Here is a 72,089-nt window from a genome sequence, read left to right on the forward strand (position 1 = left end):
GGAAGTATGCGGATGTGCATAGACTATCGAGAGCTGAACAAAGTAACGATTAAGAACAAGTACCCACTACCTCGGATCGATGATTTGTTTGATCAACTCCGAGGCGCGACTGTATTTTCAAAGATCGATCTACGGTCCGGGTATCATCAGCTCAAGGTAAAGGCAGGAGATATTCCTAAGACAGCCTTTAGGACTCGTTATGGACATTACGAGTTCTTGGTTATGTCTTTTGGTCTTACTAACGCACCAGCCGCGTTTATGGACTTAATGAATAGGGTCTTCAAAGACTACTTGGATAAATTCATCGTTGTATCTATCGACGACATTTTAATATACTCCAAGGATGAAGTAGAGCATGAGGAACATTTGAGGTTGATTTTGACGCGATTGAAGGAGCATCAACTCTACGCAAAGTTCAAGAAATGCGAGTTTTGGCTTTCGCAAGTGGCATTCCTCGGGCACATTATATCGAAAGATGGAGTTGCAGTAGACCCATCAAAGGTAGAAGCCATGAAGGATTGGCCCAGACCAAAGAACGCATCTGAAGTAAGAAGCTTTCTAGGGTTAGCAAGTTATTATAGGAAGTTTGTAGAGGGCTTTTCTAAGAAAGCCACTCCGCTTACCAACCTGACCCGGAAACAACAAAAGTTTAACTGGAATGATAAGTGTGAAGAAAGCTTCCAGTTGCTTAAGGATAAGCTTTGCTCAGCACCAGTACTCAGTGTACCGACACCCAACGATAAGTTCGTAGGCCAATCTCTCATTGCTTTTGTCTTGCTTGGATCGACCAGTATTCCATCCTTACTGATAATATGGCCTAGAAATGAAACTTGCGATAACCAGAACTCGCATTTGCTAAACTTAGCATATAGCTTATGCTCTCTTAACCGCTGCAACACCAGGCGCAGATGATGCTCATGCTCTGCCTCTAACTGGGAGTACACTAAGATATCATCAATAAATACAATCACAAACTTATCCAGATAATCTTTGAAAATTTTGTTCATCAAATCCATAAAAGTTGCTGGGGCATTGGTTAATCCAAAGGACATAACCAGAAATTCATAATGCCCATACCGTGTCTGAAATGCAGTCTTTGGTATGTCCTCTTCTTTGATCCTCAACTGATAGTAGCCTGATCGGAGATCAATCTTCGAAAACACTGTACTCCCTTGAAGCTGATCAAATAAATCGTCGATCCTAGGCAATGGATACTTGTTCTTGATGGTCAGCTTCTTCAACTCTCTGTAGTCAATGCACATCCGGAGCGATCCATCCTTTTTCTTAACAAATAACACTGGAGCACCCCACAGCGAGAAACTCGGTCTGACAAACCCCAAATCAAGTAGTTCCTGCAGCTGAATCTTCAATTCCTTTAATTCAGCTGGAGCCATTCTGTAAGGTGCCTTGGATACTGGCTCTGCTCCCAGAGCCAACTCTATGATGAACTCAATCTCCTGCTGTGGCGGCAACCCCGGTAGATCTGCTGGAAACAAGTCTGGAAACTCACAGACCACTCTGGTTTCATTCGGTCCCACTGCCGCCACCTTGGAGGAATCTACTATACTCGCTAGGAATCCTATGCAACCCTCCTGCATCAGGTCTCTAGCCTTTAGTGCTGAGATCAGAGGCACCCGCGGTCCATTCACTGTTCCCACGAACACAAAGGGTGCCTCACCTTCCGGTTCAAAGGTCACCATTCGTCGCCTACAATCAATTGTTGCTCCATACCGCGTCAACCAATCCATTCCTAGTATTATATCAAAATCGTCCATATCTAGTTCAATCAGGTCAACAAACAATTCTCTACCGTCTACTACTACTGGTAATGCTGTAACCCACCTCCTAGAGACTACCAGTTCTCCTGTAGGCAATATAGTCTGAAAACCCCTAGCATACAAAATACTAGGTCTACAAAGCTGATCAATCACCCTAGCAGAAACAAATGAGTGCGTAGCACCAGAATCAATCAATGCAGTGAACAAGGATCCAGCGCTAAAAATCTGACCTGTGACCACTGAGGGACTGGCCTCTGCCTCAATCAGAGTCAAGGTGAAAACCCTAGCAGGAGCGAGGCTATCTCCCTGCCTTGGCTCCTCCTTCTTAGCCTGCGGGCAATCTTTCTTCAAGTGACTGGTGCTCCCACAAACAAAGCATGCCCTGGTCCGCCACTCGCCCTGATGCCGTCGCCTGCATCGAGGACACATCGGAAAGCTCCTCCAGCTGTCATTTCCGCCCTGGCGGCCACCCATCGAACCGCGAACCCTTCTATCAGAACCATAAGGAGCGAATGAATCTGGTGCTCTCCTCTTCTGCTCACTGGGGCCGCTGCCCCGACTAGGCCCAGAAGAATAAGGCACCACCCTACTGGTATCGCACCTAGCAGCGCTATCTTTCCAGATCTGATCCTCAGCCCTCTCAGCAGTGAGGGCCTTGTCTACCACTTGCGCATATGTAGTCTCTGGAGCCAGTGTAATACTCACATCGTGGGCAATCATTACGTTCAATCCCCGCATAAACCTGTCCCTTCTGGCCACATCAGTCGGCACTAGCTCTGGCGCAAACTTCGCCAATCTGTCAAATACCAGGGTGTACTCGGTGACAGATAACCTGTTCTGTGTCAGGTTGACAAACTCATCAGCTTTCGCGGCCCGAACTGCCACGCTGTAGTACTTCTCGTTAAAAATTCTCTTGAACTCTTCCCAAGTCATAACTGCAGTATCCCTTCGCTGCTTTACCACATCCCACCATATTCTTGCATCATTTTTAAGCATAAAACTGGCACAATCAACCCTATCCTTTCCTTCAACTCTCATGAAGTCCAAGATTACAGAAATCATACTCATCCACTGCTCAGCCTACAGTGGGTCTGCTCCGCCCTCAAAGGTAGGAGGTTGCTGTTTTCTGAATCTTTCATACAGAGGTTCAAACCTGTTCTCAGTCACAGGTTGAACCGAAGCTGGTGCTACACTCGGCTGTAGTGGTATCCCAGTGGCTGGTGGAGGAGCTGGTTGCCTCAACTGACTAAGCTCTTCCTCTGTTTTCTTCAACCTAGCCTCCATCTCGGCTAAAATCTGCTGCCAGTTCTGAGGAGCAGGTGGAGGGTCCTGCCCCTGGTTGTCATCCTCGGCCTGAATGCCGTGGAGTCTCGATGATTGGCGAGGCATTACAACTAAATGCCTGCAATCAGTGACACCGCTCATCAGGCATGATAACAAGGTCCAATTTCCACCTCTCAATCTCAACAACAACCATGATCAATCGACCAAAATGACATACAAATATCATGCAGCATACAACGGGCCTTGCCTTGGCATCATGCATATGTTATTTCAATCATCATGCTCATAACAATCTAGGCAGGCACACAAAGCATTAAACACATATTCATGAATATATCAATCGACCATACCAATCAACCCTGAGTCGAGCTTTTCAATGGCAGCGTGCGTACATGTTCGGTCAATCTCCAGAACCAATAAACCTTGGCTCGCTCTGATACCAAGTTGTAACGCCCTACTACCTTAGAGCCGCTACTTAGTGAGTTTAAGACAGAAATCGTGCTGTTGACTGAGTCTAAGTGGTTTCTAAAACCAAAAGTGTGAATAAATCACAGTTTAAGGCTGTACTCATTTAAAATGTTTAGCTTCATTGAAAACGTTAAGTATAAAACATTTGGGATCCCAAAATAAGGTTTACAAAATATTTACAACTCAAAAATAGATCTACACTTGATCAACTATCAAAAGAATGGTAAATACAGCCATATACAAAAATGCCCCCAACCAAAGCAGTCAGGCAGGCCGAACATGTACGCGCCGCCCCCACGCTCTCCATACTCATGGCCGGTTGACAGACTCTTTGCTTTTACCTGCAACACGGAGCACCCGTGAGCCGAAGCCCATTAAGAAAACCCAAATAGTACATAGCATATGCAAATAATATAGCTGGCATGATCCTCTGACAAATAGGAAAACCATCAGACTAAACAAGCACGGCCATGCCGCCCCAGAGGCCTTACGGAAGCCTGGGGTCTCGGTCCTCACCGTAAGGATAACTCATGTATCCCTTGGGTCCCACCCTGGCTATAAGCATCCCATGTGCTGAGTGTTACTTCCGGCCCCAAGGCCGTACCCGGCCTTCGCCGCTCTCGGCCTTAGCCGTTCATTTCATTATAATAGCACGTATAATACATTTTGAAATAAACATTCAAACATATAATAGTTCATCTAAGACTACACATTTGCACATAATACAATCTAGGGCCATGCCCTGCAATCACACTGTGGGCCCATGCCCTATTCTCGGGTGTTACAGTTTTCTTACCTGTATCCTGAGCTTTCCGATGCACCAAGGTCACAAGCACGGTCCTTTAGTATGAGCCTCCCCGAAATCCTAGTCACAACACACATAAAACACTTTTAATACTAACCAAGCCCAAGACCACTTCCCGGGACCAATCCCGCACTCCCGGGACCTCTAAATCCATAAAACAAAACATCGGAACCATCCCCCGTGTCCCCGGGCAAAAGCCCTAAAAAAACTCAACTTTTTGGCTGCCAAAATGGCCTAGGGCCGCGGCACTCTCTTCAAGGGCCGCGGCGCCCAGCGGCTTGGCCCCCATCCTGAAGCATCCTCGCGCCGCGGCGCTCCTTCGCGAACCCAGATTTTCTGGGTTTTCCCATGCGTTTTTCCCGAGCTTCAACCTCTCCAAATCACCCCAAACAAATACCTAAGCCCCAAAATCAAATCAAAACCTCATATGAACCATCTAACAACCTATAGATACTAGAATCAAGAGCAAAACACCATCACACCCAAAAATCCACCCCTTGATTTCTAATTTCAGCAACTCAAACCAAAACTCAAAGAAACTAACTCAAGCTTTAGATTCACAAGTCAAAACAGAAATCAAACTTAAATATGCATAAGATCCTTACCTCAAGTGGAGAATCCACCCTAAAAGCTTCCTTGATCTCCTCCTAAGCTCCCACTTCAGCCCCCTTCTACACCTCTTCTCCTTTCTTCTTCTTTCCCTAGCCTTTCTTTCTTCTTCTTTTTCTTCTCTTCCAATTTTATCAAAACACCAAATGACCCAATGCCCAAACCATGTACCCCATAAACCCAGCTGAAAATTGTCTAATTGCCTTGCCAAATGACCAATTTATCCCTTCCTAATAACCCTTCCTAACTAAACCTTCAAGGGCACTTAAGCCATTTCACTTCTATTTCATTTCTACCATTTTCTATCTAAAACTTGTTACTCACAGCAGTTACAAATGGTTACCCAGGTTACTCAATCGCCAAAACTATAACCATTAGTTCTCACTTCAACTTACGAAATTCCTAAAGTACCCCTAGGCTCCTCCCGAGCCAGGTATAAAATCCCGTTGTGACTTTTATACTAATTGGCTCACTAGGACCGTCTCGATGTGTGCATCCTGATAAAAACACCACACTCACATGGCAAAAATCACATAATACAATTATCACAGTTATGCCCTAAAATGGCCAGATTACAATTATGCTCTTTTTAAGACAATCAGGTCTACATGCATACTAATTCACATAGTCATGCATCTCAAATAATCAAATAGTCATATAACGTGCATTAAATCATAATCATGCATAAAACTCATTAAAGACACACACCAAATCCCATTATGCCCTCTAGGCACGCTACTCCAGGCCCTTAAGCTTAATAGTGAATTTGGGGTCATTACACCGCCAGCACTAGCCGATAGTCACAACGGCTTCCACATTTCGATGCTACGCAAATATGTGTCAGACCCATCTCACGTCCTCAAGTACGATACAATAGCACTCCAGAAAGACTTAAGTTACGAGGAACGACCGGTTAGCATCCTAGCTAGGGGGATGAAGCAGTTATGGTCCAAGAGCTTTCCTATAGTTAAAGTCCTATGGAGTAATAGTTCTGAACGAGAGGCAACGTGGGAGTTGGAGGAGGACATGCAAAGTCGGTATCCGGAGTTATTTGATAAGTAAATTTCGAGGACGAAATTCTTTTTAGTAGGGGAGAATTGTAGAGTCCAAGAACTTTACTTAGCTAGTTAGATAGTAGTATTATAGTATTTATAGTATTATATTTACGACTGTGGATTTTTGGTTCAGACCGGGAATTATTTGGACACTCATAGTAGTACTTGTAGATTTTCTAAGTTTAACCTATAGTTTAAGAATATTAAGTTTAACCTAAGGTTTGATTATATGACTGATATTAAGAATAATATTTATTATACTATAAGGTTTAGATAAGGACCAATAGGATTTTAAGTACATGTTATGAATGGATGATTAAGAATTAAGTATTTTGAGGATTAAATTTAATCAGGAGTAAAGTTTGAATGCTATAAGGTCAGCCAGCAGCTTTGAATACGTTAAGGGCTTAGTCAAGGCTGTTTAATCCATTCAAACTTAGCTAAAAATGTGTAATTTCATGTTTAATTAATCAGCGTGTGCCGATATATCGCAGCACGTAGATACAAAAAACACGAGACGATGCACGACAGCCTCGGGCATACTGGCCCAGGCGATATATCGCCTACAGGGGGCGATATATCGCCTCCATCAGTGTATTTTGAAATGTTTTGAAATCATTTCCCATTCAGCCATTCAACCTCTTGATAAGTCCAGCATCTTTTTGAACGAGTCTTCAGCCTCTGCTGAACGATTATTCAAATTATTTTCACCTAAAAAGCTATTATTTTTATTCAAGTAAAATCAAGATCCTTTCATTCCTAAACTCTATAAATAGGACCTAGTACCCAGCCATTATTCATCTTTTGCTCTAAGTTCAGAGGCTGCAAGTGCTAAGTGAGTGTGAGAGTATAAACACCTGGGTTTGGGAATCATAAGCTTATCAAACACTTTGGGAAGTAAGGTTTTAGAGTATTTCGGTTTGAGGTGTAGATTGGTCTTACAAGTCTTCAAGGTAACCCAAAACTCTAGTTCAATTATGTACTTGTTCTTTTAAGTTCTCATAATCTTCCACTCAGTCCTCTAACCTTAATCTTTATTTTGGTTAGGAAATCTAAGTTCTTGAGCACATAAGTTTTGGTGAGTATGTTTTTCAATGGTTTAGTCTTCCCATTCCTTTTCATCTCTTTTTCTTCATTAGACTCACTCTTTTTCATAATGATTATTAGGAGTGTTCCAAAGTCCCAACACTATCCACATATCCCAGTAACTTTGGTAAGGAAAATAGGATAGAATCAATATGTTATATGCTTATGTTATCTTATGTTTTATGTTATGAATATGTATGTTTGTAGGCTTGGGCATATGACCCATAAGACTAACAAGACCCCATATAGATTATGGGCATATGATCTACTTAGCTAGTAGGACCCCACTAATCTCATGGGCATATGACTTGTTTAGTCTATGGGACCCCAAGTAATAATGGCCATTATAATAAGTGTATGTAATAAGTGTTATGATATGTCTTTATGTTTATGATTATGTGTTAGATTTTCCTTGCTGGGCATTAGGCTCATTCCTTTTTGTTTTATGTGCAGAAAAATAGCTTTAGAGGCGGTAAGATTTGTGGACGCTTAGAGAATGTGTATCGATGGTGAATGGAGTCAAGGAGTCGAGAGTTCGATTTCTCGAGGATGTAGTCTTGTTTTACTTTTTATGTTTTTACATGTATTTTCCGCACTTCTTATGTAATTCCTTTCATTTTAAATCATGTTTTGTTTTTAAAGACAATGGGATCCCATATCCTTCTTGATATTTTGTAAGTTACTCTTATTTTTACAAGTTACTTAATAAAATTATGATATTTTCGCAAATGTAAATTCTATTAAGGTTTTGTATGTATAGTTTCGTTAATGATCCAAGAGTCTAGAGTAGTGGGTCATTACAAAATAACACTATATCGCACTTCCCAAGTGTTTAGAAAAGCTTAGATTGGAAAAGCTTTTGTCCCAAAACCCAAGTGTTTCTCTCTATAGTAATCTTGGCAGCTTGGAGGCTCTAAAGAATGCTTAAAGAATGAAAGAAATGGCTGAGTACTAGATCTTATTTATAGAGTTCAAGGAGTGAAACTAACCCCTTTTAGAATGAACAAATAAATGAATATAAAATGAAAAATATTGAATTTTCGTCAATAGACGCCCAGAACTCGGTCAAAATCGTTCAAAGGCAGGTCCAAGTGGTTAAGGCTGTTTTTAAATTAAAATCCTCCAGCTTCCAAAAATATATGCCAGGAATGATATATCGCCTACCCTGGGCAATATATCGCCTAGACCTATATCCCGAGAACCGTTCGTTCGTTCGTGGGAAGACGACGTGTTTTCCGTATCTCTCGTAGGCGATATATCGGCCCCTATAGCTGCGATATATCGGCATACGTTGATATATCAAACACATACTTGCACTTTTTCAGCATATTTTGAATTGATTAAACAGCTTTGACTGAGTCAAAACGTGATCCTATCAGCATACAAGCTCTCTAAGTTCGAGAATTGAAGAAATTGAAGCTAGGTCACGGCCCATAAAACTCATGTCGAGGGACTTTAATTGGAATATACGTTACAGATTGCATGTTCTAGTCAGGCCGCTGCCCAGAAAAAGTAGGTCGTTGCCTGCTGTGTAGAAAAGTGAAGTTGGGTCGCTGCCCAGATTTTTCAGGTCGCGGCTTGCGTGACCAGTTTTGCCTATATTCTGTTTTAGGTCTCGGCCTGCGACGCTATTTTTAGATTTTTAATTACATTTTAAATATAATTTACTGGGGACTATAAAAGACTATTAGGGTTAGTTGGAGATTAAGTTTTATTACGGTTTTTTTAGAGAAAAAGACTCAGAAAGGGCTAGAGAGAAGACTACAGCACTATTGTTCATCAATCTAGTTTCTTATCTTCCCTTAATCTCTTTAATTTTAATTATAATTATGATTGCTATTATGGAGTAGGTTTTTTTTAGGTTAAGGGTTAATTCAAAAACCCAAGACATGAATTCTTAATTGTTGATAATGAGTATTATTCTTTAAATTCTCTCAATATTAAATTGTTTCTTATTTTCCAATTGAATGTTATGAATTTTGTGATTTCTTGTTAGGTGGCCAACTAATTATGGTTTTACATTGTTCAATTGTCATCTTAGAATTACAACTCACCTAATAGTTTAGGATTCTAAGTGTATGTGATCAATTGCAATTGATAGTAATGTCAAAAGAATTGTTGATTGTGATGAAAATAGAACCTAGGTTAAATGAATTATATGCTTCATTAATTTATTGCCTAGATTAACTTGTCTCCATAGGATTTAATGCTTTACCTAAGTTAAATAGATTGTATGCTTCATAGATTTATTGCTTGGCTAAAAGAGTTAATTATTGAGCGCTTCGTCTTGATTACTTGTAATAGGGAGATTGGGATAATTGGTTGCTTCAGCGTTATCTGTGGGATTAATAGTTTAATTGAGAAATTGGAATAATATTTATTATTAGTGATTGGAAATGAGTGTTGAGGGTGGAGATTAACCTTTAACTATTTCTTAATATCAATCTTTATTTGCTTTCAAGTTTATGTTATTTAATTTTGAGTTCGAAATCTAAATCTCCCTTTTAAGTCTTAGTGATAATTATTGAATAATAAAGTGAATGATAGTCCTCATGGGTTCGACCTGTGCTTGCTATTATACTAAAATAATTGTTAAATTTGTTGTTGTATACGATACGCATCAAATTTTTGGTGACGTTGCCAGGGACTATTGTAAGTTTTTTTTCATTATTCAATTTAATTAACTACATACTCACTAGTTTAAATTTTTTAATTGAAGGTGTATACATGTAGAGTCCAAGAACTTTACTTAGCTGGTTAGATAGTAGTAGTAATAGTAATAGCTAGTAGTAGTTATAGTATGTTTATTACTGTGGATTTTGGTTCAAGCCGGGACTTAGTTGGAAACTCCTAGCAATAGTTATGGATTTTATAAGTTTAACCTATATTTTAAGAATATTAATTATAACATAAGGTTTGATTGATATTGCTGGTTATTAATATGATAATTATTATAACCTAAGGTTTAGATAGAGTCAATAAGAATATGACACTTGTCATGAGCATGGTTATTCCTAAGGTTTAGATAGAGCCAATAGGATTATGACACTTGTCATATGCATGATTATTAAGGAATTATTATTTTAATGATAAAATAAGGGAAATATAAGACTTAGTCTTCACCAATATCTGTTAGGAGCATGACATTTGTCACAATTTTATTTATTTGTGGATTAGGTTGTTATTTAGATAATTAAATAGATTTTTCGTAACTTTAGGGTATTGTAACTTCCGACCTATTTTTGACCCAGTTATGTTATGAATTTCGAAATATAGTATTTCTATAAAATTGTAGATAATTAAATTAGCTTTCTAACGATATAAAGATGGTCTAAATCGAAGTCATACAACTTCAGTTATGTTGATTTTACTACAGGTGAGTTTAGAGTTACGAGATTTAGGGAGTTAGAAGTTAGGATTCTATTTGTTTTTATTATTTTTGTTTTTAAAAATCAAGCTTTGACTCCTTAAACCTCTTTCTGAAAAATTTAACCAAGTCCTAAGCCTTTGGCTAAAGAATATTCAAATATTTTCAATTAAATTCATTATTTTTATTCAAAGCCAAAAAGAAGATTTTTATTCCTATAACTCTATAAATAGGACCTAGTACCCAGCCATTTTTTCATTCATCAAGCTGAGTTCATAGTCTACAAGATGCTATGTTATTTTAGAGTGTTAAACACTTGGGTTGGGGTTATAAGTTTAATCAGTATAAGCTTAATAAACACTTGGGAAGTAAGGTTTATAGTATATTTCGGTTCGAGGTGTAGTTCGGTCATAGAAGCCTTCAAGGTATTCCTAATTCTAGTTCCTTTCTGTATTGATTCTTATAATTTTTCTACTCAAATCCTAACTCGTATTCTTTATTCTTGGTTATGCATCTAAGATCTTGAATGTAAGATTTTTGTTGGTAAGTATCTTTTCGATGGTGTAGTTAGTTCTTTTCATCTCTTTTCCTTAGTATACTCACCTCTCTATTATGGTTTTTAGGAGTGTTCCAAAGTCCCGATCTTGTTCTCATATCCCGGTATTTTGGTAAGGAAAATAGGGTAGATTTGTATACTTTTATGTTATTGATATATGTTTATGTTATAAGTATGATATGTTTCTAGTATATGAATTGTTTAGATAACAATCACATAATTTATTTAGATAACAAATATATAACTTGTTTAGATAACAAGTCCCAATAGTAGATTCCTTGGGCATATGATTGTTTAGATAACTAGCCCCGTAAATTTATGGGCATATGATTGCTTAGCTAGCAAGTCCCAAGAAGTATGATGGCCATTATAATAGATATTGTATTTATATAGTCATATGTTTATAGTTTACAGTTTATAGTTTATAATTTATAGTTTATGTGTATGTATATGTTTCATGCTTGTAGTAGATTTTCCTTACTGGGCATTAGGCTCATTCCTTTATGTTTTATATGTGTAGGAAAATAGTTATGGCAGCTAGAAGGTTCTTGGTAGCTTGGGGATGTGTATTGAGGCAAGATGGAATCGGTGGATTGCGTGTACGATTCGAGGATGAAGTTTTTAAGTCTTTTAGTTATGATTTCTATGTATTATTTTTCCACACTTAATGTTGTAACCAATTTATTTAAGTTATGTTTTGTTTTATTTTTGAAACAATGGGATCTCATATCCTAAGTAAGATTTTTATGTATTTAAACCTTTACTTTACAGTTTTAAATAAAGTTATGGTGTTTTCATATGTACGTTTTTCTTAAGATTAGTATAGTAGTTATTAATGGTCCAAGGTCTAGAATAGTTAGGTCGTTACAATACGTCTGGCGACGTTACTCAAGAAATACTACAAGCCATAAAGCAATATCTTGAGACATCGTCGTCTCGCTCTTCAAGGACTATCACTGACAATCCACACTTTCAACCTTCAAAGAAAGTCAATCTAGTACAAATACCATTACCATCAGACGACGATTCTAACTCTGAAACATCAGTTAAGTCTCAGATGGCTCAAGAAAGGACATTGAAAGAGTTGACGGCACCGGATCTAGACCATCAACCTCTATGTATTCAATATCTAGGGTTGGATGTTAACTTTGAACTCAAGTTGGGCCTCATATATTTATTACCATCTTTCCATGGGCTACCAAGAGAGGACCCAAATAAGTATCTAACAGAGTTTCACATAGTCTGCTCTAGTATGAAACCAGCGTTGGTAACTGAAGCGTTGATTAAATTAAGAGTGTTTCCATTTTCTTTGAAGGATGGTGCAAAAGAATGGCTATATTACCTTCCTCTTGGAACTGTTAATATCTATAATGAAATGAAGACAATGTTATTGGAGTGTTACTTCCCAGCATCTAAGGTTGATAGTATAAGGTAGGAAATTTGTGGCATTCGCCAACATACTGGGGAGACATTATATGAGTATTGGGAGAGATTCAAGTGGTTGTGTGCCAGTTGCCCTGATCATCAGATAAGTGAACAACTCCTAATCTAGTACTTTTATGAAGGATTACAGCCATTGGATAGGAGTATGATAGATGCAGCCAGTGGGGGGCACTAGTTGATAAGACTCGTGCTGCAGCCAGGAGCTTGATTTCTAATATGATTGTCAACTCACAACAGTTTGGCATTCGCCAAGATCCTAATCCACCACCCAAATCAGTTAATGAAGTGAGCACTTCTAATGCTAATTAGCTTGGTCAACAATTAACTCAATTAGTTGCAGTGGTACAACAACTTGCTTTAGGCCAACAGGTGCGGTCATGTGGAATCTGTCAGGTTGTGGGGCATGCTACTGATACTTTTCCTACACTATTTGAGGGAGAGACTGAGGATGTTAATCTTGTAGGTAATTTCCCTAGTCAATTACGTTAGATGTACTACAAACCCTTTTCACAAACTTATAATCTTGGTTGTCGTGATCATCAAAATCTTCGTTATGGGAATCAACAACAAGTTGCTCCACACTCTCCACCTGCGAGACCACCTAGTTTCACTTTTCAACAGCAGTCTCAACAGAATTTTATACCTAGAACTATGCAAGCACCACAAGCTACTCAACCACTGAGTACAAAACCCTCTACTAAAGATTTAATAAATGCAATTGCTACAAATATTCTTCAGTTTCAGCAAACTACCCAAGCATCCATCAAAAGTTTGGAGAATCAGGTGGGACAATTAGCGGCATCATATAACAGGTTGGAAGCTCATATTTCTAATAAATTGCCTTCACAACTTGAGAAGAATCCCAAGGAGAATGTAAGTGTGATAACAGTGCAAAGTGGTATACAATATGAGCCACCCACACAACCTTCATCGCCAGCTCCAGTGCAAAAGAAAGTAGTAGACGACTCCATCCATGAGGAACCATCAATGCAGAAAAAGTCACATAAATCAACTATGCCAACCTATGTCCCTCGTTTTCCTTTTCCAAGAAGATTGAAAAAGTTTAAGAAAGATGAAGCTGACAAGGAAATTCTTGAGACTTTTCTCAAAGTTGAGGTAAACATTCCATTACTTGATGCTATTAAACAAGTGCCTTGAAGGAGTTGTGCACAAATAAGTATAAATTGAAGGGTGATGAAAAGATAAGTGTGGGGGAGAATGTCTCTGTTGTTCTCCAAAAGAAGCTGCCACCAAAATGCAAGGATCCTGGAACCTTTACAATTCCTTATATGATTGAGAATAAAAGGATTAAGCAGCGTATGATAGATTTGGGAGCATCAATTAATGTCATGTCATATTCATCATATGCTTCTCTAAATCTTGGGCCACTAAAGGAGACAGGAGTTATTGTTCAACTGGTCGATCGCACTAATGCTTATCCTTTAGGGGTAGTTGAAGATGTGCTGGTAAAGGTTGATGGACTTGTCTTTCCAGCAGATTTCTATATACTTGAAATGGGGGATGCATCAATACCCAATCCAACACCGTTTTATTTGGGAGGCCATTCTTAATGACAACAAATACAAAGCTGGATGTTAGAGCATGAACGCTTACAATGGAATTTGATGGTGAAGTTACCAAATTCTATGTGTTTAATTCTCCTGGTAAGATCAAATGGAATGAGACTTCATTGAAATACCCAACATAAAGATCTTGAGAGCAGCATTCAATCGAGCTAACGACGTTAAACAAAGCATACTTGAGGGAGTTTTCTTTTCCATATCTTTTGTTTTATTTTCATTAAGGACAATGTACTGTTTTTCTTTTTTGGGTTTATTTTTTCTGTTTTTCTTTTTTTTTTTTTTTTGTCTATTTTTTTATTTGTTTGTGTGTTTTCTTGTGTTGGTCTTATTGAATGTAGTGGTCGATGATGAGAACTATGGATTGTATTGAATGTGATGCTAGATAATGATGAATTCTGAATGATTTGTGTGCTTAACCCATGTGTAATTGCTACTTAAGCTTGAGCTTGTATTTTGGAATTTATGTACACAATTGATTTTACTTCTTATTTGTATTGGAAACAATTTTTGCATGTTGGAAATTTAAAGTCCCTATCACTCTAGAAAGCATTGATTAATTATTTGAGGCAAAATTATGAGTACACATAGTTAGGGAGATGATTAAGGCAAGTTCTTTGGATCGTTTGAGCCTTTCTAGCCTACCCTTTATTTGTTATTCCATAGTTTTCCATTTTTTGAGCCATAATGACAATTCTTTTCTTCTATGAACCTTCAATCTAGACCTTTGCAGCTTTGAAAATTTTAATCCTTTCTTGTAACCCATTGCACCATAGTCATAAGTAAATGTTATTTTGTGGGATGGATATTATAAAGAAGGGAGGAAAAGTATGTAATGGTTATTTTGTTTGAGTTGTGCGCTGAATGTAAAGGATCTCCTATTTCCCTATGAAATGTGAATTGAAAAAAAAAAGAGTTTGCAATGAAAATTTTCAAAAATATATATATATTGCAAAAGAATAAGTGTGGGGGAAATAGTGAGATCAATGTAAAAAGAAGAAGATAAAATATCGTTTATTCTATATTTGTATGGGAAGTTTGTGGGAAGATCTAAAGATTAGAAGAAAAAAAATGTATGCTATGGTGTGAATTGAGCCTAAATGTAACTTTTTCATCTACCTCTAACCTTAGTCTTACATTACAAGCTTATAATGACCTTTTGATTCTTGGTTATGTGTATTTATATTAGTGGAGAATAATTGGTTAATGTCTATGGAGTGAATGTTCTTTAATGAGAAGTATTTTCTATACAAGGGACACATATATATATATAATTGACATGTAGGGATTGATTTTGATACATCTAACTGGGTAAGATTGATTGTGAATGATGCTATGAAGATTGAATTTAAGTAGTGATTCACTCTGGGGTTGAAATTCAATGAATATGGAATTTGAATTTATTCTAGCATTATATATTTGTATGATTCTCAGAGCCATTCAAGCTTTTGACAAGATCTTTGTCTAGTGAGTCTAGATTAGTTTGCATTATTTTATTTATTTTTTTGTTATTTTGGTGTTTTGCTAAGGGCTAGCAAAATTCAAGCGTGGGGGAATTTGATAAGGTCATTTTTGTATTAATATTTGATAAGTTTTTTCATGCTTGGATGGTGTTATGATAGCATTTTTTTAGTAGTTTTAACTTAGTTTTGTGCGTCTACAACATATTTTCTACATTGCATTTTATGATGATAAATCTGACATTTTGATGGAAATTGTAGTTTATGAATCATAGATCGAAAAAGACTCGCTGAGATGAGGTTAAAATGAAGTTTTAGGAGCATTCCAGGCTTTTGGGATTAAAGTGTTGAAGTGGCAGCAGCGTACAAGCTCTCAAAGTTCGAGAATTGAAGAAATTGAAGCTAAGCAGCGGCACTTTAATTGGAATTGACGTTACAGATTGCATGTTCCAGTCAGGCCGCTGCACAGAAAAAGTAGGTCGTTGCCTGCTGTGTAGAAAAGTGAAGTTGGGCCGCTGCCCATATTTTTCAGGTCGCGGCCTGCGTGACCAGTTTTGCCTATATTCTGTTTTAGGTCGCGGCACGCAAAAATTCAGGTCATGGCCTGCGACGCTGTTTTCATATTTTTAATTACATTTTAAATACAACTTAAAGGGAACTATAAAAGATTATTAGGGTTAATTTGAGATTAAGTTTTATTACGGTTTTTTGAGAGAAAAAGACTCAGAAAGGGCTGGGAGAAGACTACAACACTATTGTTCATCAATCTAGTTTATTTTCTTCCATTAATCTCATTAATTTTAATTATAATTATGATTTCTATTATGGAGTAGGATTTCTTAGGTTAAGGGTTAATTCAAAAAACCCAAGACATGAATTCTTAATTGTTGATAATGAGTATTATTCTTTAATTTCTTTCAATATTAAATTGTTTCTATTTTTCCAATTGAATGTTATGAATTTTGTGATTTCTTTTTAGGTAACCAACTAATTAAGGTTTTACATTGTTCAATTGTCATCTTAGAATTACTACCCACCTAATATTTTAGGATTTTAAGTGTATGTGATAAATTGCAATTGATAGTAATGTCAAAAGAATTATTGATTGTGATGAAAAATAGAACCTAGGTTAAATGAATTATATGCTTCATTAATTTATTGCCTAGATTAACTTGTTTCCATAAGATTTAATGCTTTACCTAAGTTAAATAGATTGTATGCTTCATAGATTTATTGCTTGACTAAAAGAGTTAATTATTGAGCGCTTCGTCTTGATTACTTGTAATAGGGAGATTGGGATAATTGTCTGCTTCAGCGTTATCTGCAGGGTTAATAGTTTAATTGAGAAATTGGAATAATATTTATTATTAGTGATTGGGAATGATTGTTGAGGGTGGAGATTAATCTTTAACTGTTTCTTAATATCTTAATATCAATCTTTATTTTCTTTCTAGTTTATGTTATTTAATTTTGAGTTCGAGATCTAAATCCCCCTTTTAAGTCTTAGTGCTAATTATTGAATAATAAAGTGAACGATAGTCCTCGTAGGTTCAACCTGTGCTTGCTATTATACTCAAATAATTGGAAGTATTGAAAGAAAAATAATTGTTAAATTTGTTGTAGTATACGACACGCATCATGTGCTTGGCCCATGCACATGCGGGGTATGTATGTTGGGCATGTGTAATCTTACATGATTTTAAGACGAAAGTTTAATCGTGATTTTAGGCTCGTTGTGAAGTACCTCGCACTTTATTTTGCTTGGACTTGAGGTAAGGAAGTTAGATAGAATTTTTCTATGTTTTATGCTAAGAAAGGTATGATTTGTTATGTTGCAAGAAATAGAGTGTTATGGAAATGGAAGTTCAATGCTTTACTATGTCATGATTAGCCAAGTGTTATGAAAAGTGAAATTCTATGTTGATATGTTATGCTAAGACAAGTGCTATGAAGCATGTAATTTCTATGTTTTAATGTGTACTATGTTACATGTGCTTGTATGATGAATGAAAAGAAAAGGTTGTTAGTGCGCTGAACGCGACGCAACAAAGGAGTTACTAAGGATATGACGTAACTTAAAGGGCGGACTTGTCGAGGTTATTCAAGGACCTGAGATCATGTTTACCTCATAGAGGATGTCTTACCAACCTATGATTTACTAGTTACCTCAAGATGTGACATGGATAATAGAGGTGTCATGATCACAAAGAGTATGTTTATGATGAGTGATTGTGATGTATGACTATGATTTTATTTATGATTATAAACTATGATTATGAAGATGTTATGTTTTTCTCTGAATTACGATACATGTTCTTCTTGTGTATTCTTTGATATTGTTCTACTTCCTTACTAGGCTTTTAGCTCACCCCCCCCCCCCCCTTTACTTTCCCCTTTCAGGTAAACAATAGGGTTTCTCTTTGGCACGCGCTATGATGTGGGGAGTTTCTACGTATGAGTATGTATGGTGTGGGGTGTCCTATGAACGTACAACGATCAATATGAGTGCCAAGAATAAAAATAACTTATGCCATGATATTTATTTCAATTTCATCAGTGGGACTTACAACTTTATTTTATTTATGAATATTGCATAAAGACACATTATTTTTATTTTTAAACTATTGGGGCCAAATTGCATGTCTTATCAAGGCCCCACTGAGTTTTTATCATAAATGGTATTTTTCTAATAAATATGAGTTGAGAGGCGTTTATATAAAGTAGTAAATTAGGGTGCTTTACAAACTAGTTTTAACTGAGTCTAATTTTGTTAGATTATTTTAGGTTTATAAAAGTAGTTTAAATAATGTATCGTAAAAAAAAGCGATTGATTTTCATATTTGAGAAAACTTGAAAAACTACGATAGTCTCTCAGAGCTTTTGTCTTCTCAAGACCTCTCTTGATCTCGTGTGTTGAGTACATCAAGAGAGCCTAAATTTTGTCCATAATATCCTACGTGCCTACACATGTCCTTGTGTGTTCAGGATTGGCTTGGAAGATTTTTGTGTGAATCTCAAAGTTGTCTTAATTGATTGGATGATCGTTATTGTTTTACAAATAGATAGCGATCTTGATAAGATACGAGAGGTATGATTCTATATTTTGTGAATCTTGATATAATGTATGGGTATGTAATGTGAACTTGGATCTGGTATTGGTTAAATTTTCATTATCACCATTTTTCTGCACACTTTTTTATTTACACAATCAATACCAACAGTTGCTTGCTAGGTGGCAACATGTCGCGCCTGACACTGAGAAATTAATGTGGGTTTTGGCTCCAAAAATGTGGTTTATAAGGTGATATCGTATTAGTTAGTCCTAATGGCAGTGCCTGTTATATTACTTTTTAATATATGTTTTAGATTAAATATATGTGACAAAGAGTGTCACATGTTGTAACATAAAAAATAAAAATAAAAAGAGTTACAACATTTTGTATAGTGTGTAATACAAATGTGTAACATATTTGAGAGTTACAATTTCAGTAACAAAATTGTATCTCCCAAATATTGCCCATTATTGTGTAGAATTGTTGTTACACAATTTTGATTTGAATTTCTCAAAGCCATAAGAGATATGACTGTTAGAGATGTGATTTTAACTCACATAATGTGTATGAAAGTTACAAAATCAAGTGGGGATAAATTTGGAACGTTTTGGAAAATTTAGAAAATTGGTAGCTGAAAAACGTCTTGGGTCGCGACCAATGTTTTTCAGGCCGCGGCCCAAGAGACAGAAAAACGTTATGGGCTGCGAGCAGTGTTTTTCAGGCCGCGGCCAGAGAGGCAGACACCTTTTCCAAACTTTAGTTTTATCCAATTTTGAACGTTTCCAACAACCAAGTAACTCCCAAATCTCTATTTTAATTCCATAAAACATTCAATTAAACATTGGTACAACCATGGGGGTTGGTGGAATTTGAAATTCAAAGGGTGTCTCTAAACTCTATAAATAGGAGCCTAATGCTCACTTGCAAGACACAATTTTTTCTATCATAGGGGGAAATAAGCTTTTGGACAAAGGTTTCAAACCTTGTTCAAGTTGGTGATCCCCAACACTCTTCACTTTGGTTGCGTGAGTGAGAGTTCTTTGTTTACTGCTATTGTTCTTTCCTTATTCTATTAATTTTCATCTTCTTATTCTTCTTATATATTTACTTGTATTTCTTGTTTAGAGTTGTAATCCTTTCATTTCTTTTGTTACAAACAATATTTCTTTATTTGTATCTTTTGTTTAGAGTTGTAATTTTCTATTCTCTTATTCTACTTCTTCTTATTCTATTTGTATTTTTCAGTCATAGAGTTGTAACGTTATTTAATCAATCTTGTTCATTTGTATATTTTGCTAAGAGTTGTAAAGGTCTTTTTACCATTTCCATTTAGGCAACTTATATTTTCCTAACAATGCCTACAATATAAAAAGGATCATTTAGAGTTGTAAAAGTCTTGATCACACTTTTCAACTCTCTCACACCTATCTCTCAAGCTTTGTAAGAACACTTATTTTCTCCAAGAAATTCATCAAGAATTTCTTGACTTGTGTGAGTTTCAAAGGCTTGTTAAATCTCACTTTTCATTTCATCTTGGTGAAGCTTCAAGCAACTTTGAGAAGGTTTAGAATAGAGATTTTGGACAGCGATACTCCTTGTGTTTAAGCCTTTTGATGTTCCCCCAGTTTGAAGACTCAATTGTTCAATTCAAAGTTTGTATCTCTCTAAAACCCTAACTCTATGAGAAAGACTATTTTGATTTCGTCTTTGAGTTTCCCATTATATTTTGTGATTTTATATTTTATGTGAGGATTCCATTTATCTATGTGGTGTAATTTCACTCTCAATTTTGTGTCATTTTCAAGATTGTAATTTAATCTATAAATTTTCAAGATTTGCCTTCATACTATGCATATAGTTCTTGATTAGTCTCAAGTGTTTGTATCATTGAATTAATTTTATTTAATCATTGTTGATCTAAAGTTTGTAAGCTATAAATTCCCAACAAAAGGAACTTCAGAAAATTACTTCTCTGAGCAAAAGTGTATAAAATGAAAGTTTATATGGTAAGAAAGAATCAGATCCACATAGTTGGCCTTTTGACATAAGCTTGCAAGAAGTTGTGGTCCTACCAAGAATTCAGGAAAAAAAATCTTCCAATAAAGTTGCTATGGAAAAGAAGTTGGCTCAAGTAACTTTACAAAAGGAAAATATTGAACAAATGGTAGACTTAGGGTCATTTTTGTACCGTTGGGATGTAGGAAATAGCTGTTATAGTTGTGTTGTGGGGAAAAGTTGTTGAGTATTTGGTAAATTGTAGATTTAGAGGTGATATGAGTCGTAAAAGTTGTATATGAGTGTTTGGTAAATTATATAGCTTATTTTCTAATAAATATAAAATGACTAAAATAGACACCCTTATAATAAAATAAGACAAACCGTAGTTAGTTGTATCTTTTGATAATAACAAAATGAAAAGAACAAAAATCTTAATCCAATGAAATGATTACCAATTTAATTATATATATTATAATATTTATATATGAAAATAAATAGTAATGTTCTAAATAGTGTTAACCTCAAAATCTAACAACACCACAAATATTAAACATTAAAAATTTACTTAAATAACATTTAAACATTAAAATAGAAAAAGATTTGTTGTGCGTGTTTTCACCAACTGACACATGGCAATCATTAGAAAGTAATTAAGCTCCACGGAAGCTAAGGAATCCCTAGTGAGCTCGCCCAGAGCTCCTCGGAAGGTAAGTCATTCCCCATCTTCATGCACTGCCCCCGGAGAAGGTTTTCCTCAAGCGAGCTACGCCTCGAGGACCATAGTTATATATCCTATATCTTCTCCATCCAAGTCCTCCAGGTTTGTGAGAAGCATTCTCCGGACTTGAAGCATAGTGTCAGGTGTCAAGCACAGGGACCCTTGACCACAAGCAGCCGTCTAACATGTTACTGTTACCAAATTCATGGTGTTGAGTCTGTACATGCGACAAGCGGCATGTCCCACAACATCGTCTAACATTGGAAAATGTGATCCTATCCCCTAACATTATCAGGGACGTGTTACCCCAGAAGTTGGTGGGTTGTAACCTCGTAAATGGGCCCCATGTGACGTCTAGGCCTACCATCTCCTTAATCATGGGAGTTTGTATTTAACAGCATTTATACCCCAATAAATGGGAATATTTAATAATAAATCCCCATTAAGGGAGTTAAGTATCTCAGCCTCTATAAATAAGGCTAGGACACACATTGTAAAAAATCTCCAATTTTTGTATTCAGAGCATTGTTAAAAGCTGCCTGAACTCCATTGAAGCTTGAAACCCACAAGCTTTCTCAAATCCTTATACAATTGAATCGTGGACTATGGTTAATTAATAACTTGAACCACATAAAATCTATGTTCTTCTTACACTTTCTTTAAGCTTATTTTAGTTAGTTGATAGCCAAAAAGACAACCGACATTTTCCATTAATATTTTTAACAATATATTAATATTTAATAATATATAAGTTAATAAAATTACATATAATATACAATAATTAAACAAAAAAAGTAACTAATACATATATTTGGGCAGATTATGTTAAGTACTGTACCCACTCCATACTCGCTTATATACAAGGCAGTTATTCTTCATCGTGCCATTTTTCCCATTTGAACAATTTTTCTCTGCCCCACATATCGAATAAACATAGTTACTGTAACCAATTATATTGTCAACAAGTTTATTAGTTTAAATTTATCTTTTTTTTTTTAAAAAATGTTTAATATAATGGAAGGTATGATGCAATCCATTTTTTCCTATTAGAACTAGGTGTTTTGTTTATTATCACTTGAAGGTCGAAAAAAAAATCTATTTTCTATATGGCAGGAAAGGAAGCTCTAATCAAAGCAATATTCCAAGCTATTTTGGGGATTATTGGAGTATGTTGTCTCACATGAAATAAGTGTAAAAATATTGAGCTATTAATAAGAACATAAGTAACTCCACTAATAACTAATTGATTTTTAGATGAAACTTCATCATTCTTGTCATGATATCATAAGTCAATTCCTATAAGGCATTCAATCCAAAAAGTGAGTCAGCTTAAAAAAAATGCTGGAGATCTGCATAGTGCAATAAAACATTTAAGATCCAAATTGTGAGTTAAGCCGCACAAGATCCGCATAATGCAAAAAGACATTTGAGATCAAAAAAATAAGCGAGCTGAAAAATGGTCATTTGTGATCAGGTGATTCAAAATTTGTGAGTGAAAAATCTCTACTATCTTAAGAGGGATATTGGAGTATGTTGTCACACATGAAATAAGTAAAAATATTTAGCGGTTAATAAAAATATGGGTAACTCCATTGATAACTAATTGGTTTTTAGATGTAATCTAATTATTCTTGTCTTGAAGGTTCCACACAACTCCAGAAAGTTGGACAAATGGGTGTGAGGATCTTCAGAGGGCAACTCATTGAATTGCACAGAGGACTGCACCATTTGTAAAATAGCAGGCTTGATTTCGAAGTTGTTGGCCTCTACAGCTGGTGGGCGTCTACTATTTTGTACTCCCGTCAGAGTGGGTAGCACATAATCTCTCAGGCTCCTCTCAGCGTTGGTCTGAGCCTGAACCCCTTGTACAACTCCTGGATTTAGACCATTCCTGCCATCCCCATCATTTTGTGCCATCTTCACAGAATTCTGGGCCTCTCTCTTATTCTTTCTGATTTGATTGCAGGACTTTTCAATCTCGGGATTCAAAGGAACAAGTGTGGCTTTTCCTTTTCTGCCACGCACATACCAAAATTCACCTGAGATAGAAAAATTTAGCAACTAAACAGATTCGAAGCAAATAAATTAAAATCAAATTAGAATAAAAATTAATTAGACTGATATTGATAATTATTTTCAGTCCCCGGCAACGGCGCCAAAAACTTATTGCGATAATTTTGCTATGCAAGTGCACACAGTCGCAAACTCGTAATAAAATGGTAAAACCAAGTATCATCCTCAAGGACTGAGTTATCAATTACCAGTCAATTAATTTCTTGTTCTATTTGATGAATTGAAATTCTTGATTTTTGTAAAATACAGCAAAGAACCAATAAAGTGCAGAAATAATAATCGACAATTAAATAGAATAATAACTAATAGTAAAACTTTTAATTTGATCACTAAGAAACAATTAGGATATTCAATCTCATCAACTATCCTCCCTATTATTCCCTAATGCAAAGTGTGAATTCTTCTTATTTTTACCTAATTCAATTAACAAGTTGATACAGCAGCCTATAATCATACTATGAATTATAAACTCAACCTAGGTGACAATTTCCTATATTTCTATGGTAAATTGAACCACAAAGGTAGCATTAATCTCAATCAACTTAATAACAGTTACACAATTAATTCAGATACTTACGTTCTAAATTAAAATTATGTCCAATATAACCACAGCAGAATTAAATCTCACTTCTCAGATTTTGACTTAAAAACATATATATATGACTAAAGATGGCCAATCAATAATCAATCTATAAGAACAGGTTATAAGGAATTGAAGAAGATTGAAGAAGAAAGAAATTAAAATTGCATTAGGTCATAACAGAGATTCAAGTGATTCAATTGAACATCCTAAACAGAAAATTAGTTCATAGTCATAGAACTAATCACAACAAAAACTAAAGATAACATCAGGAAGAAAAACATGTAAAAATACTCTAAGCTTGAGCCTTCAAAACCAGAACTCCTCCCTTCGTCCGTACCTCCTTTTCTTCTCCTTTTCGTCATTTAAAACCTAGGATCTTCAAATTTTAAAGAGGCGGGCCGCGACTCTACATACACTATGCCGCGGCCCATATCACAATTTCTGGGCAGAAGATCCTCTCAATGTCGCGGCCCTCTGAAGCCATGCCGCGGCCCGCATTGTCGTTTCCTGGGCAGAGTGCCCATCCATGCCGCGACTCTATCTAGCCATGCCGCGGCCCGAAGACTTCCTGAAAAACAATGCTTCTGTTTCCCACCTAGCCGCGGCTCCCCTTTGCTCATGCCGTGGCTCTTAAGGGAATTCCCAATTCTTCAAGTTTTCATCCCAAATTTTCACCAACACTTCCAAATTGTGTTAAAAACCATTCTTGATCGAAATATGATGGAAAACTTGGTTATATCTTCCCTTTCTTTGGCATTTTCTTCCACATGCTCAATTCTTCCTGACATTCACAAAAACAACCAAACAAAGCATAAACCCGCGCTAAATGAAGGAAAAACAAAATAAAAGACTACTAAAAACATCACCAAAACATAATAAAAACTAGACTCAACAACCTTCAACTTCAAGAACCAAACAGGGGTCCCATCACAACATTCCAACTTCCTCGGTCTGCTGTTGTCAATCTCACCGAGTACCCTTCGGTTAAAAGTTGTCAACATATCTTGACCCAACACCTTTAAAGGAAGGATCGTAACTGGGTCCTTGAACTTTGGTTTCTTGGCTGCTGGAGTATAGTCCTCGTACCTTACTGGTCTCTGTCTAGTGCGCTTACCTGTAAAGGAGCAATTAGTATCTAATCTCTTTAAAACAAAAAACAAAAAAAACTCATGGATTAGTTGTACCTAAGACCGTCTACACTGGCTGAGAAGGTGTGGCTTCTCTAATAGAAGGCTCGTAACATGAGGGGAGAATGTCGTACTCTACATCATCTGTTGGAGTGGGTGCATGAGTATGTGCAGGAGTAAGTGCAGGAGTAGGTATACCACCTAGTGTTGCCAGCTTCTCTAATATGACTTCTTGATTTTTAAGGACGATACCTAGAGTGGCCTTAACATCGTCCACTGCACCTGATAGTCTGGCTATCTCACCCAACACCTCCTCATAAGCCCCAGGAGCAGGAGCAGAAGTAGGTTCTGTACTAGTATCTAGAGCAGACTCTGTCGGGGCATCCTCCACAAATATGCCAGCCTCAACGGCTATCTCAGCCACCGCAGCAGCCTCTGCCTCAGGATCGTAAGGTCTTCCATCCTCTGGTGCAGGCTGGATCATATTCTGCAGCATCGCATACCTAGGAGCATCCCCCTCTGTCCTGTGATATATGGCATCAAAGAAGTCTCGCTCATTTGGTCGAGGCCTTAGGATAGAAATGCATGACAACTGTAATGGAAACAAAACAATCAAATTAGAAACGACATAAGTTGATTAGTATAATTCAAAAGTTCTTGAATTATTTAAATGTAATATAACTTACATGTCTCCTTGCAAGTACATCCTTCAAATGCAAATGCTTCGGCTGGCCTATGCTCTCCCACTGTAGCATCCTAGGGAACTTGAATCCACAGGGCTTGGCGTGTTCCTTCTGTAAATCAAGAATCGTCTCGTATGCCCAATATTGCAAGGCTGGTGGATACCCCTTGCAAGTGTACCTTGCCTCCACTTTAACACCCTTAGAAGACTCCACCTCAGTGATCTTCTTCGCCTTCTTACCTGGTATTGTAGCACCAATCGCTTTCATATCTCTATTGAATTGTTTCACAGTTGTATCGAATGAAAGGGATCCCCATGGATACTTCTCAAAATAATCTAAATCCTCGACCATCGACAATGAATCTCGTCAAATAGCATTGTCGTTCTCAACGCCCAATAGTATCCCCTCCACAAAGTAAACCAAACCGAGCTTGTACAAATCATCAGGTACATCGCACATACTAAAAGCTCGTTCCAACATACTGAACCGAATGTCTTTCTTGGGTTCCACACTGAAATATGTATCAACTAGGCAGGAGGAAGTAATGTGAAGTTCAATGTCAACGGCAAGTGGTGGACAGGAGCAGATCAGGCCGGTGATAATGGCAAACTCGTGCACCCCAAACTTACATAAGTTTGGGCCCATCAAGAAGTGCACCTCATCGCCACGCGGAGACTTGACCTTCCGCAAAAGCAGTGTGTGCACCAATGCCCTAGAGAACGAAAAGGGAGGGGCTGTGAAGAATGGTCCAAAAACAGACTCATTCACCCTCCCCAACAATCCATGCTCCTCAAATCTTTTCTTCAATTTTGTTAACCTCCCGGAACCGCTATAGGTCATACGACCGACATAATGATCCTCCATAGGGATCTCAAGCGGTGGGATACGTTTGGGTGGCATCTGCAAAATATCCAAAAAAAAAAAAGAATTAGTTGAATTTATAAAAAATACTCAATCTGTTGTTGTCATCAAAATGGAATCGATGTACCATCGAAATAACATCAATGGAGCATGGAATCGATGCCATATATGTTCAACATCGATATGGCATCGATGTGGCATCGATATACCATCGATTGCGCATCAATTATGCATCGATGTGGCATCGATATACCATCGATGGCATTTCGATGGTACATCGATGGAATTTCGATGGTACATCAATGGAATTTCGATGGTACATCGATGCAGCATGTCGATGATACATCGATGTCATTTCGATGGTACATCGATGCCATGTCGATGCTGAGGCGAACACTTAATTTAGATGTTATTTTTTATGTGATATCGATAGTGTATCGATGTAAGATCTATGCCATATATGTTCAGCATCGATATGGCATCAATGTGGCATCGATATACCATCGATTGCACGTCGATTATACTTCAGCATCGATGTGGTATCGATAAACCATCGATTATGAAAGAATCGACATGACATCGATATACCATCGATGGAGAATCGATGGAGCATCGATTGCGCACTGTACGTCATCGAATTACCATCAATGGAGCATCGATGTGGAATCGAAAGAACATCGATCCACAAAAATTTTGCAGAATTTAAACATAATCTTCCAAAATGATGCACATAGAATCAAACCCATTTTAAGCTATATTTTTTGCAAAATAAAGATTAACAATCAAACCCATTTCATCGATTTATACATTACGATTCAAATTTTTTTTAAAAAAAACCACATGACAACCGAATGTCTTACCTTGCGATGAAGAAGACAGTGGCGACAGCGGCTGTGAGAAGAGAGAGAGCTTCGCCTGAGAGAGATGGTGAGAATGTGAACGGAGAGAAAATAATGAGAAAGAAATGAGAGAGTTTGGCTGGGAAGAGAGAAGGTGAGGGGTCTCGGTTAGTAGTAGGGGTGTTTTTGTCCAAAAATTTTAAATGGCATATATTTGGGAGAGTATGTTATGTTGGCATTTTAAAAAAATTAAGTATGTTATTCAACGTAGTGTCGAAAATTTCCCATATAAAAACACTTCATTTTTTTTTAGTATAAAACTAACTTTAAGGTCTATGCGGGGCTGAGTATATTCTCTTCGTGATCCAATCAGCTAAGGAAAATTTTGAAAACCGGAAATACCGAAACTACTTTTTATAAATATTTTTGTATCTATAAGATTTAAAATATACAAATTCATTTAGAACGTTTACTCATCTCCTTTCATGTCCACCTACCTTTTTCAAATGGTGAGTTACATCTCCCTTATCTAAATTTGATTCATACGGATTAATATTTCTTTTCTATGGATTGTTACTTTTTATTATCATTGTTTCCTTAAAATCATAAAGAAAATTCAAAGAATCTATATATGTTTCCTGGGACTAATTCTGTGAGAGGAGAACCGAATTAAAAAGATGGAAACAAAGAAAAATAACTTTCAAGTGATAAGATATTGCTTCTAGAAAATTAGTAATGATTGTTACCATATTACAAATTTTTAAATTGCTCTTTTAAGTAAACGTCTGAGATTGGGAGTTATTCTTAAACCAAAATTGAAATTGGGGTTCAATGTTTGTACTTGGTACTACTTTATTATATTCCATTATTTCATAATATATATAATATTGTTAACTAATAGTGTGAAAGCAAAACAAAAAGTTAAAAACCTTTATCCTAATTTTAAATTATACTGACCCAACAAAACAACTCACGGTGAACGATTTCCATATGGGTATAATTAATAGCTCACATTCACACGATATTAATTGGTATATTTATTCTAATATTTTGTGTTGTCTTTTAAGTTGTAAAGAACTGGGGTTGAAGGAAGCATTCATGGCCAACCTTGATGATAATGGACCTCCGGCGAGGCTTGAGGTTTGTGATTCATCATTTTTTTTAATTATAATGAAGCAAAGGCTATATTTGTTATGGAAATTTCAGAATTCTGATACATGAATTTTTTTTATTAAATTGAAGGGAAAGTATGCTGCAATGGTAGTATGCTGGCTTCTGGGAAATGGATGCCTCTTTTCATGGAACAGTATGCTAACTATTGGAGATTATTATGGTTATTTGTTTCCGGTAAAGTAAAATTCGTTCTCCTATTTTCAAATTCTCACTTTTTATGGTTATCACTTATCAGCAAGTTGAAAAGTTCACATGATTTTAGATGTTTAATGTCTTTGAACACACTCTTAGATTGGAACTCTGATCATACAATTACTTCTTTGTATAAAAATAATCTTACACATTCATGTTTTTGGATTTAGTTCTCTATAGTATATATCTATTTAGTTGGCATAGATAGGAACCGATACTAAATTTTCACTACTAAGAATTCTCTCATGTGATGTCTAGAACTTCTGGAATTATAAAATGGGGGGTATAGAGTAGATTATTTCATTGAAATTATGGTCATTGAAACTATGATGAATTAGAATTAGAATCACATTCTGTGATACACACTCTGTTCATTGAAACTATGGTCTCATGTATGTATAAATCACGCTCATCTGATTGTTCGAGTGATTAAATTTAACTCTAGTGACATTCAAATCAACTCATTGCTACCTTTCTTCTGATGTATATATTCCACTGAGTTTTAAAAATCTAGTTTACTTTTTAATGCAGCGATACCACTCCTCAAGGGTACTTACTTTGGTATATCAGCCATTTGCGCTTGGAACACTCGCAGTACTTGCCTATAATGAGGCAAAGATTAATACTAGGAGGCGGAACCTGTTGGGATACATACTCTTTTTCATAGCTTCTGTTATGGTTTTAGTCGTAAGTGTGTTTTTATTACTATATCTAATGCAATCCAATGAATTAACAACACATTTCGATCAAATATTACTATTCTGATCTCTTATAAATTGAATGTTCTGCCAAGTAGTTGGATTTGGCAACATCTGGGAAAGGAGGACTAGGGACTTTTATCGGGATTTGTGCTGTTAGTGGGGCTTTTGGAGTTGCAGATGCTCATGTTCAGGGTGGAATGGTTGGAGACCTTTCCTTCATGCGACCTGAGTTTATTCAAGTTAGTTTCTGTTCTTCTTAGCATCTTTTAGACTCTAGTGTCTTGTGTAGTTTTAGTTTCTTTCTAAACTTTTTTAAACGCTTCTCCAATTTTAAAATTTGTTCAGTCTTTCCTTGCTGGGTTGGCTGCATCAGGGGCTCTAACCTCTGCCTTGAGGTTAATTACAAAGGCTGCATTTGAGAATTCAAAGAATGGTTTTCGCAAGGGAGCAAGTAGGTTTAGCTCTCCTGATTGTTGTTTTGAACTCTAACTGCTTTCATTTGAGGTCTTAACACAATTATGCCACTCATTGGTATTTATGATAGAGACAGCTTAGAGATAAAAGTTCTGTTAATTAAACTGAATGTCATGATTTCTCATACTTTCCCTACCCAGCCCCAATGGAAAGCTACCAAAAACTGAAATATGCCATTGTAATCGTTGTTTGTTTCCCTGCCTATTAGCAAATTTGTTGTATTTGACAGGAAGTTGCATCATGCCTTGTGCTTAAAATCTTGGTTTTCTAATACCAGTTGTGTTTGAATATCCACTGCAGTTTTATTCTTTGTCATCTCGGCTGCTTTTGAGTTTCTATGTGTTCTTCTCTATGCGTTTGTCTTTCCAAAACTGCCGATCATCAAGTATTACCGCTCAAAGGCAGCCTCCGAAGGATCTAAAACTGTTTCAGCTGATCTTGCTGCCGGTGGCATCCAAACATTACCCAAAGGAGTATGTTACTTTTTTCAATATATTTCTAAGAAAAAACAGAAAAGGCTATAGCCATTTCATAATCCATCATTAAGCAAGATTCTATGATCTTGTGCAGGATGAGGAAGACCCGAAAAAACTCGAGAGGTTGGGAAACAAAGAATTGCTACTTCAGAACATAGATTATGCACTTGATATGTTCCTCATATATGTATTGACATTGTCAATTTTCCCTGGTTTTTTATCTGAAGACACTGGCTCACATAGTTTGGGCACATGGTACGTGCTTTAAATTTGTACTCATCTTCAACCTTGACTAAATTAGTGTTAGATTAATAAGCCTAATATTAACATAATGATGATAATATTAGGTATGCCCTGGTTTTGATTGCTATGTACAATGTATGGGATCTAATTGGAAGATACATTCCACTCATCAAGTTCCTGAAGTTGGAGTCGAGGAAAGGACTGATGATAGCCATTCTTTCCCGTTTCCTGCTCATCCCAGCTTTCTATTTCACTGCCAAATATGGTGACCAAGGCTGGATGATACTGCTCACTTCCTTCTTGGGCTTAACAAATGGTTACCTTACTGTTTGTGTCTTCACTTCTGCTCCCAAAGGTTACAAGGTTAGTTTAGTTCGATTGAACATAATACTTACAAAGTTGGTTCTTGGTGTTTTTTTTTTTTTTTAGGCCTTGATTTTATGTATTGAAGCTTGTGTTTTTGGTTTTGGACTTTATATAGGGGCCAGAACAAAATGCTTTGGGAAATCTACTGGTGTTGTTTCTACTAGGAGGTATATTTGCAGGGGTAACGCTTGACTGGTTGTGGCTAATAGGCAAAGGTTGGTGAGCAATGCATTTTTTGATTGCAAGGGCAATATCGAAGGTGGGCCCATTAAGACTCAGTGGGAGTTTGGGTTGACTTTTCTTTTTTTTTTTCCTTTCACTCAAATATGTAATGTCTATTAGTGTTTTTTGTTTAAGGGGAGTTAGATTATTTTACATACTAAATGTAAATCTCGAAGTTCTAGTTTATATGGTGGTGGTAGTATTTTGTTCTTTATTGTATAATGGGTAATAAAGGGGATCCATTTGAGAAAGTGAATCAAGTGCATACCCTTCAACTCTTTACCCTCAAGGCCCTAAACAGTTGAATCAAATCCAAAAATGGGCCTTGGGTCTACTACATATACATACTCTTCAAGCATTTGTAACCAAAGAAACTTGAGAAAATTAATAATGTAAGATTAAGAATAATATATATGTAATTATGAATAAAAGAAGCGAATTTCCAGCTCACTTTCCTAGCATATTTACAGGTACCAATGGGTCCACATTGTGAAAGGTACCACAATAAGACAAACATTTGACCGTGATTCCCTCCCTTGAACATGTGAAATACTAGTGTTAATTACACCAAATAAAGCATAAACTAATAACTTTATCTTATATAAACTAATAAGGGCCTTCTTTATATAATAATACCTTTTTCTTGTTCCCAATTTTTCAAAGGACGATGCGACCAACATACTCGGTCATGGGGAGTTGCTAATTCTGATTAAAACCTTTTAAACTGCCACCAATAACACTGCATAATTTTCTCCACATTGGTTTTCTCATTTGTGGAGAGCTGGGTCCGCCGTCGTTTGGCAACGTAGGCTTTAGGGCATAAAAGGTTAGTCAACGGTACAATTAGGTCCCAAAGAGTGACATAGCTAAAATTTGGACATTATGCTAAAACCAAACAACACTCATTAGCCATATATATACTCACCTTGTATATAAATGGAGCGTTTTTATGCGTTTGAGCTTTAATAATTTTCTGTCTATGACATATAACATGTTAAAAATTATGAACTTTGTATTCCAATTTCCAAAAGCTAATGGTACTAATATGTAAATAAAAAAAATAGGTGAGACGAGCTGAAATTTACAGAGTGGGTGAAAAGGACAAAAACAACCCAATAAGCCCGTTTGTCTACTAGCATCACGTGACCCGACAACCACTATCAAAAAAATACGGGGCAGAGTAGAAATTTGAGAAGAGAGAGAGAAAAAGGACCCTATTTCCTATACTAAACAAACAGAGACACCAAAATGATTAGGGGTAAAATTGGAAACCAAAATATGGACGGTGATGATGAGGCTTGTGCCTTCTCGAACTGCAGTGAATCAACGGCCAGTGGCATGTTCTCTTGGTCCGGGCTGCACTTGGACTCGTGCGGTGGGTGCGCACTGTACATGATGGCGCGCAGCACCGCCGAGACGGTGGGTATGTACGCCGTTTTGTTACGGGCCAGGAGCCACGTCAGCCCCATGAGCTGGCAGTCCCGGTTGAACATCTTGCTCGCCCGGTCACTCGGTCGGTCACCGTCCGTACCGTTTTTGAACCCTCCCTTTATCTGAGAAATTAGATACAAAACAATGTTGTGATAACTAAAAAATATATCAATGTGGTAACTTCATCAGAATTCAACGCCATTAGAGGAAGCAAAATAAGCAGCATGGGAAACGAAGGAGCATGAAATTATGGAAAAGAAAATCTTAGCGGAAGTCAGAAAAATAATTTTGTTGACAAATTCACATGGGACTTGGAAAAATTATGTCCCTTGGTGGTTGGGTCGTTTTCTATGGTCAACCAGAATTGTGTGGTTTGATTTATCAGGAAAAAAATGTGAAGAAAAAAATAATAGTTTTTCCACTGTTTAAATCAAATCTTCAATAGACTTTTCTGACCTCATGGACCTCATGCCAGTCTGTATGGCACTATCACCATATTCCATCTAAATTTAAGAAGATCAAAAAAATACCCAGCAATTATTTTGCATTATTAGGCGAAATTTTGCATTAGAGGATATTATGCATGTATCCAGAAGGAAAGCAAAACTGAACCCTTTCATCTTCTTTATAAAAATATTGGTCAGAGTTAAAGTTTGATACTTGATGAACAGGATTCTTTTTAGAAATGTAGAGCATAGATTTTTCAACGTAAAACTGGGCTCTTTTTGTTTTCAAATGCAAGAAAGAGCTTTTCCTTTATAGTAAAATAATTTATTGTATTGGGCTTTGAAATGGAAAAGTGAAGTTAGACCTTTTGGAGGGCACCAAGACACTTGGTGCAGCCAGAATATGAGGAGTTACGGCAGTTCTTCTCCAAGTTCTTAACGGCGGCAGTAGGCGTGGCGTTATGATGACCGGAGACGTTAAACGCCGCCGGGCAACTAAGGGAGCTAATCTGGTGAAGCCTAATCCCACAGAAGCACAAGACAGCGTCACAGCTCGCATTAGGTTGCGCAATCCGAATATTTCTACTCAAAAGCGAGCTCTGCAGCGAGTTCACACACTTCTGAGAATCGTCCGGCATCATCGGCAACTCGCCACCTACATCTGCTGGAGCCGGAGCCGCCGAAGGCAACTCAAGAGCCGACCTAGCATGAGCCGCGAAGAGCCACGCCGCTAGAACGGGACAACATCGGCTGCGGTCGAGGTCTCTGCCGCAGGCTTCCTTAACGCCACCAAAAAGCTCGTCGGAGAGGTCAAGGCGGCAAGTCTTGGCTTGGGTCTGGACTGGAAAAGCCGGAACGGTATTTGGGCTTGAGTACTCGCCGGGCTTGACTGGCTGGTCGTGGCCGCTGACTGGTTCGGCAAGAATGTTAGCCTGAGAAGAGTGGAGAAAATTGGACGACAATAGAACAAGGACAAAGCCTAGCATAGAAGTAGTGAACGACATCATTTTTTTTATAATGGGGAGAGTGAGATTAGGATTATGATGATGATGATGAGGTTTTAGACTAAAGTTGGTTGAGGACAAGGGTAAAAATGAGAAAGAAAAAAAAAAAGAGGCCGTAGGAGCTTCAGTATATATGGCTGTAAAGCTTTATATAGGAAATATGTTTGTGTCTGAAAATGAAGAAGGTAAAAGGTGCAAAAGAGAGATATATTTAATATATATATTCAAAGGAATGATGGGTTTCTATCTATGATGGCAAAATCTTCCTTTTCTTGTTCGAAAGACTGTTTTGGAGAAACAATCAAAGAGAGAAAGAGATGCCTGTGATTCAAGAGTTCTCTCTCTTTAAAAAGTAGATTAGACTGTAGAATGTAGACACTAGTGAAACGCTCCAAGTTCACGAAACAAAGTAAGAAAGAAGTAATGAGTTTAGATTATTTTACTTTATTTAAGAATGGAAATTTAAAAGAAATAAAAAAATGTGTGGAGAGTGGTCCATTCGGAACAGAAGAGATTCGTTTGAGAGTAGAAAAAGGAGTGGGCTTTGCAATTTTGCATGATCCTGAATATGAAAGGCTGCCTCTAGAGTTGTCAGCTTCTGGTGTCCTTCTCTTTTTCATTCTTCATTTTCATTAGAGGCTCGTTTAGAAAACTGCCTTCTTTTGCATTGCTGGTTTTCTTTAATTTTTCTCTATAACTCAAATGAACTACTTTTCTCCCTCTAAGGTAGGGATGCAAATGATTTAGGGTGGCAATAATTTTTTATTTATCACTATGATCTTAATAAATGTATTTTATTTAATTTGTATGTTCACTCAATTTGGAATGAAAATAGTAAGCTTCCAAATTGGTTTTTAATTATATCTCCATCTCGTGTTCATAGGTAGTGTCCCCAAGTTCGAAATCCCCCTCCCCAATATCAAAAAAAGAATTACATATCCATCTCCTTAAGTTAATTATTTTGGATATTAATTAAAAGATACGGTAAAAAACTATTTTATCTTCTCCATAATTTACATAACAAAATAGAATAATATCCCAAGTAATATTAAATTCAAAACAATATTCAAAATTTACTAAGGATATGTTGATTAGTTTTTCTTAAATATGTTGTATTAGGTAATGGATATTGATGAAGTAGATGAAACTCCTCCTCCGATAGATGATCAACCACCTCTCACTTAGACTGAAAACCCTACTCCTACTGATAATGGTAGAAAAACTAGGGCTAGAAAGAGGGGTAAACCTCTCATCCCTCCTGGACAAACAAAGGGAAAATGATCATCTCTTTGGGATCATTTTACTAAGGAAGATACTCATCCACCCCTGACAGATCCTAACAAAGAGCCTCCTCCTCTCAAGTGTATATGTAATTATTGTGGGTCTGACTTCTTGTGTCATGTTAGAAAACATGGGACTAGTCATTTGTGGAACCATTTTAAGAAAGTTTGCGAGCTAAGTCCGTTTAAGATTGATGAGCATAACCAAAAGACTTTAAGCATTGAGCCTATAAAGGGAGGGAAAGAGGGGGAAACAATCTTAGTAGCGGTAGCTTATAACAAATAAGCTTGTAGGCTAGCTCTCACGCAATATATTGTGTTGGATGAGTTGCCATTTAGACATGTCGAAGGTAAAGGGTTTAAAAGATTTGTCAAAACGCTCCAATATAGGTTTGAGATCCCTTCTTGAATGATTGTTGTTAGAGATGTATTGAAGTTATATAAGGAGGAGAAGGTGACATTGAAAAATATTTTCAGCAGTGAGAGAATATCGATTACTATCGATACTTGGACTTCCATTCAAAATTTGAATTACATAGTCATCACTGCTCATTGGATTGATGATGCTTGGGAGTATCAGAAAAGAATTATCAATTTTTGTCAAGTGGTAGATCATAAAGAGGAAATTATTGACAATGAGATTGATTTATGTTTTTTAGAATGGGGCATCTCTAAGTTGTTTACCATTACGGTAGACAATGCTTCCTCTAATGACGTTGCCATTAGATACTTGAAGAGGAAGATAATGGACTACTTTTGGATGGAAAGTTTTTACATATGAGGTGTTGCACTCATATAGTGAACCTAATTGTCACTGAAGGGTTGAAGGAAAATCATGGGTCAATTGCAGCAATTAGAAATGTTGTGAGGTTCATTAGGTCTTCTCCTTCTAGGCTAAAATTTTGTAATGAGCGTGTGATGGATGAAATGTTTGAATGTAAAGGGCTTCAGTGTTTAGATGTCCCAACAAGGTGGAACTCCACATATCTAATACTTAATTGTGCAATGAAAGTTAGGAAGGCATTTGACAGGATAGAATCAGATATAACTATATGAAATATTTTGATGAGGATGACAAAGATGGAAAACCAAATGAACCCCCCCCCCCCCCCCCCCAAATTGATGTTGATTGGGATAATGCTCTAGTGTTTTTGGAGACTTTTTTATGAAATAACATTAAAGTTTAGTGGGTCTACTTATGTTACTACTAATAAGTACTTCATTGAGATTTGCAATATGCAACAGGAGTTGTATGACTTAGCAGTTGACGATGATGAGAATGAGTTATTGAGGATAATGGCAATGAGCATGAAACTAAAGTATGACAAGTATTGGGGAAAGCTTGATAATTGTAATGAGGCACTTCTAATTGCCTTGGTCCTTGAACCAAGATACAAGCTTGAGTATATCAGTAATTGCTTTAGTGCTACTTATGATGAGATGACGTGCAAAGAGATTGTGAAAAGGGTAGAGCAGACAATAAGGGAAATGTTTGATAAATATAATGAGACAATGTCAAGTCTTCATCCATCGACATCTATGACTCAGCTACAATCTCAGTCTATTGTTAGTGGTTCATCCACGTTCGTCATGCCAGTTAGTGGTCGACCTACTGCCAAGAAGTCACGCAATTTGCATGATGAGTTTGTGTCACGGAAATTGGAGAAGGATGATGGAATGACAAAAAAATGAGGTTGATAAATATTTGGAAGAGGAACCTAAGTGACCAAGTGAGAATTTTAATGTTTTGGGATGGTGGGCTAGTAGTGGGTGCAAGTACAAGATCTTATCACTCATGGCTCGTGATGTGTTAGGTATATCGGTTACCACCGTTGCTTCTGAGGCGACATTTTCTACAGGAGGTTGAATTTTAGATCCTTTTAGAAGCTCACTAAGCCCAAGGATGGTCGAAGCATTAATTTGTCTCAAAAACTGGTGGATCAGATCACATCAACCCATCATTGTTCGAAACTATATGGATGAAGAAGAAGAGCTTCGAACATCAGAGTATTTTGAGTCAGGTAATTTATTACATTTTATTTGGATTCTCATGATCTAACTTGCAACTTATAACTTATAAATATTTATTTTAAGTGTGTGAATGTTTTATAATCTAATGTTTATCTTTTATATTAATAATATTTGTAGAGATGACCGATGATGCTACTAGTGTTGGGCCAGCCTCATCCTCTGTCAATGTTCAGTCTTCAGCCTCACCAACTGCACAACAATCTAAGAATTGAAAGAATTGCTTGTAAGAATTTATTCGTGCCTTATTTTACTTAGTGTGTTGTTATTTATTATCTTTAATTTATTTTCTTTAATAATCTTTTTTTATTTGAACATTTGAATTTTGAAAGGAAGGAAGGAGTGGTCATACATACTAGTAATCTCTTTCTTTGTATTTTGGATTTTCATGGACTTTATTATGGTTGTAGTTAACTAGTTATGGACTTTTTGTTTGTTTTTTATTGTATTTTGGAACTTTTGACATTTTTATGTTTTTTATTTGGACTTTGGACATTAGATAATAGATAATAGGTTAGTGAATGGACTTTGGACTTTATCTTTAAATGTTTTAGTATATTACTTTTGCAGTTTGTTTCTTGAAATACATTAAAATCACATTTTTTCTTACTTCTAATTTTCTATAAACTTATGTTTCATGATTATATTTTTTTTAAAATTTTTTACCAAGGCCCAATTTGTAAAATAAATCAATATAACCAAACTAACAACAAACTTTATAAATTAAAAAAGTGTAAAAGAAATGGTATTTTTGAAAAATTTGTATCAAGGCCCATTTTCAGCCCAAAGCCCAATTGACCCAGCCTAACCTGAAACCCAACCGCACCCGATCTGACCAAACCCAAAACCCAAATTTGAACAAAAACACGAAAAATTCGGATTGGATTCGGTACCACTTTTCTCCACCCGAAACCCGCAAAACCTGACCCGATGCACCCGAAACCCGAAAACCTAACCCATGTGCACCCTTACTAAATTTATTAGAAAGTGTGTGCTCAAACTCTTTCACCCATTTGCCCCACCCATTTTACTATTTTGTTCTTTTTCATTTCTCTATCTCGTGTTTTCCTCTTTCTCATATCTTTCTCTAAGATCTCATGGCATTTGTTTGGATCTAGGTCTTGCTTCCATGGCGACAAGGGAACTTTTTAGGAGGGCCTGGGTTCTCAATTGAGACAATTATTTTATTATTCTTCTACTTTGGTCTAAAATGAGTGCAAGGTAGTAGGTTCGAGACAAATGAGTTGGAATTTTTGCGTGTGAAAGACTATGTAGATTGTAGAGGATCTTTGTATGGTGAAATTAGCCATTTGCTTTGAGTATGAAGCTGCTTTAATTTCGCGATATTCAAAAGATAATTTGAGTTTTTGAAAAGTTGCCTAGACCCCAATTCGAAGGGAAACATCGCCATGTATATACCTAACACAATGCTATAATGTTTGTGATCATATCATATTAAATGTAATTAATACTTGACGTTATCAGTAGTCCAAGATGAAGCCCTAAAAGCATGTTTGGTTTGGTGGAATGGAGGTTGGAATGGAATGGGGGATTACCATTCCTATGTTTGGTTTGGACTTTTACACTTAGGAATCAATTCCATAGGAATGAAAGATTCCTACATTTGGTGGAACTTTAATTCCATTGGTGAACCTATGGAAACCTTTGGAATGGAAGTTTATTTTTAAATAATAATAAAAATAACAGCATAATGACAATTTCCCTTTTTTTTTTCTTGCCAAATTAATAAATTAAAAAAATTGATTGATTTTTCTTAATCATGCTACTATTATTATTATTATCTAAAATCACTTTTATTAATTTAAGACTATCATTTTTGTTAATACATTTAAAAGTATTATGATTATTTTAGTCTATTATAAATTAAGTAATAATTTTTATTTATAAAAAATTATTTAAATCATCTAAAATAATTATATTATTTTATTTTGAATTTAAATCATAAATTTCTTTCTAAATTACTCAAATTTTGAATATTTTAAAAGTATAAATAAAATAATTGAAGTGACGACATTTTTGTCAGAATATTACTTATTTCATTTCATTCTCACACCAAACCAAACAAAATAATATTGATTCAAATGTTCATTCCAACAACAAACCAAACATAGTAATCAATTCTCATTACTATTATTATTCCATTCCATTATTCATATCATCATTAACATTTCATTCCAACACCCTAAAGGACTTTGAGATCATTGCCCACCTAGCAAGATTGTGAGCATAAAAGTTTGAACATCTAGAAACAGAAACAAAATTACAGCCAATAAAACTAGCCAAGAGGAACATCCTCCTTAACAATAGAGTCAATTTCCCAATACAATTCCTGCCATCTAAAGGCTTTGGTAACAGAGGTTGAGTCCCCCTCAATAACCACAACATAATGGTTGAGTCTCTTAGCCATCAATAAATCTAAACGACCCACCAAGGCTTCTCCAACCAATACAAAAGAGTTTGAGGACACCTCCGTGGCTACCCAAATAACCTCGCCAGAAATGGAGCAAGATATTTCACTAAGAATCATATTCGAACGATTGAAGGCCACATCCACATTGATTTTAACCCAACCTTCCAGCGAGGGCTACTAGCCAGTAGTCATTCGAGTCTCTTGCTCGACATGGTCAGGAAAAATAGTTCTATGGTACTCAACAACTTTCCCTTCAATCTCTAGCACACAAAGGTGGGGTTTTGGAGTGTAGTTCTCATGGAAAACTTTATTTATGCAAAACCAAGTGGAATCCAGAGTAATTGAAGCAAAGAAGAGGAATAGAATCTGAATTTATACCTGACCAGTTAAGGCTCCATATATGAGTAAGCCACTGGGCACAAGTGGGAGTAGATTCCAGCCGAGGTATAACATTTCATGGATTAGAAAACCATAACCACCTAGCAAAGTCACAAAACAGGAACAAGTGGTCCACTGTTTTTTCCTCCATTCCACAGAGGTCCATTCCACAGAGAGGACATGGGTCATTAGAATGATTCAAAACTTTTTCCACTTTATCCCTCATAGGCAAGACATTCCTCAATAAACTCCACCAAAGGTACTTATGCCTTTCATGAATTTTCGCCTTCCACGGTTTGTTCCAAACAAATGGACTAATTTTTTGATGAGGGGCTCTCTCCATTGCTTGAGTCAAGTAGGCCGATCTGGTGGAGAAGACCCCATTTTGATTTAGTGTCCAAGTCCACTTGTCCTCTAATTGCCGAGAGGGTCTATTAAGCTGACAAATAGCTTGAACTACTAGTTCATAATAATGATCAAGCTTGGCCACATCCCAAGACCCTTCCTGGTCAAGAAAGTCAGAGACATAAAAAGCCCCATGTAACGCCCTACTAAACTAGGACAATTACACTGTGTGTTTAAAATTGTGCTTAACTCATTAAGCGAGTCATTTGGACTAAAATGTGTAGTTAGGGTTAGTTGAAATTCAATATAAAAGTTTTGGTTAAACCTTGGCTACTTTTTATTAAAATATTTAATACACAAACATGGGATCCCAATGAAAAGGGAAGTTTAAAAGTTGATACAAGGAAAAATAAACAAAGTACATAACAGCTGTCATAAGATGCAAAACCACTAAATCCTAACTTTTTAAAAGAAGTCTCGACCGTGGCGATCGAGCAGGTTGCCTATGTACACGCTGTTAGGAAAAATTAATATTGCCTCAATGGAATTGGTAAGATAATGTTACAACTCTATGCAAAATATTACAATGGACAAGATTGATTAAATAAAGTGTTACAACTCTATAACTGAAAATACAAATAAAACAAAGGAAATGAAGAAGAAGATGATGAAGAAGAAGAGAATAGTAAAGTACAACTCAAAACAAAAGTTACAAATAAAATAAAGTGTTTGGACCAAATGAAGAGATTACAACTCTTGAACAAAATATACAAGTAAATAAAACAAGAGAATAAGAAGAAGAACAATAGAATAAAAGGAAGAACATAAACCACAAACAAACTCTCACTTACACAACCTAAGTGAAGAGGATTGGGGATCACCAACTTGAACAAGGTTTGAAACCTTTGTCCAAAAGCTTATTTCCCCCTAACTCAAGCACTAAGGGATCTCTCTCAGATTTTAGAAATGCTTTCTGGAATAATCAAGCCTCAAGGTGTTTCTAGCCAAGTGCTCTAGTGGATAGAAAATGGTGTGTCTTACAAGTGAGCATTAGGCTCCTATTTATAGAGTTTAGAGACACCCTTTGAATTTCAAATTCCACCAACCCCCATCGCTGTTACCAATGATTAATTGGGTGTTTTATGGAATTAAAATAGAGAATTGGGAGTTACTAAGCTGTTGGAATCGTTCAAAGTTGGATAAAAAACTGAAATTATAGAAGCTGTCAGCCATTAGGGCCGCGGCGCTAGTTCCAGGCGCCGCGGCCCTCAGTCAATTTCAGCAACACATTTTTCAGTTTTTTTTTTCAAAACGTTCCAATTTATTCCCACTTGATTTTGTAACTTCCATACACAATATGGGAGTTAAAATCACATCTCTATCAGCCATTTCTCATGTGGCTTTAATAAATTCATCTCAATATTGTGTAACAACAAATCTACACAATAATGGGTGATATTTAGGAGTTACAAATTTGTGATGAATTTGTAACACCAAATATGTTACATGTTTGGATATTTCACATATATCCAAATAATGTAACTCTCTATTATATGTTACAATATGTGACACTCTATGTCACATTTATTTAATCTAAAACATTATATTATAAAATAATATAATATTACATTATATTATAAAATAATATAACACACGCCGCCCCTGAAGCTCTCCAACTCATTGCTGGTCCAACTTCCCCTTCCCTTACCTGCACCATGTAACACTCGTGAGTCAAGGCCCAGCAAGAAAACTCAAATAAACAAATACAGATAATCAACAGATCACAAATAGCAAGCTTAGCAGTAATAAACATACTCAAGTAGACACTCAACTCAACTACATGACTATAGGATCAAATGAGTGCATATCGCACTTCCAAAATGGCTCTGATATAACGGTCTGCATTCCACATGCTTATGCCGACCACGGCCTTAAGGTCAAGCTTTTCAATCAGATTTAATCCAATAAATAGTCCATACATAACACAATCATACACATTTAAATAGATATTCGAAAATGTGATTATAGTCATACTTAATAACCGGGGTTCAAGCCCTAATCACAACCCTGGTACAGTTTTCTTACCTCAAGTTCTGAGCAGATAGCGTATGGCGACCCTGAGCATGATCCTTCTCCTGAGCCTAACGGTATATCCTAGTCACAACAAAATAACGGATAATCATTAAACACTAAACCAATTAAAAGCTTCTCTGAGGATGTGCATTGATTACAGAGAATTGAATAAGTTAACAATCAAGAAAAATTATCCCCTGCAAAGGATAGATTATTTGTTTGACCAGTTGCAAGGTAAAAGGGTATTCTCTAAGATAGACCTTCGTTATGGTTATCATCAGATGAGGGTCAAGGAGGGAGATATACCGAAGACTGCTTTTCGCACTAGATTTGGGCATTATGAGTTCTTAGTCATGTCCTTTGGATTGACTAATGCCCCAGCTGTTTTTATGGATTTGATGAACAGAGTTTTCAAGGATTATTTGGACCAGTTTGTGATTGTCTTCATCGATGATATTCTGGTTTATTCTCAGTCAGAGTCAGAACATGAGCAAGATCTGAGGTTGGTTCTACGGAGACTAAGGGAACACAAATTGTTTGAAAAATTTAAGAAGTGTGAGTTCTAGTGATCTCAGGTAACTTTCCTTGGGCATATTGTCAGTAAGGAGGGGATTAAAGTGGACCCAACCAAGATTGAGGCGGTTAGAGATTGGCCAAGGCCAAAGAGTGCTTCAGAAGTTAGAAGTTTTCTTGGGTTGGCAGGTTATTACAGACGTTTCGTGGAAGAATTCTCAGAGATTGCCACTTCATTGACTGAATTGACACGCAAGAATCAGAAGTTTGTGTGGTCAGATAGGTGTGAGAATAGCTTCCAAGAACTGAAGCAGAGATTGATTACAGCTTCGGTTCTTAGTCTTCCAATAGATCAAGAGAAGTTTTTAATATACCGTGATGCCTCACATCTGGGTTTGGGTTGTGTTATGATGCAGTCAGGGAAGGTGATTGCTTATGCCTCACGTTAGCTGAAAGAGTATGAACAAAGGTACCCCACTTATGATTTAGAGTTGACAGCAGTGGTCTTTGCATTAAAGGTATGGAAGTATTACCTTTATGGGGAGAAGTATGAGATTTATACTGATCACAAGAGCCTGAAGTACTTCTTCACATAGAAAGACTTAAACATGAGACAAAGGCGTTGGCTGGAGTTCGTAAAAGATTATGATTGTGAAATCTTGTATCATCCAGGAAAGGCCAACGTGGTAGCAGATGCTTTAAGTCAGAAGGGCCTGGGACAAATTTTTAGTGCGAGGCTGATGTCCAGAGAGTTAGCAAAGGATTTGAACAAAGCTGACATAGAGTTGTTGGTAGGGCAGTTGGCCAACATTACGCTACAGTCTACGCTGATAGAGAGAATAAAGGAAGGTCATTTGGGTGATCCACACCTGATCAAGATCAAATAGGATGCTCTAGCTGGAGTATCTAGAGATTATACAGTGTTAGAGATGGGCTTGTTGAGATATAAATGCCAGATATGTGTTCCGTTAGGCACTGCTTTGAGGCGGGAGATTCTGGATGAATCTCATACTACTCCTTACTCTTTGCATCCAGGCACCACGAAGATGTATCAAGATTTGAGATCATTGTATTGGTGCCCTAGGATGAAGAGGGATGTGGTGGAATATGTGGCTAAGTGATTGACATGTCAACAGATCAAGGCTCAGTATCAGAGGCCAGCAGGGCTATTGCAGCCTCTGGATATCCCAGAGTGGAAATGGGAGGACATCATGATGGCTTTCATGGTGGGGTTACCCAGGACTGTGGGTCAACATGATTCAGTGTTTGTTATCGTAGATCGATACACCAAGTCATCTCACTTCTTACTAATGAGGACTACTTATACAGTTGACCAGTACGCATATCTCTATGTGAGAGAGATTGTGCACCTTCATGGGGCACTGAGGTCAATCGTGTCAAATTGAGACCCCACTTTAACTTCCAAGTTCTGGGGAAGTTTACAGAGGGCCACGGGAACACAATTGAAGTTCAGCACTGTTTATCATCCTAAAAAAGATGGACAATCTGAGAGGACAATCCAGATATTAGAATACATGCTGCATGCATGTGTGCTGGACTTTGATGGGTCCTGGAGTAAGTATCTACCGTTGATAGAGTTTTCCTACAACAACAACTATCAGTCGACCATTGGGGTGGCACCTTATGAGATGTTATATGGTAGGAAATGTAGATCTCCAATTCATTGGGATGAGACAAGAGAAAGGAGATACTTGGGTCCTGAGGTAGTTCAGAGGACCAATGAGGCTATTGAGAAGATTAGAGCTCGGATGCTCGCTTCTCAAAGTAGACAGAAAAGTTATGCAGACCCCAAATGCAGGAACGTGGAGTTCCAAGTGGGAGACTATGTCTTCCATAGAGTCTCGCCAGGAAAAGGGTGAGAAGATTTGGGAAGAAGGGCAAGCTGAGCCTTAGATTTGTAGGTCCATTTGAGATCCTGGAGAGGATTGGTCAGGTGGCCTATAGGTTGGCCTTACCACCGGCATTGTCGGTCATGCATAACGTATTTCATATTTCAGCTCTTCAGAGGTATGAATCAGATGTGACTCATGTATTGAGCTACAAGGATCTGAAGCTTGAGGTAGATCTCTCCTATGAGGAACAATCAATCCAGATATTAGACAGAAAGGATAAGGTCCTGAGGAATAAAACCATACATTTTGTTAAGGTATTATGGAGCAACAACAAGGTCGAGGAAGCGACCTAGGAGCTGGAGTCAGATATGTAGAGTCAATATCCCGAGCTGTTCAGGTAAATTTCGATGACAAAATTTCTGTAAAAAGGGGATAGTTGTAACGCCCAAAATTCCCTAATGTGGCTGAATGACTGGATTAGGGGGCCAGGAGGGCCATAATTGATTTAATATGAAATTATGTGATTAAATGTATGATTATGTGAGTTATATTATTATATGATGGTAATTGCATGCATGTGGGCCCACTTTTTATTAGAATGACATTTTTATAATTTTGGTTCGTTGATGGCATATTTGTATATTTATGTGCATGTATGTGATATTTGGGTGAGACCACATTATTATGTGGATATGTTTGAGCTGTTCGGCAGGAGATGATCCTAGGATGCAAGTTAGCGGTTTGGTCATAACGGGGTTAATTGCTGGGCTCGGGGTGAGCTTGGGGGTAATTTGATGCTTAGTACATTACTGGGAATGAACGGGTAATGGGATATGATTTAATAATTATTTGAGGATATTGGGAGTAAGAGGAATTGGACGTTAATTATGATTAACGGGATGGATGGGAAATGGCAATTTTGCCCTTGTTGACTTTGAAAGATTAGAAAGGCCCTAGGGGCATTTTGGTCATTTTGACCATTAGATTTACTTAACGTTGGCAGGCTGTAGAAGGTTTAAGGCAAAAACAGAGTTCCTTCCCTCGCACTCTCGATCATCTCTCTCTCTCGGGTTAAACTTTTGAAACAAACTAGGAGGATTCAAACTTAAGGTTTTGGAAGCTTGAGAGTTTAGGATTGGGTTCAACAGCTAGAAGGGCTCAATTTTGTTTTTGAGGTAAAGATTCTAAGATTTAAATCCCTTGTTTTGCTATGTTTTTAAGATGGTTTATAGCTTGATATTTTGATTGTATAATTGGATATTTGGTAATGTTTCAAGTCGTATAAAGCTTGGGTTTTGATGTTAGAATGGTGATAATGTTGTATTAAGGTTTGGTTGTGTTATTGGGGATTTATTGGTGAGATTTGGCTTAGTTTGGATTGAGGAAAATGCAAGGGAGCTGGGTTCGCGGGGTCAAGTCGTGACCGATTTCATACAAGTTGCGACTTGAACGTATCCCAGAGCCTCCCCTAGTCTCTGTCAAGCAGGCGCACCGCGACCCACAAGGACAAGTCGCGGCCCGCCCCTGGCACCCCAGACAGGGGGCTCTCTGTCTTGGGGGCGCACCGCGACCCTTGGGGGCAGGTCGCGACCCGCCTGTCCTTTTTGTGCCAAGATGGGTTTTAGTCACTTGTAAGCGCAGGTTTTCATTTCTCTAAGCTTAGGATCGAATCTACTAACCGTTTTAGTAGGATTCGAGGTCCCGGGAGCGGGATTTTAGTCCATGAACATTTTATTACTTATTTTATTGATTGAATTTCATACTTGGTTATGATTAGGTGACCGCTAAGGGGCCTAAGAGCAGATCGTTCTCAAGGGTCGTTCTTTTATTATTTCATGCTCGAACTAGAGGTAAGAAAACTACACCCCATATGTGACATGCAAGGTTATTGATGATGCATGTTGAGTGCTCTATTTATGGACATTGGTTGCATTTTAAATGCCTGGCAGCTTTGCTTACTTTTGAATGGTATTGACTTATTAGTCAGAAATGATATTGGTGTTTACTATTGGTCGTGAAGTTCTCACGTATTAGTCATGATCGGCAGTAGTACTGTGCACTGGTTATATGGTATTGGCTTATGATTCAAGAGCGGCATTAAAGTGTTTAATGCATGAAGAAATGATTAGATCTAATCAACATGAGCATTAAATGCTTGATCGATCTATTGGTCGAAGAAAACTAAAGTGCTTGTCTAGTCTAAAGGCTAGTTACTTAGAGTCAGGGCTAAAAGGCTTAGGTGACTGAAATGTCACATGGCTTGGGGCGCGAGACCCCAGAGAGAGACTTATTAGTCATCTATCCAGAGAGACTTATTAGTCATCTATCATTTATTTGTATTGTATACATGTAGTAATAAGTTTTCTTGCTGAGCCTTGGCTCACGGGTACTATGTGGTGCAGGTAAAGGGAAAGAAAAGCTCACCTAGCCTTGAGTGGAGAGCTTAGGTGGCGATGTGTACATATGCGGCTGCTTGACCACCACGGCCAAGGTGTTTCTCAGGGGAACTAGGGTTTAGCCCTATTTTTGCCGCTTAGGTCGGCGGGTTGTAACTTTTATACTGTAATGACCATTTTGGATTGTAAATAACTTTGTAAACACTTTTATGGGCCCATGTACAGTTTAATGTTTTAAATAAATATATCCATTCCTTTTGATCGATATTTTCACCCTGGCCTGTTAATAACACCTAGATGCACGTTTACAACCTAATGACTCGTTTAGCGAGTTAAGCACTATTTGAAGTACACAATGTGACGGTCTTGGACTAAACAGGGCGTTACAAATACAAGCAATTAAGATGGCTTTGGAATGGGCAACCAGGAAAGGCTGGTCACGAGTAGCCATTCCACTACAAAAAAAAAGGGTCTTTAGGGGCGACACATGATGTAACGCCCTACTACCTTAGAGTCTTTACCATGTGATTTAAAACGTGTCATTAGCTCGCTAATCTAGGTTATAGGTTGAAAAATGTGATTAATTCGAGATAAATACTCATTTGCGAACGTTAATTATAAAAGAATTGGACATTCATTAAAGTCATAAAAGTTATACACCGGGATACCAAAATACTATTTAAAAAATGTATTACAATTCAAAAGTTAAGATATAGTCGACCTTAGCGACAAAACCAACCATTTACAGTAAATTCCTCAAAACAACCCCGGTTGTGGCAGCCAGGTAGGCCGAACATGTACACGCCGCTCCACACCCTCCAACTCATGGTTGGTCGACCTTTCCCTTGCCCTTACATGCACCATAGAGCACCCGTGAGCCAAGGCCCAACAAGAAAACTCAATACATAGCATATCACAATTCAATCCAGTAATAAACAACTTAAACAGATAGCAGATTAAACATATAGTGGCCTATGCCGACCCAAGTGCTTTACCAGGCACTGGGTTCACGTTCTTCACCGAACGGTTGGGTACAACACCCTTAGAGGGTCTCGCCCTAACGGCCTGTATTCTGCATGCTTAATGTCGATTCCGACTGTTGCTGATCTCGGCCTTCGCCATTCCCAGCCTTTGCCGTTCATTCATAACCATGCACAACATAGCACAACATTTACATGTATTCACACACACACACACTAAACACAAATAATAAGGCCATGCCTTGCTCTACGGCACAGACAATTTTCTTACCTTGTGTCCCGAGCTGACCGACTAGTGCGGTCCCGAGCACGATCCCCTAAATCCGAGTCTTGGCGGTAAAACCTAGTCACAACGCAATAATAATATTCATCAAGCCCTAGACCAAATAAGAACTTCATAATAATGTTCTAGCCTCTGACCTCGAATTCTACTAAACCTGGCAGTAGAATTCTTCTCGAGCCCTTAAATTTGGGTTCTCGAGATTAAAACCCTAAATTGGCCATTATCCTCTATTTGCGCGGCAGCGCCCCAACAATTAGAGTCGCGACCCTCTTTATGTCAGAGAGCCCAGCCTGAATTTTTTCCTGGACATGCGCCGCGACACACCCTGCCCAGAGCCGCGACGCTAAGGTGATTAAGTGAATCCCCAAGGCCTTTTGAAATTCATGCGGGCCACGATGCTCAAGAACATCGCCATAGCGCGACCCCGCGAACCCGCGAACCCAGTTTTTCCCCAACATTTTCAGATTTCTAGACTCCCCAAAATTGTTCCAAGCGTGCTCCAAGGCCAGAATTGAGTCACAAAACACTTTCACTATACCTAGAGCAGTACATAAACCCAAAAAACTTAACCAAAACCTCATTAACGGCGACTAATAATCGTGATTCCTAGATGAAATTTCACCCCTAATAATATAAAATTAGCGGCGACTTTTATATTATTAGCGGCGACAAATCTCGCCCCTAATATTTTTATATAATTAAACAATAAAAAATAATTAAAATAAAATATTTAAATAATATTTTTAAATTCATAATATCAAAATTAAATATGCATAAAAATAATATTATTATAATTAAATATGCATAAAATTAATAATTTATTCATTCAAATTACATGACTAATACAATATTATCCAAATTAAATATGCATACAATAGTATATTAATTAAAAGTTATTATTTAATACAATAATACATAAAACATCTCAACCTTCGGCATCCTCCATATCGTCTCCTTCTTCTGGTGCCTGCGGTGCTTGTGGTGTGTGCCGAGGCATCAATGATCCTCCAGGTTCATACATGTATGGATAAAAATAGGGTGGAGGTTGAGACAACAGTCCACTCATATGAGGAGGCAGGGTTTGGGACGTAGGTCCACTCATGTGAGGATGATAAGCCTGAGGGTACGAAGGCATCAACCATTGATACATATATGGATGGGCCGAAGGTTGAGATGGCAACGTTGGTGCAGACATGTCGGGATGCCTTGGTGAAGGCTGATATGCTAAAGCTTGAGACGTGTGATGTGTCTGATGTTCAAAAGATGAACCTACATACTTCTTGAAAAACCACTGACATGTATTCTACATCTCCACGTTTGTTGCCTGATGTTTCTCAGGTGGAAGTTGTTGATACACACACTGAAGTTGCTCATTCATGATCTTCACAATATCAACCAATTCATGTATATCCTTAGTCAATTGGTGAGGGGCTGCTTGAGACTGAGTGTTTTGACAGGGATGGGTTAACGTTTTACCTTTTAATTTGCGGCCAACTCCTTGCTGGTGTCCCCGCCTTCACCAAGAACTTGACTTAGTATCTTCATTTGATCGACCGAGGAAGAATCATCAGTACTAGATTCAACTGTCTGCTGAGTCTCAGCTTCAAAGAGTTGACTTCAACTTAACCTATTTTAAAAAAATATTATAATACAAAAGAAAAATACAATTATTTGAACTGATAATAAAGTTAAACTTAAATAATCTCATTCAACATCCTCGTTGACAAAATACTTGTTCTTTTTTGTCCAGTGATACTCCTTCCATTCCTCAATGAGGTTCGAGTTCAACTAATAAAGAAAATGAGAATGTTAGAGAACTTATAAATTCATACAACTTAATTAAGTTAATATTTTCACTTACTTTTCATGAAGAGTGGCCGCTAATGATTTCGTGCCTTGTGTTATAGAGTACTTCATTTGGTCTCGGTTTATTTTGCTCTTCACTGGGTGTGCAATAAAATCTAGACTCCTGAAAAACTCACAAATTTGTTTCCACTCATTGGCGTTGACATCTTTGGGTGGATTCTTTAGGACCTCGTCCCAATCATCTGGTCCTTTGTAAAACTTTTTGAAGTCGTTGTGCCGCTTAGCTTTCCTATCTCAGTATCTCTCAGCCATCTCAACATCGATACTGTCAATGAGGGTGGTATAATCTGGCCGCCCATCTATTTTATAGATGTGCTACAATCAAGAGAAAACATGTTAATCGTGCTGGAATTATAATACAATTATTATTAAAGTAAATTCTAAAAAAAATTACCTTCACTTTACTAATGACATTGTCCTTATACCGTTTTGGGACACTTGTCCAATCCTTGTAATATCTTGGAACCACTAATGTGACTTGGGTGCCCAAAAGACAGACAAAAGTAGTATGTTCCGTTCCCACCACCTTGTACATGATAGGGTAAACCACTATGAGGAGTGGATGTTCAGCTTCTCGCCTTCTGTCATCTAAATTTTTCACAGTGGCAGACCCATGGCCTTTTCTCTTTGGTAGAGCTACTATATTGTTTTAAATAATTTCATCATATAATTTAAAATGTTATATAATAATGTCTAATTAGAAATAAATAAAGAATAAATTTTAAAATACCTAACTCGCAACTGGATGGGATCGTAGTAGGATCCGAAGGATCTTGACCACCACCATCTCCGCAATGGTATGAAGCTACATCTACTGACATCTTTAAACTAAATATGAACAAATTTGTTTATTAGTATGAATATCAGATATATATTATTTATGAATATATAGTTGTAATGACCACATAAAATTCCAAAATATCCAAAACATAACAAATCCATAAATCGTTCAACATTTCTAATATATAATTATTTAAATATAAAGTTTTTCTTACACAGATATAAAAACTAAGTACAATAGTCACTGTCATCACTTATCAAATTAACATCTATTGGTGAGACATGATTGGCGTTATTATCATCACTAAGGCCAACAAGTAATTCATCCTCATCATTTGTTTCTTCTACGTCTTCGACTTCTTCTTCATCATCATTAATAAAATCATTGGTATCTTGAGCAGTCGAATAAGGTCAACTGACGGTGCCTATGAATGTTGCTGGTCGATTATATTGTTGAACAATCAACTCTCCGAGCTTAACAGTCAATATGAAATTGGATGAGTTTGTGTCATGTACAACATCAATAGCAACAATCTGATCAGAACCGTCTGGAATATCCCAAACTTTCCTATGATTCACTTCTTCAACAACTTTCCAAGCTCGACCTCTAAGTAGATCATCGAGATAGAAAACATGTTTAGCTTGGCTAGCAAGTATGTATGGTTCATCTTTATACCATTCACCACTCACATTTATACTGGTGACATTATTTTCAGTAATTTTTTTTCGAGTCCGTGTTCAACCATTTATATCGAAACAATACCACTGAATATACATTTGTATAAGATACCTCCAATATCTCTTCAAGTTGTCCATAATAGTTAAAACCTTCTGTCCCAGCAACACACACTCCACTATTTTGTGTAATACAATTTTGATCTCGATTGTGTGTAACATATCGAACCCCATTCACTATACATGCTTGATAGGAGTACGCCAAAAGATCAGACCCAACTGCTAAAGCTAGCAACTCATCCCCATTCTCTCATGACTTGAGCTGGTGCAAGTCATATATCTAAATATAGCAAAACATATTATAATAAGAAACTTATATTTCAATCTAACAATAAAGAATGTCCTAGTTATAGATTACCTTCTCGTGAAACCAAGAATGAAACTCTTTTTTGTGCAAAAGGTTATGGTCATTCAATGGATCCCTCTGTTTGATCTCACGAAGGTGGGAGTTATTGATTAACATAGTGTTATGATTATAGTTTAAAGATGTTATATTAAAAACAACATAAAAAAATTAATAATTAAATTAACCTACTCCATATAAACTTCAATTTCAGAAGAATTCTCCAGTATGAACCACTCAACTATATTCCGAGTCTTTTCGTCGAGAGGCACTTGAAATCCCTTACTCAATGGAAGACATTGAGATTGAAACACTGAAAGGTGGAGGAAAAATCAACTCCATTTTGCATAAAGATGTGAAAGATCTCCCTTTGAGCTTTCTCCATATCATTTACATTCAAGGTCTGCGAACATAATTGTCTGAAGAAATTGCATAGTTCCATTATGGTGCCTGATATAGATTCCGGTAGAAACTTGTGGATACCCACTGGAAGTAATTGTTGCATTATCACATGACAGTCGTGTGACTTCAACCCAATGATATTTGAGTCATTATCAATCACTTTCTTCTTCAAGTTCGAACAAAAACCATCTGGCACTTTAACACCTTTTAGAAATTGAAGAAATTCTCACCTATCTTCAGGAGTCAACACGTAAGGATCATGTGGGTTCATTAACTTTTTATTCTGATCTTCATATATCCACAATGTGTCCTTAACTCCCACATTCTTCGGATCATGTCTTGCATTAGTAGTGCCTTTGGACTTATCGTTATCCAAGATAGTACCAAGGACACTGTCACATACATTCTTCTCAACATGCATAACATTTATGTTTTATTTTAACTCATTCGTACTCCAGTAGTCAAGTTCATAAAAGATTCCTTTTTTCCTCCAGTTACTATCATTCACACCTCTTTTTTTATTCAAACCTCCAAACCTCTCATGTTTCCTCGGAACTTGAGGTGGGGGGCATTAACTTGATCTAAGATATCATGACAAGTAAACTTTCTTGGAGGACATCTTCTCTCAACTTTTCCGTCGAATTGAGTATCCTTTCTCCACCGATGATTACTAGCCAAGAATCATCTATGACCAACATAAGATGTCTTAGCAATCACTTGGATAGAGGGTGTGTCCTCGTTGCATGTAGGACAAGCCTTGTAACCTTGACGACTCCATCCAGACAAACTAATTCGAGCAGGAAAATAGTTCACCGTCCACAAAAGGGCCGCACGAATCTTGAACATGTTGGTGTTTCTACCATCCCTTGTTTCCACCTCGTTAATCCACAACTCGTCCACCAATGGCCTCAAAAATACACCCATGTCCTTACCTGGTGATTTTGGCCCAGGAATAAGAAGAGTTAGCATGAAATAATGGTCCTTCATACAAAGCCAAAGTGGCAAATTATAGTTTGTCAACACAACATGCCACATGTTGTATGATAAGCTCATGTTGCCAAATGAATTAAACCCATCGATAGCAAAGCCCAGACAAACATTTCTAGGATCTCTTGCAAAATTAGGGTGTCTGGCATCAAAATCATTCCATGCTAACCCATCAACCGGATGACGCATCATCCCATCTTCTTTCAATCTCCCAGTATGATGTCATAGCATCTCTTTCGCTGTATGCCTTGAACTGTACAATCTTTTTAATCAGGGAATCAATAGAAAATAACGCATCACCTTATGCGAAAAGTTTTTCCCTTTATTCTTCTCATTTATCCACTTGCTAGTCTCGCACACCGGACATGAATCTTTAGATGTATGCTCATTATAAAATAAGCATCAATCATATCTACAAACATGTATATATTGGTATCCCAACCCTAATTTACCCATTTTTTTTAGCCTCGTAGTGGAATGCTAGAATTTTGTTTTCCTTCGGAAATGCAAACTTTAATAAATTCAACAATTCATCAAATGTGTTGTTCGGTATTTCCCCCCTCACTTTCAAGTGCATCAACTAAGCTAAAAAGTTAAGCGATGATATCCAATCACAACCCAGATACAACTCAGCTTCAATCTCGTCGAATAACTCGTCATAGTATTGATCCATTCCACTGTTACCTTCTTCAACATTGTTCGGTAAAAGGAAATCATCAACGACGTCTCGCATCTCATCTATGGGCTCATTCTCATCCACCCTTTCATCAACAACATTTTCCTCGACTTCCCCATGGTAAATCCACTGTTCATAATTGTATTAGAAACCCCGATCGAATATATGTGCCTGAACAATATCCGAAGTTTGCTGTCTAAGATTCATGCATTTGACGCATGGAAATCTTATTCTCCCGTCACAATATTTGTGTTGTGATGCCACATTCATGAAATTTTGGAGACCATTCCAATAAGCATCACTGGCATAATTTCTCAATTTCGTCCAACTCTTATCAATCGCCATCTACAGTAAATAAAAGATCATACAATTTTAAAATATTAATTATGTCAATTGGTTGACTTGGTCGGTGAGCGTGTATACCAATTTTATTTTCTTTTATAAAAAAAGTTAAAATGAAATAAAATAAAATTATCAACAAAATTATATCTAAAACTCCTATCCCGACCTAGTGGATCTCTTGGAGATAGTAAGCAGGCATCTAGTACTCCCCACTTTTTCAAGATATTTGAAGAAATATCTTAAAAAAACAAGGAATACTAGATTAATACATTGACTCGGATTACTATCCCCAAGGCATCCACTAGGTCTATGTATATGACTTTTTGATATTAGAAAAATTAACAATTTTTTTGTTATAAGAAATAATAACAATTTTTTTGTTATTAGAAATAATAACAATTACCACTATATGATAATAACCATCATATCCTTTCTTGACCCCCGACCCTATTAAAACCCTACCCCGACCCTATATAGACCATATCCCAACACAATAAAGACCCTATCCCGACCCTATCCCGGCCCCCGACCCTATGAAAACTATATCCCGACCCCCGACCCTATCCCGACACTATAAAGACCCTATCCCGACCTCCGACCCTATAAAGACCCTATCCTGACCCCTGACCCTATCCCGACACTATAAAGACTATCCCAACCCCCGATTCTATAAAGACCATATCCCGACCCCCAACCCTATAAAAACCATATCTCAACCCCCAACCCTATAAGGACCCTATCCTGACCCCCGACCCTATCTCGACAGTATAAAGACCCTATCTCGACTCTTTGAAAACCCTATCCCGATCCTATAAAGACCCCCGACCCTATAAAGACCCTATCCCGACTCTATAAAGACCATATCCCGACCCTTGACCCTATAAGGACCCTATCCTGACCCCCGAACCTATAAAGACCCTATCCCGACCCCCGACACTATAAATACCCTATCGCGACCCCCGACCCTATAAAGACCCTATCTCGACTCCGACCCTATAAAGAGTCTATCCCGACCCCCGGCCCTATCCTGACCCTATAAATCTACAAAAAAAAAAAAATTAGGCATCCTCTCCTCTATACTAATGACCTGGCATTTTGTAAACAATTAAAAAAAATCATTCAAACAACACACAATAAGTTTCTCCCTTATATCTCCGCAGCACACTTCATTATGAAAGAATATTTAGGATATTCAAATTCCTCTAATAATAATAATAATAATAATAAAAAATAACATATGCATACCAATTAATAAAAGTCTCCAAAAATTACACCAATTTATTTTCTCCCAAATAGAAAACAAAGTTAGTACCAAAAAAAAATTATAACACATATAAAATAAATACATAAAACACACACACACATATATATATACACACACCTCACACACATACATTTACACCACACACACACCCACACACATGTATATGTGTATATTTATATATACACATACACACACATATATATATATATAAACATATAAAAACACATATACATATATATACATGGTCACACGTATATATACACACAAATATAAATATACATATATATAGGGGAATTCTCTTGTAGGAGCTTCACTTTAAGCCCTACCGGTAGGACTCTCAGCGTTCTCGACCCGTGAATAGTTTTTGGCGCGATTTTTTTTATGACCGTGTATATTGTAGCTATTTAGAGCATGCTGTAAATTTTCAGAAAATTCTGAACAGTTTACATTACCGAAAACTAAGTTCAAACATGTTGTTGCACGCTTGACTAATTTTTTTATACGCGTGGAAAGCAACATGTTTGAACCTAGTTTTTGGTATTGTAAACTATTCAGAATTTTCTGAAATTTTGCAGGATGCTCTAAACAATTATAATATACACGGTCATAAAAAAAATTGTACAAAAAACTATTCACGGGTCGAGAACACTGAGAGCCCTACTGGTAGGGCTTAAAGTGAAGCCCCTATAGAAGAATTATCCTATATATACTGGTAGGGCTCTCAGTGTACTCGACCCGTGAATAGTTTTCTGTGCGACTTTTTTTATGACCGTGTATATTGTAGTTGTTTAAAGCATCCTGCAAATTTTCAGAAAATTCCTAATAGTTTACAATACTGAAAATTAGGTTCAAACATGTTGCTTTCCACGTGCATAAAAAAAATTAGTCACGAGTGCAACAACATGTTTGAACTTAGTTTTCGGTAATATAAACTATTCGGAATTTTCTAAAAATCGCGTCGATGCTCTAAATAGCTACAATATGCAGAGTCATAAAATAAAATCGCACCGAAAACTGTTTAAAAGTCGAGAGCACTGAGAGCCCCACCGATAGGGCATAAAGTGAAGCCCCTATAGGAGAATTCTCCTATATATATAAAATACAAAACTAAAATAATTAAAAACAGAAAACAAAATAAAATAAAAACAAATTATAAAAATAAAAAACAATAAGCAAATAAATAATAAAAAATAGAAAAAACGCATAAATAAATATATTTCCACATATATACATGATAGTGGAGGTGGCGTCGGTGGAGATACGGTAGAGGTGTGGTCGGCGGTGGCCCTATAAACTGAAAAATTAAAAAAAAATCAAAACAGAAAAAAACAAATAAACAAGGGAGTACAGTGGTGGCGGCGGTATAGTGATGCCGACATCGGATCCAACAAGGAGAGAGAGAGGGGTCGGGTAATGGGGGTTATGGTTTGGAAGGTTGAATAATGGAGATTATGGCTTTGATTTGAAGCTTGTGGGTTGGGAATGGCGATTTCCGACGGAGAAATCGTGGTAGGCGGCGGAGTGTAGGTTTTTTTGAAATGGGAAAATGAAGAAGACGAGCTCGGGGGTTACAATATATAGGACTATTAGCGGCGACATGTGTCTCTGCTAATAGTTGCCGCTAATATTTTTTTTTTTTAATGACGTGTCGATTATTAGTAGCGACTAATAGTCTTTTAAAAAAATTAGGTGGGAATATTCCCACGTTTTTTCCTAGGCATTTTTGAATTTATTAAGAGCGACAATATTAGAAATGTTGCTGCTAATAATATTATTTATAATTTTTTTTTTACCTTAAGTGATATCAGCGGCGAATGTGATTTATCGCCGCTAATAATTCTTTTATTAAGTCGCCGCTAATAAAAGTATTTTTCTTGTGATATTTTTTTAAGACGCTACAGTAGCAATGCAATCCCTAAGTGCCCACCACCTGATTGGAAGATATCGTCTGTGTTCTATAAAATTATGTCTGTCTTAAATATATTTGAAGTTTGTAGTTTTCTTTTCATTAACCAAATGTTGGATATAACCAAAGGACCCTCTTGTGGTTCGCATTAGCCTTTTTTAATCAATGAACAATAGTTGTTCCCGCAAAAAAAAAAAAAAAGAGGCCTATAATTGCGAATGCTGCTTTCTTTGCCTACTTTTTTTTTTCTTCTTTCTAATCACAGTTTGATTATTTCAAAATTTACCGACAGACCCCTGTAAAAGTATTTTTATTTCGTGATAGGATTAGGACAACAATAAGCAAACAATGACAATGGTAAACTCGAAAGAAAAGCAAAATATAGAATAGAGAAATTAGAAAAATAAAAAAAATAAATAAAAACTTGGGAAAAGTGAAGGTTTAGTGCATTGGAATGGGAGGGCATCCTAGGGATTTGACAGTTTCTGTTTAGGACTCTTTCAAGCAAAAGTACGTGTGTGACTTATTAAGCGTGTGGATGCATGTGGCCATTCTACTTCTACTCCTGGTTATTGCCTAGCTTTTTACCTTTGCCTCTCACTCAAACAAACCATAAACAAACAACCCCAATCTTATATAAAAGTAATATTTTTGCTCAGACAATTACAGACAAAGTAAAATATACATATGAGAGAGAGATTTGAATCTGGTCACTGCTCACATCAAAACTGGATGAGCGGTGAAAAAATATATAAGTTATATAATAATGAGTGCGTTTAGTTTGGTTGTGTGATCTCATTGTTATTATAATATTCATATATGTAGATTGTTGGATATTAATATGATGTACCTTCTAAAAATAGTGGGATACATAAAAGTTTTAGTGTTTTTTTATAGCAACTATATATATACTAAATTTATTCAAAACCTAATTAACTTTACATGCATATTCTCGCTTTACATTCTCCAGGCTTGATAATAAATTTTATATAATTAATCAGACAAAAACAAAACAAAAATAATGTTCCTTGTTTTGTTAGATAATACATATATATATATATATATATGTATTCTCTTTCATAACATAAAAGACAAATTAGCACAACCAAGGAGGTTCCACCACACAAGATAAAGATAAAATGTAGAGATGAGAGAGATATAATATGGACATTATAGAAGGGAAAAAGAATAGTACACTAATCACTCACAATTCACAAACTCACAAGTGGGAAAGGTACTACTACTACTACTGAATTCGTTTAAGACAAACATAAAGCGTTAATCCAGCCAACATTATTCCAGCTTAAAGTTCCTTTGGGGAAAAAACTTTTTCTTATTTAAATCTATTATTATTCTTTAATTTATGCTTATTATAATGAAAAATATGAGTTGTTTATATGGTGAAACGTTGTCTCTTTCCACTTCTTTTTTGGGTTTTGTGCTGAAACGCTTTTTCATTTGAATAAAAGGCAACGGAGAAAAGAAAAAGGAGTGTTGTAGCTTTTTTCCAAAGCCAACTTACGTATCATATTATCGATCAAAGACCTATTATTTTATGTGGTTAGGTTGAAAAGAGAGAGAAATATACATGAATATACAAAAGTTTTTGGTAATTGAGCTTGAAAAGTATGGTATAAAGGTGTAATCATGGTGCTACAAATCGGAGTTGACGGGCCCAAAATCAACACTAGTGCTATACTTGGCCGAAGAATGGCGGATATGGTGTCTGACTTTGGTATCTCTACATTAATTATTACTTTCAAGGTTTTGTAAACAGTAGTAATGTTCTATAATCAACTTTACCACTCTCTCATTAATCTCATTACAATTCATAGTTTTCCCTTTAATTTTAGTATTTTACTAATAATTTAGTATTTTCAAGGTTTTGTAAACAGTAGTAATGTTCTATAATCAACTTTACCACTCTCATTAATCTCATTACAATTCATAGTTTTCCCTTTAATTTTAGTATTTTATTAATTAGCATGGGTTCCTTGGGTTTAGTGACCTAAAAGATTAAGGATTCTAAACCTTCCAATGTAAATATGTGTATACATATTGTCCTTATAGTTGTTAGATGACACTGTTTAATAGTCTCCTATTTTGGTGGGGTGTTTCGACTCCATAGTAGTGGTAATATTTATGTTCCCCTCATTGCGAGAAGATTCAACGTTCATTCTCTTTAAAATTGTATGAAAGATATGTTGCCAACGTTGAAGATCAAAATCAAACTTAAAAAAAATTGTGCAGCTATCAAAATATTTCCGTCGTGATTGTGCTGGATTAAGAATTAATGTTGTAAATAGAATAAAAAATCATAAATGTATATATATATCATTAAATGTAACATGTAATATTTTATTTTTAAAAAAAAAAATTAGTCTCCTTATATGGAAAAAGATCAAATTGGCTGGAGATAGTATGCAACCATAGAGAGGTAAGATTTATAATAAGGGATATATTTAATTTCTTATAAATTTAAGGGATTAATATATATTTTTAAACTTTTTGTAGAAATTTTCTTGATAAAAATAATAATATAATTACAAAGATTAGAGGGCTTATGTAACTTATTATTATTAACTAAATATAGTTACTGAAGTAGAATGCTTTTCCTATCTTCTGTGTTAGTGTTCTGTCAAATTTTGAAACATTATCTTAAAAACAATGTATTTATACTAGATATTAGTTGGCTTTTATTTTGGAACAACGTACTCTAAATGAATGGTGACATGATAAAGTGATGATTTTTCCCTCACTTAGTGATTGATCAACAATTCCATCAAAGTAAATGGAATCTATGTCATCCAAGCACTATGAGTACTCACTCCAAAATCTCAGTTTAAAAAATATTCTAAACGTATCTTCCAGTACGATTATTAGTTGGAAAAACAAAAGTATAAGGCTTCGAAATCAAATATTTCTTTTTGCCAAGAAAAACAAATCACGCTGTCTATTATAATCCCAATTATTTGGCATAAAATTATATATATATATATATAAGCAAATACCTACTTGAATAATCACATTCAAGGGCATGAGAGGTCTGTAAAGTTGAGGCCCCAGCTCCCTAGGGCAAAATTTCCTTTCAATTAATGCGTATATGTCCTTTTGTGCATGGAATTTTGTTTTCAAATATAATTTTCTTTTTTATATTTATATATATATATTTTTTAAAACATGAGTATCTTTATGGATAATTATTTAAAACATTTTATAAATTTTTAGAAAATTATGAATAATTTATATTGTCGAAAACAGATTATTGCATGCGCGACTAATTTTTTTTATGCGCGTAGAAAATAACATGTTTAAACTTAGTTTTTGACACTATAAATTATTAAGAATTTTCTGAAAATTTGCAGGATGCTCTAAAAATCTACAATATACACGATCATAAAAAAAAATCGCGCCGAAAACTATTTAAAAGTTGAGAACACAAAAGAGCCTACAGTAGGGTCTTTTTGAATCCCTACCAAAGAAATTTTCTATCTTTTTAAAGTTATTGTGGTTTTTGTTGGGGCGTGTCTTTTCTGCAATCCTATTTGATCAAAGAAAGTTCTTTTATATAAGAACAATGACAGTACTAATATAGTCATTATTGATTTGGTGCCGGTTGCCTCGCATCATTACTACCTTTTTATCCACACCTTTTTTAGCTTTTCTTCTTGAATCAATCAACCACTAAATTTCTTTTTAAAATAATCAAAATTTGCTAAAAAAAAAAGAGTAACCTAACCAAAGAGGAGTACTTTTTTCTTTTCTCTTGGGCTCCCTATATATATGTGTACCCAACTCGACAAAGATTATAGAGCAAATATCATAACAAGTTTAATCTTAAAGGCTAATATAGAATACTTTATTTAAATATATATATCTATGTTTATATATAGGTTACATTATGTTTGACAAGAGAGATTTTTTTCAATGATAGAGATAGTGTAGGAGAGAACAAAAATCCAATATTTAACAAGAAGGAAATTAATAAAGGGAGAAGACACATATCAAGAGATTAGTAAATAGGTCCTATTGAAGTTTCGAATACATTATAATCTTCTCAATACTTGACCAATATATGTGTTTGTTCCAGTTAGAGGGCTAGCCTAAATGAATTATGAATAAGTGAGGATTGTGAAGCCCATTTAATTTGTTAAACAAATTTAACAAAATTATATACCTTCGATTGATAGTTTCAAATGTGAAGGGATTTATCAATGCAAAGTCCTATTTAAGGACACAAAGAAGAAATGTATCTCTCAAGCTTTGCAAAAGTTATTAAGCTCAGAGATATGATCTATTATTTAAAGGCAGAGAAATGTTTTAGGTTACAAAGAGTGACAGAGTACTAACAAGAATTAGTTAACACAAATCTGTTATAATAAACAATTAACAAACTTATTTAAAACTGAATGCATCTACAACTAAGGTGATGTTTGGTTGTGAGTAATAAAATAGAATGAAATGGAAATAAATGAATAATTTTCTTTCCATTATTTTATTTGGTTGCATTTTAGAGTATTAGAATATTATTCAAATGTAATGATTTTTTCATTATTTTGGTAGAATAACTATTTTATTTGGAAATGAAAGAAATTATCATTCTAATGCAAATTTGAAAAAAAAAACATATTTATTCAATTCCATTCTTATTTTCTTTCTCATTCCTTCATTTTCATTTCCTTAAACCAAATAACATCTAAGTTTGATCGTACTTATCAAAATGCAGTTGTGGTTTTGGGATATAGAAACATATGTGTCGTCTTGAATCGTGTCCATTGTGAGACTTTATTTAAATTTTTTTGGCATAGCACTTAACAGATCAAATTCAATATATAAAACTAATAGGAAGCTGGGGTAGTCTCCCGAGACTACATATGTAGACCTTCGATGTTTATAGAACCATGGTCTTAAGTTCAATGGAAACATATGTTGGATTAAAATCTTAATTTATGGGCATATATGTATAGTGTATAATACTATTATAAAGTGTGATACAAAATTAAATGACCAATTATGTTATAAGCATCATAGGGTATTAAAGTGTCATAAATTTAATGTGTAGAAACAAGAAAGTAAATTTTTAATTTTATAATGAATAAAATTAGAAATCACTAATTATAAATTAGGGTTATGGTCTCTTATATATATGTATTATTCTATTTTGTCAACAATTCCATCAACAGAGAAGAAAATAGAGACTCTTCTCTTATAGAGATACATATTATATAGGAAGATCTAAATTCTTTGTGCAATCTCCAACAATAACCCCAAATTAGTGCTTCCGCTTTCATGTTCATCATCTTCTTTAATTTAACAAAAGATATATAGAAATATGATTTAAGATTTTATATTGAACTACTTTTAGTAACATGATTATGATATGAGATTATGTATTAAAATATTAATATTTATGCATGTTGCTTGAATGTTTTATAAAATCTAACAAGTGATACGAGATCTCGAAGATTCAATGTTATTGTTTAAGAAATTTACTTGATTTATCGAAGATTCAATGTTATTGTTAAAGAAATTTGGAGATTTTCTAAAATTAGGGTTTTTATCTTTTTTTTATTGCCACCGGAATCTTTTATTTTTATGGGTTTATATTCTCAAATATAAAACATTCTTTGCCATTTACGTTGTCATCATATATGATACATATTGACTTTCAGATTACTCATCAATTGTTTTGTTAGTCAATAAGTATATACGACTTGATTCAATTGATATATCATGGTTTCAGTTTTTCGTTTTATTCAAGGAAGCTACTGTGTAGCAATTTTTGTTTATTGGTCTTAACACTACAACAAATTCTATTATTAGCGGCGGGGGACTCCGCCGCTAATAAATGCCACATCCGCCGCTAATATACTGTAGCGGCGAGCCTCCGCCGCTAATACCCCGCGCCTAAAATGATGTTGCTAATAATGATTATTAGCGGCGGACTGACGCACCCGCCGCTAATAATCAATTATTAGCGGCGGACATTAGCGGCGGATCCCGCCGCTAATAACTATGTCCGATGCATTAGTATTAGCCGCGGGGTCCGCCGCTATTATTGTATTTATAATTTTTTTTAAATTAAATTTTAAATAAATTAATAAATTAATATTTATTAAATTTAATTATTTTTAAAAATAATTTATAATATAATTTAATAAAAATAAACATTTAATTAATTTAAACATAACTAACATTAAAATTAATATAAATAGTTTTAATATTTATCAACCTATTAAATATCACTATAGTCATTAAAAATAAATAAAGTATTAATTCAGTCCAAATATATAAACTAGTAACTAAAGAAAATCATTAAGATTAATATTAAAATTGTCCTCATCTTCAACATTTTGGTCTGGCTGTGAGGACGATGGCTGTGACGATGGCGGTGGCTGTGGCGGCGGTGGCGGTGGCGGTGAAGGAATATATGGTGGTTGTGATGATCGTCCGAGCGTGAGGTCCCCAAACAGATCTCGAGGCTGTGGCTGTGGCGGAGGCTGCATCGATCCTCCTGGAAAATCGGTAAAACTAAAATATTGTGGAGGAGACTGAGAATGGGGTCCAAATATGTATTGGTTTTGATACTGAGGAGGTTGTTGCGACGACATATGTGGCAGATACATTGGATGAGGCTGGTACAGCTGCTGCGGCGGATACTGTGAAGGAGGCTGGAACTGCTGCTGTGAAGGAGTCTGATACTGCTGATGTGAAGGAGGCTGATACTGCTGTGAAGGAGGCTGATACTGCTGTGATGGAGACTGAGAAGACGAAGCACCTTCGGATTGTGGTGAAAAATTCCCGGGGTTTTTATTTTGGGTATTGGCGGCGGACTGTCCGCCGCTAATAATCGTATATCCGCCGCTAATAAAATATAAATATCCATATTTATATTTTACTTTTATTAAATATTAATAGCGGCGGAATAGCATAGTCCGCCGCTAATAACCTCTACAATGGCGGCGGACTGAGCCCGCCGCTAATGACCTCGCCGCAACTACCTGCATTTGTTGTAGTGTAAGTAATTGTATATGTATATATGTTAAAAAAATTGTTTTATATATATATATATATAAATTCATATATAAATTTATTTAGATAATCTTGTACAGATTTTTAATTTAGTTTATATTTAATTGACATATAAAAGGTTAATGATTGATAATTTCTTAACTAACAATTAAATTTAAATTTTGGTTTTGGGAATTTTTCTTAAGGATGTCTTCTATTTTAAATAGGTTAATTGAAACAATAAGTCATCAAAGTGACATCTTTTGTGTAGATTAATTTATTTAAAATATCAAGATGCGTGTGTGTTTGTGATTTAGGCATATATTAATTGACCTAAAGGTAAGTGAATATTTCGTTGAATTTCATGCACACCTGTGGTGATAAATGTGTGACAATTATACGGTATTTTGTGTGAGCAATATGTTAGCCCAAAGATCGACTTATTGTTTGACATAATTTATTGTCAATGTTTGATTGCTACAACAAGAGTATCACTTACGGTTAATATTATTGTCTAAAGACTTAATATTAATGTTGTGCTTGGTATCTTGAGATGGGATTAACCAATTTTTGAATTTATTGTTTGATTATGCATATTGATGTAAGCTTGTTTTGTCATCTTTTGCTGCCTCAATATCTGCTAATATTAATTCTATTTCTATGCTTACTTAGACTAATTTCAAGGATTGAAAAATGAACTTACTTACAGTTCTGGGATGTATGGATTTAGACCATGCATTAAGGGATGAAAAACTTGCACCTCTCACTAAGGAAAGCACCCGTGATGAGAAAATAGATTTTGAGAGGTGGGATCGTTCAAATCGCATAAGTTTAATGATTATGAAACACAACATCCCAAAAGCCTTTTGGGGCACAGAATCCAAAGGGATTACTAAGGGCAAGAATTTTCTTGAACAAATTGAGGAACGTTTTGCTAAAAACGATAAGGTTGAAATGACAACACTTTTAGATTCTTTGATGACCATGAAGTATAAGGGTCAAGGAAATGTAAGGGAGTACATTATGGAAATGCATCATATTGTCTCAAGGCTTAAGACACTTAAGATTGAGCTTTCTGATGATGTGCTTGTGCTTATGGTTTTGTTAACGCTTTCTGCACAATTTAACCAATTTAAAATTAGTTACAACTGTCAAAAGGAGAAATGGACTCTCAATGAGATCATTTCTCACTGTGTGCAAGAGGAAGAAAGGTTAAAATAGGACAAGACTGAAAGTGCTCACTTGGCCGCTGCCCCTAAGGATAAGGGCAAGAAAAGGAAATATGAGAATAAAGTTGCTAAGGGTTCATCCCAAAAGAAAGAACTGATGGATTTAGAAGGTTGTTTCTTTTGTAACAAATCTGGACATGTAAAGAAAGATTGTGCCAAGTATCACACATGATGTGCAAAGAAAGGTATGATTCTAACTTTGGTCTATTATGAGGTTAATTTAGCTTCAGTACCTAGGAACACTTGGTGGACAGATTCTAGTGCTACTACTCACAAAAGTGTTTCTATGCAGGGTTGCCTAAGCTACCGAAAGCCAAGTGATGGTGAAAGACACATCTTCGTGGGCGATGGAAAATTGGTGGAAGTGGAAGCAATTGGGCATTTTAGGTTGTTGTTAGGAACTAGTTTTTATTTGGATTTGAAAGACACTTTTGTTGTATTGTCTTTTAGACCGAATTTAGTTTCTGTTTCTTTGTTGGAAAAATTTGGATATTGTTGTTCTTTTGGAAACAATCACTTTAGTTTGTCTTTAAATTCAAATGATGTTGGAACTGGTTATTTGAATGCTTATGACAACCTTTATTTTATAGAAACAATTGCATCCTATAATGAAGCGTTGCATGTGGAATCACGTGGTATGAAACACAAATTAAATAAGGAAAATTCAGTGTCATTATGGCATAAGCGCTTAGGTCATATCTCAAAAGGTAGAGTTGCGCGCCTTGTGTCTGATGGCATTTTAGAGTCTCTTGACTTCACAGACTTTGATGTTTGTGTCGATTTTATCAAGGGAAAACATACCAAAACTAAGAGATTAGGTGCCAACAGATCTTTAGATGTCTTAGAATTGATTCATACAAAGATTTTTGGGCCATTCCCTACAACGTCATGGCATGGCCAACAATATTTCATATCATTCATAGACGATTACTCATGTTATGGGTACCTATATCTCATTCATGAAAAGTCCCAGTCTCTGAATGTTCAAAGCTTATAAAGCTGAAGTTGAGAATTGTAATGCCCTGAAATCCCTAATGTGGTTTAATGGTTGGATTTGTAGCCCGGGAGGGCCATAATTGTTTAATTATGTCATTAACTGATTATATGCATGTTTATGTGAATTATATTATAATATGATGCTATATGCATGCATGTGGGTCCACATTTGATTATTATGGTGTTTTGATAATCTGGCCGTTGAGGCCATATTTGTGTATTTTGGTGCATATTATGATTTATGGATGAAATCCCATTATTATGGAGATATATTCGAGCTATTCGGCATGAGACGGTCTTATATTATAGATTAGCGATTTTTTCATAACGGGGTCTTTTATTAGGGTATTGAGTAATGTGAGTGATTATGTGGTGATAAATTGGGAGTTATTGAGATCAGGAGGAAAATCTGGAAGTTTTGACTTTAATGTCCCCGGGGGTGTTTTCGGGACCCCGAGCACTAGGTTTTATTTGAGGTTACTTAAGCTTGAAGTAGCTCGTCAGATAGAACCGTACGTTAGAAAATACTTTCTCTCTTCCCGTTAGTTCATTTTACCGTTCGAGGCAATTTCACATAAATCTTGAGTTCTAGGAGTCAGAATCAAGTGAGGATCGAGGCATAGAGATCCTAGGAAAGATTAAAAGCTTCTTGACCGAAGGATTTGACGAGAAACAACCCAATCAAAGGTAACCGCTAAAGGATTAAAGGTTGATTATTCTCAAGGGTCGTTCTTTTATTCATTCTCGCTCTAATCAAAGGTAAGAAAACTACACCCTGTGTATATGACATGCATGATTGTTGTTGAGGCATGTTGGTTGTTAAATGTGGACATTGATCGCATATTAAATGCTTAGCAGAGCTTGCTTACTTGTGTATGGCATTGATTAGTCAGGAACGACACTGGTCGCATATTACTGACCTGAGAGTCAGAAATAGCATAAGCGTCCTGACGCAGGACCGATAAAAGATTAGATCTAATCGATATCAACGTTGAATGAATCTAGGAGCATTAATGCTGGACCGACCTTAAGGTCGATGAAACTTACAAGCGCTTGACTAGTCTAAGACTAGTTACTTAGAGCCAGGGCCTAAGGCCTAGGTGACTGCTTGTCACATGGCTAGGAAGCGGAATCCCATGGTTGTGACTCTATGGTCACGAGGTAGGTTATGTTGGTGACTAGTCATCAAGCACCTATCATGTTTAAGCTAGTGAAAGGGATCACTTATTTGTAAAGCCCCGGTGACCCTATCGTCACATGGCTAGAGGGAACGGAACCCACCCTAGTGACTTTTACGACTGTCACTCATCTATTTTGGACTGAAGGTCCAGAATGATTATTATGATCATTGTTGATATTATATTCATGCTATATTGTGTTATATTGATGGGCCTTGGCTCATGGATGCTATGTGGTGCAGGTAAAGGAAAGGAAAATCTCACCCAGCCTTAAGTGGAGAGCTTAGGTGGTGCTGTGTACACATGCGGCCGCTTGACCACCACAGCCAAGGAGATCTCAGAGGAACTAGGGGGTTTACCCTATTTTTGCCGCTTAGGTCGGCGGGTTGTAAATTTAAACAGTAATGACCATTTTGAGTTGTAAATAACTTGTAAATGTTTTTTATGGGCCCATGAATATTTTTATATTTTAAATAAAATATATCCTTTCCTTTTGATTGGTTTTCCAACTTAGCCTCTTAATAATACCTAGAAGCACATTTTTAACCAAAGAACTCGGATAGCGAGTTAAATTTCCGGTTCACCGTAACTGTTCTGGGGTAACCAGGGCGTTACAACTAGGTATCAGAGCGTTCCAAGGTTAGGGTTCTTGTAGACTGGCTGGGCATGTACACTCATCACTGAAGTCAAGCTCGACTCATGGTTTGGTAACTATTTATGTTGTTATATGTATAACTGCTTAAATATAGTATATACGCTTTATCTGTATGCATGAGACACCATGTTAAACCTGTGCCCTGAATAATACATTCTCAGCAACCGTGTGCTAAATAGTATTGAAATTGCTGGAACATACTTATTAGTATTGTTGATTGTGAATTATTATGTGATACATGCTAAGTGATAAATGCTATAATCATGTATCTACTTGTATATTTGTATGGCTGTGGAATATGATAATTATATGCTTGTTCTTGAACCGTAAGGCGGCAAGAGGTTTAGTTATTACTGCCTAACTGGCCGTATTGATCGTTGTTTCAGCAAGATATAGGCTAATAAGAATGAATCTAGGGCAGACATATATGTCAGCTGGCCAGAGTGATCAAGGCTAGAATAATAACAATCAGGGTCAAGAGAATGACCAAGGACAGATTCCACAGCCAGCTCCTGCAAACTGGAGCGATCTGCAGGCTACAGTGTTGAGACAGGGGGAAGAACTTCGTCTCCTGAAACAACAGCAAGCACCTGCAGGGGCCAGTGTATCAGAGGCACCTCCTGTGTCGGTGCCAGCAGCAAAGCAGCTGCCTGAGGTTGGTAATAAATGGGAGCCTCTTTAGGAAAGGTTCAGGAAGCAACAACCTCCAGTTTTTTAGGGCAGTGCAGATCCTGCCAAGGCAGAACAGTGGATGAGTATGATTACCACCATCCTGGATTTCATGAGGGTGACTGGTAATGAAAGGGTGGCCTATGCCACTTATATGTTTCGGGAGGATGCCCGAATTTGGTGGGAGGTTATTACCCAGACCAGAAATGTTAATGCCCTGAGTTGGAAAGAGTTTCAGACTCTGTTCAACGAGAAATATTATAATGATGCCATCAGGGCAACAAAGGCTGAGGAGTTCATTAGGCTACTTCAGGGAAGTTTTTCAGTCACTGAGTATGCCTTGAAATTTGATCGTTTGGTGAAATTTTCCATGGAGTTGGTGCCCACTGATGGGACCAGAAGAGAGAGATTTCTTCAGGGGCTACAGCCCAGATTAGCCCATGATGTATGTATTACCACTGTGGCTGGGGTTACTACCTATGCACAGGTGGTTAAGAAGGCACTCACAACTGAGAGTGTAGAGAATAAGATCTGGCGAGACAATGCAGCCAGAAAGGAGTTCAGGAGGACATGTCCTCCATTTGTGGGTTCAAGTAGGGGTGGAGGCCCCAGTGATCAGAAGAGGAAGGTTCCTGAAACCTTCCCAGTTCCAGGTCCTGATAGGCGACCCCGTGGTGTTTGAATGGGTTGTCCAGGTGGTAATGAAGCCTGGAAGTCTTATCCTGAATGCCCTAGATGTAAGAGGCGTCATCTGGGAGAGTTTAGGGCAAGGGCCTGCTTCTCATGTGGAGCAGTGGGTCATCTTAGAATGGATTGCCCTAAGGCAAGAAAGGAAGAACCCAGGAAAGCGGACAGCTCGGCCCCACCTCGAGTGTTCGCATTGACACAAGCAGAAGCTGAGGCTTCTCCCTCAGTAGTTACAGGTCAGCTTCTTAGTGTTGGAACCCCTTATAATGTTTTGATTGATTATGGTGCTACACATTCTTTTGTTGCTAGTAGTATTATTGATAGACTGTGTAGACCCTGTGATTTTTATGCTGTGGGGTTTCGAACTTTATTACCCAATGGGGAAATAGTGGTATCCTAGAGATGGGTCAGATCTTTGCCAGTGACAGTGGAAGGCAGAGAGTTATCAGTGGATTTGATAGAGTTGTTATGACTGGCTTCGATATGATATTGGGTATGGACTGGTCAGCGAAGTATGGGGCAACCATTGATTGCAGAAGGAAGATGGTCACCTTTGAGCCTGAAGGTGAGGATCATTTTGTGTTTGTTGGTATTGTGCATGGACCTCGCATATCGATGATTTCTGTTTTGAGGGCTAGGGATCTATTGCAAGGAGGTTACATTGGATTTGTGAATTCCTGGATGTATTTCTAGAAGATTTGCCAGGGTTGCCACCGCACAGAGAAATTGAGTTTGTGATAGAACTGGCACCAGGGACGGAACCAGTGTCTAGAGCACCTTATAGAATGGCCCCAGCTGAGTTGAAATAATTAAAGGTATAGTTGCAAGAGCTGTTAGATTTGGGTTTTATCAGACCTAGTTTTCCACCTTGGGGTGCGCCAGTTCTGTTTGTAAAGAAGAAGGATGGTTCTCTGAGGATGTGTATTGATTATAGAGAACTGGATAAGTTGACAATTAAGAACAAGTATCCTTTGCCAAGGATAGATGATCTGTTTGATCAATTGCAAGGTAAGACGGTATTCTCAAAGATCGACCTTCGTTCTGGTTATCATCAGTTGAGGGTCAAGGAGGGAGATATACCGAAGACTGCTTTTCATACCAAGTATGGGCATTATGAGTTCTTATTCATGTCATTTGGATTGACTAATGCCCCTGCTGCTTTTATGGATCCGATGAACAGAGTGTTCAAGGATTATTTGGACCAGTTTGTGATCGTCTTCATCGATGATATTCTGGTATATTCTCAGTCTGAGTCAAAGCATGAGCAGCATCTGAGGTTGGTTCTACAAAGACTGAGGGAACACAGACTGTTTGCAAAATTCAAGAAATTTGAGTTCTGGTTATCTCAGGTATCCTTTCTTGGGCACATTGTTAGTAAGGAGGGGATTAAGGTAGATACAGCAGAGATTGAAGCGGTCAGAGATTGGCCAAGGCCAAAGAATGCTTCTGAGGTTAGAAGTTTCCTTGGATTGGCAGGTTATTATAGGCATTTCGTGGAAGGGTTCTCAAAGATCGCTACTTCGTTGACTGAGCTGACACGCAAGAGTCAGAAATTTGTGTGGTCAGATAAGTGTGAGAACAGCTTCCAGGAACTGAAGCAGAGATTGATTACAACTCCGATTGGTCAAATTTATTGTGATGCTTCTCAC

General features: G+C 36.6%; 3 protein-coding genes and 1 non-coding gene across 4 annotated transcripts; 2 read left to right on the forward strand and 2 right to left on the reverse strand.

Moving 5' to 3' along the window:
* Positions 1–12,431: 12,431 nt before the first annotated feature.
* LOC133820307 (small nucleolar RNA R71) lies at positions 12,432–12,538 on the reverse strand. Its single transcript, XR_009886725.1, has one exon. It is a non-coding gene; the product is annotated as a small nucleolar RNA R71 (small nucleolar RNA).
* A 402-nt stretch (positions 12,539–12,940) lies between these two features.
* LOC133814147 (uncharacterized) lies at positions 12,941–14,022 on the forward strand. The gene is made up of 2 exons (XM_062247143.1): positions 12,941–13,567; positions 13,612–14,022. Exons 1-2 carry the CDS (start codon positions 12,941–12,943, stop codon positions 14,020–14,022), a joined length of 1,038 nt encoding a protein of 345 aa, XP_062103127.1.
* A 13,835-nt stretch (positions 14,023–27,857) lies between these two features.
* On the forward strand, positions 27,858–31,723 carry LOC133817674 (equilibrative nucleotide transporter 3-like). The gene is made up of 10 exons (XM_062250252.1): positions 27,858–27,935; positions 28,494–28,566; positions 28,669–28,773; positions 29,323–29,478; positions 29,588–29,731; positions 29,838–29,943; positions 30,267–30,439; positions 30,537–30,697; positions 30,790–31,048; positions 31,167–31,723. The coding sequence occupies exons 2-10, from the start codon at positions 28,525–28,527 to the stop codon at positions 31,272–31,274; spliced, it is 1,254 nt and encodes a 417-aa protein (XP_062106236.1). The 5' UTR covers positions 27,858–27,935; positions 28,494–28,524; the 3' UTR covers positions 31,275–31,723.
* A 542-nt stretch (positions 31,724–32,265) lies between these two features.
* LOC133817675 (uncharacterized GPI-anchored protein At4g28100) lies at positions 32,266–34,696 on the reverse strand. The gene is made up of 2 exons (XM_062250254.1): positions 33,516–34,696; positions 32,266–32,826 (listed from the first exon to the last, which is right to left on the reverse strand). Exons 1-2 carry the CDS (start codon positions 34,155–34,157, stop codon positions 32,500–32,502), a joined length of 969 nt encoding a protein of 322 aa, XP_062106238.1. The 5' UTR covers positions 34,158–34,696; the 3' UTR covers positions 32,266–32,499.
* Between the last annotated feature and the right edge of the window lie 37,393 nt (positions 34,697–72,089).

This window comes from Humulus lupulus, chromosome 2 (genome assembly GCF_963169125.1).
Source record: "Humulus lupulus chromosome 2, drHumLupu1.1, whole genome shotgun sequence".
NCBI classification, from domain to species: domain Eukaryota; kingdom Viridiplantae; phylum Streptophyta; class Magnoliopsida; order Rosales; family Cannabaceae; genus Humulus; species Humulus lupulus.

Bases quoted from the DNA above. Each gene is read 5' to 3' on its own strand.
- LOC133814147 (XM_062247143.1), top strand. From the start codon at position 12,941: ATGTACTACAAACCCTTTTCACAAACTTATAATCTTGGTTGTCGTGAT. The intron at 13,568-13,611 runs GTAAACATTCCA...AGTGCCTTGAAG, and splicing joins AGACTTTTCTCAAAGTTGAG to GAGTTGTGCACAAATAAGTA.
- LOC133817674 (XM_062250252.1), top strand. From the start codon at position 28,525: ATGGCCAACCTTGATGATAATGGACCTCCGGCGAGGCTTGAG. The intron at 28,567-28,668 runs GTTTGTGATTCA...ATTAAATTGAAG, and splicing joins GACCTCCGGCGAGGCTTGAG to GGAAAGTATGCTGCAATGGT. The intron at 29,479-29,587 runs GTAAGTGTGTTT...TCTGCCAAGTAG, and splicing joins CTTCTGTTATGGTTTTAGTC to TTGGATTTGGCAACATCTGG.
- LOC133817675 (XM_062250254.1), bottom strand. From the start codon at position 34,157: ATGATGTCGTTCACTACTTCTATGCTAGGCTTTGTCCTTGTTCTATTG. The intron at 32,827-33,515 runs GTCTAACTTCAC...CTAATTTCTCAG, and splicing joins GTCTTGGTGCCCTCCAAAAG to ATAAAGGGAGGGTTCAAAAA.